This window comes from Onychostoma macrolepis, chromosome 22 (assembly GCF_012432095.1).
Source record: "Onychostoma macrolepis isolate SWU-2019 chromosome 22, ASM1243209v1, whole genome shotgun sequence".
Lineage (NCBI taxonomy): Eukaryota > Metazoa > Chordata > Actinopteri > Cypriniformes > Cyprinidae > Onychostoma > Onychostoma macrolepis.
This window is the reverse complement of record NC_081176.1, coordinates 23,259,495-23,331,583: the sequence shown is the minus strand read 5'-3', so window position 1 is coordinate 23,331,583 and position 72,089 is coordinate 23,259,495. Positions and strand designations below refer to the sequence as shown.

The 72,089-nt window shown below is 35.2% G+C and overlaps 1 protein-coding gene across 4 annotated transcripts; it reads left to right on the top strand.

Annotated features, from left to right (window-relative positions):
- The first annotated feature begins 36,542 nt into the window (after positions 1 to 36,542).
- Positions 36,543 to 69,457, top strand: LOC131530665 (uncharacterized). Of its 4 annotated transcripts, none has more exons than XR_009268448.1 (6): positions 36,543 to 36,746; positions 45,857 to 45,990; positions 47,830 to 47,961; positions 48,862 to 48,965; positions 61,402 to 61,712; positions 68,466 to 69,457. XR_009268448.1 is itself a non-coding variant. In XM_058761064.1 (6 exons), exons 2-6 carry the CDS (start codon positions 45,926 to 45,928, stop codon positions 65,531 to 65,533), a joined length of 771 nt encoding a protein of 256 aa, XP_058617047.1. In that variant the 5' UTR covers positions 36,543 to 36,746; positions 45,857 to 45,925; the 3' UTR covers positions 65,534 to 65,687. The 4 variants fall into 4 exon arrangements, 3 of the variants coding, with proteins under 3 accessions (XP_058617047.1, XP_058617048.1, XP_058617046.1); XM_058761064.1 differs by lacking the exon at positions 68,466 to 69,457 and adding an exon at positions 65,346 to 65,687 and having other exon boundaries at positions 45,857 to 45,985; positions 47,830 to 47,937; XM_058761065.1 differs by lacking the exon at positions 68,466 to 69,457 and adding an exon at positions 65,346 to 65,687 and having other exon boundaries at positions 45,857 to 45,985; positions 61,546 to 61,712.
- The last annotated feature ends 2,632 nt before the right edge of the window (positions 69,458 to 72,089 follow it).

The following is a 72,089-nucleotide window of genomic DNA, read 5'->3' as shown; positions in this document are numbered from 1 at the left end:
CAACAACAACAACAACAAAAAAACGAGTTGCACCACATGACATTTTACAAGCTGAACTAACCTTACCCTCTCATAAAAAGGTCAAATTATCTGATACTATACTATGCTTTCTCTTAGTGTACATTTAATACATTTTTTTAAAGGAAACTGTTAGAAAAAAATGGACATGAAAATTAATAGACATTAAATGTACCCTGTTATATAGCAGAATGACTCATATTGTTGTATGAACTGCTTTACACTTTACACATTTTAATTTTATAGTGTGAAAATAAAATAATTAATAATAGTAATATTAATATTAGTGTATTTTATTTAGTTAATTTTTAAAATAATAAACAAAATAAATGTGTGATAATATTATTATTAGTGCTGTCAAATGATTAATCGCGATTAATCGCATCCAAAATGAAAGTTTTTTGTTTACATAATATATGTATGTGTACTCTATTTATTTATTATGTATATATATATATATATATATATATATAAATAAAAATACACACACATTGAGTATATATATTGAAAATATTTACATGTATATACACTCATATTATATATTATATTCTATATAAATATATAAACATAACATATTTTCTTAAATATATTCATGCATGTGTTTGTATTTATATATACTTAATAAATATACACAGTACACACTCATATATTATGTAAACAAAACTTCTATTTTGATTTATTTTTATTTAATCGCGGTTTGACAGCACTAATTATTATATTTTAAAATAAAAAATGCATATTAAATAAAAATGAATGCTGTCAAATGATTAATCGATTAAACAATTTAATGATTAAACAATTAATTATTGCGTACAATTAATTAATTATGTGAATACACACACACATGCATGCATATATTTAAGAAAAATATGTTATGTTTATATATTAAATATATTTATATATAATAGAAATTATATACAGTTATATACAATGATTATATTTACATTTTAATTGTACTTTTTATATGAATTAAAAAAAATTCAAACCTAAAATCTAAAAAAAACCCCCAAAAAAAGTAAGTAAAGGTATGCACTGCCGGTTTTAGCACTGTCGAGTGAAGTTTTGAGTGTCGCTCTGAAACCAGCAGCTGTTAGTCTAAATTTATGCTTTCATTCTGAATGGAAAACTTATACAGTTTTACAGTTAGTCCATCTAAAACAGTGATTGTGCATTAACAGCTGTCAACCAGGTTGGTACACAAATGAGCGGTCTGAACTTATTTACCCAGCGTATTTTTCATTTCGGTTGCATATGTGCACCACTTATGGGCACCCATGTTTAAAGTACTTATTTGTTATTTATGGAGCTAGTCAGTCCTTATTCACTTTCATTATATTGAATGAGCTATGTGAACTTTCTGCTAAATATCTCCTTATTTTTTGACCCACAAAAGAATAGTCGACATCGGGGTGAATAAACAATCATGGATTTTTCATTTCTGGATGAATTTTTTTACAAAAGTATGTTTTTGGATTTTACCAGAAATGTCATTATGGCATCACTGATGTTTATCCAGCTGCATACCTATCCCAATTACGTTAACCGAAAATAGCAAATGTTCAATGAAAAACTCCTGACTGGTCAGCCGGTTTCAATACAAACTCCATAAATAACATGTTCTCTACAAGCTCTGCAGTTTTTTTCCCTTTTGGGGGCTCCATTTATACTCCTGAGGAATGCGTGTCAGAATTCCTGGAGAATTCAGAGTATTTTGAGTCGTGCTGAGAACTAAATGACGCATCGGCTGTGACCCGATTATGAAATTGCGAAAACACTCTAGAAATGTTTCCATTTATCATCTCGGACCAGACATTTCACGAAGCAGAATTTTGCATTTGAGTATGAAGCGCTGCCATCTCAAATAACGGCAAGCCACAGTCACTGGGACGAATTTCCACAGCCCAGCAAATACCAATTCATGGCAGCAGACCGGAGGCTCTTTGGTGTGTGTCGCGGGTGAAAAGTCAGCACTCTTGATGTTTGAAGTGTGTGTGTGTGTCGCTTCTGCCCTTCCTTCCTGCACCGCTGCCCTCTCATCCAGTTTATCCTGCTCTGCTGCCCTTCTATCCTGCCTGATAATGAACCGGTGTGTTTGCCTATTTTATCAGCCTCTAACAATGTCACTCACTTGGCTCCTCAAACAGAGGCATACCACTGCTGCCATAAATACCATCCCGGCAACCAATGCAAATATTAATTTTCAACAATTCATTTTGAGACAGTAATACACAGCTCTACCACAGATGATTGTGAGGGCTTGTGGTCAATGACATATAAGGGTGTCCACGAAAAAGAAAAGGAAAAATCTTTTAAAAATTAGTTTTTTAAGTTATTTTACTGTGCTGGTTAAATTAAATGTGTTAAAAAAAAAAGTTTTTTTCAAACAAAATCAATCAAGCAATCACAAAAATATAAAGTGGTGTAATCATTGACTAAAAGGCAATAGCATATTTTCCATTAATCATTATTTTCATATAAATATTACTCATATAAATATATTTTTCACTACTTTTGTCTTACAAATATCATTATTTATTCATAAATATAATTTTGATGAGTTGCACCACATGACATTGGCTTATTGTAAAAAGAAATCTAATTATTTGATATTTTAAGAGACTTGTTGAGCTTATATTGTTTTCAATAACTAAAAATAATCAAACATAATTTTCATTAATTGAACAAATATTAGATGAAAAACTTAAAAAGCTATAAAAACATACCTTGAAACTAATATATAAATTTAAAATGAACATTCAAAGTATAAAAATAAAAGCTAATCCAAATATTATTAAAATGTTACCGGCTGAATTATTATTATTTTTTCCCCCATAAAGTGAAAATTATTATTATTAATAATTTTATTTTCAGTAATAGTACACACACATACACATTTATTTTAAAGTTTAGTAATATATATATTACTAAATATATAATATATATATATTGTTTATACATTTGATCTTTCATTTAAAAAATTCACAAAATTTTAACCTATCATTGAAGTAAAGCAATTGAAAGTGGGTGGGGGGGAATCTCATTGGGAAATAAATGCTTTCTCTAGTTCATGTTGGCCACAATTATTGGCACCCAATTATTGCAATGTCCTTTCCCCAGGGTAACAGCTCTGAGTTTTCTCCTGTAATGCCTGGTGAGTTTGGAGAACACCTGACAAGAGATCAGAGACCATTTCTTCATACAGAATCTCAATCTCTCCAGATCCTTCAGATTCACAGCTCCATGTTAGTACTTCTTCTCTTCGGTTCACCCACTCATTATCTGTAGGGTTCAGGTCAGAGGACAGGGACAGCCATGGCAGAAGCTTCATTTTATGATCAGTGACACATTTTTGTGTTGATTTTAATGTTTGTTTTGGATTATTCTCCTGATAGGAGATCCAAACACGGCCCATTATAAGATTTCTAACAGAGGCAGTCAGGTTTTGATTTTTTATCTGTTGGTATTTGATTGTATCCATGATACCATGCATCTGAACAAGATGAGGACCTCCGGCAGAAAAACAGGCCAACAACATTAAAGATCCAGCAGTATATTTAACCGTGGACATGGGGTACTTTTTTAATGCTTGTTTGTACTAAACCTATCTGGTGGGTTTGCTGCCAAAAATCTCTTTTTTTAGTTTCATCTGACCATAGAAGCCAGTGCCATTTGAAGTTCCAGTCGTGTCTGACAACTGAATTTGCTGGAGTTTGTTTTTGGATGAGCGAGGAGAATTTTTCTTGAAACCCTCCCAAACAACATGTGGTGATGTAGGGGCTGTTTGATATATATTTTTTTTAGGGTTTCTGACCCCAAGACTCAACTATTTTCTGAAATTCTCCAGCTGTGATCCTTGGAGAGTCTTTAGCCACTCAAACTCTCCTCCTCAGCGTGCATTAGGACGATATAGACACACGTCATCTACCAGGCAGATTTTTAACATCTTTAGTTGATTGGAACTTCTTAATTATTGCCCTGATGGTGGAAATGGGGATTTTCAATGCTTTAACTCTTTTCTTACAGCCACTTTCTATTTTGTGATGCTCAACAATCTTGTTCTGCACATCTGAACTATATTCTTAGGTTTTACTCCTTGTGATGGATGATTAAGGGAATCTGGACTTTGTGTTCCTTATATTTATAATCCTGTGGAACAGCAAGTCATGGCTGGACAATTTCATGCTCCCAGTCACCCTGGTGTGCTAATTGTTTTAAAATATGAATGTAATATACTTAAGAAATATTTTACTCATAAGAATTTCTAGGGGTGCCAATAATTGCTAACATGCATTGGAGAAAAACATTTATTTCATCATGAGATTTTCTCCCCACTTTCAATTGTTTTACTTCAATGAAAGGTTAAAAGCTTTGTTCATTTTTTGAATGAAAGATCAAAAAGATAAACAAAGCAGGTTTATTTTCACAGCCACCTTTGCTCATATTTACCAAGGGTGCCAACATTAGTGGAGGGCACTGTGCACACACACACACACACACACACACACACACACACATAATACTAAAATACCACTGATTTCCAAATATATATATATATCAAAATTCAAAACTTTAAATGAAACATCAAAATAAGTAATAATGTGTTGTTTCAACATACTTTCAAAAGTAATTGTTCGTGCTTGAGTTAGTTTAGTTACCTTTAGTTTAGTTAAGTTGGATATTTGGCAGAAAAATGTTTTAAAGTGAATTTTATTTTATTCATAAAAAATATTATTTTAAAATGTAAAAACAACGAATTTCATTAAGCCTACTATACTTTTTAATGTATTTTGAAAAAATAAATACATACATTTGGACAAAATGGGCATTATTTCATCGACTGTATTTTCAGGTGGATCTGCAATTACCTGAAAGTCAGTGGTGAGTGGCCATGCAGGTTTGAAGTCCTCTTACACCCTTTAAATAAACACAATGTTAACAGCTGTCATGCAAAGCCAACCATGTCATTCCCCAACACACCAAAGAACAACACGTGAAGCTCATTTATCTTTGGGCTGAAATTATATATGAAACATACAGAAATCGTGTCAGAGCCCAGTATACTAACTGACAGCTGTGAAATAACAAACCACACTTGTTTAAGTGCACTGAGCATGGCTGTTTGCTACAGGAACCCCTTGAGGATCTGAGGATGTACACATCATAAACATGACACACTTGTGCCGTTGGTAAAATGGGGTGAGTGGGTTTTTTACTCAGTGACGCATGGAAGCGGAGTGAGAAAAGGGCTCTTTAAGTTCTCAGATGTGCATTATCAGGGATTTAATTCCATTTCAGCAACCTTAATGGCACAACAGAGGGTTTCCTAATAAGTGCTATGGTAACCTATCCATTAAGACGAGATGAAAACAGCCTCCTTTCAGAAGAAATGCTCCAGAAGTAATGACAGTACAAAATGTAACTGTAAATGGGTGCATTACGATAGAACCGATAGATAAGGCCGTATTTAACAACGTTTGCTCGAGAAATGCATGAAATTAATCAAGAAAGTTCCACAGAAAAGCACATCAGTAAAGGGGAAAAAATACCACAAATTAAAAACTATTTACTGTCAAAAATATCCTACTACCATGCTATTCTGACCGTTTCTGCATTATAACAGTATGGATATTATACATAATATGGAAATGTTGTTTTTTGTGATTATTTGTGAAATTTTCTATAGCAATTTCAGAGTAGAAATTGTTTCAAAGTAAATTCATTCAACATTTACTGATTTTCCATTTGAATGAAAGACATTCATCATTTATATCTCATACGATTAGTAATTTATGATTTATATCTCATGTGATCACAATACCAAACATGAAGACATTTTTGATGCAAAACTAAATAAAAAAAGCACTGGCTGTGTTCGAAACTGCGTACTCACTGAGTAGGTACTTAATTTCAGTAAGTACTAACTTAACGAGTGCTAAAAGAGTACGAACGCATTAAGAATGAATGTGATCCAGCCATGTTGGCATTAGCATTTGACTTATGTCGTTGCAACAAGCGCAACAACTTAAAAGATATGATTGACAGGTTTAATTAATCTATGAGTAAATATTTTGATTTTGATAAATCTTGCTAATTTTGTGGTCTTGTTGAAGAAATAGCGGTCCATTTATTTTGTGATTGTAGTATAACCAATACATTTTGGATTGATTTAAGTTCTTATATTTTTAACCCTACTAATGTGACCCACAGTTTTATCCTCAAAGATAATATTTTTTTATTACGAAAACCCAAAATCATCATCTCTTGAATATGTCCATTTCTTTATTTTATGTGTAAAATTGTTAATTGTTTTGCTTTCCTCTTTTTCTTGTTGAATTTAACTGTCGTTTCATCCCTCAGGCTGAATGATTCATTATGATTATTTGAATATTATGATTATTCAAAGATATTTAACCTTGTCATTGTACTTTTTTTCTATTATGTACGCAAACCCATGATATTTATGTTTTCTGTTTTTTTTTTTTTTTTGTCATTATGATTGTTCATTGTTAAAGGTATATGTATTAAATATATGTGAATTAAATATATATAAATTAAAAATAATTGAAAAACACTACTTGATGCAGCTTAATGAAAATGATCTTGTGACATGTTTTTAAACATGATGCAACATCTTAAGAATGTGGCACTTGTGCACAACAGTCAAAGATATTAATCTAGCACGTTTACATAAAAAAAGAAAGAAAAGAAATGAGCTCAACTTAAACAAAGGTGAAGCCCAAAGAAAGACAAACTTTATTTTCTTAAAATGACAAACTTTGAATATCCTGATATTATATCTAGCATTGCATCTCATCAGCTGACAGTCTCTGTGAGCAAATACAGGCTCATGTACAGCATGGTAATAAAAACAAAGACTTCAAATGTTCATGCTGATATACAGTATGTCTTTGGATTTTATTTTTGGATGGACAGCAAAATGTAGAGAGCAGCTCAGATGCAGAGCAGATGGCTGACAAATGTCCTGGCTGGAAGCAACGTTCTACATAATTTGATAATCCTCTGTGCTGTTACTCTGTTTTATAGCTCAGAGAGACTGTACAAGCTTTTTGTAGGAGGATGGTAGCTGTAACAAAACTGAGTCAGACTGAGAAAACAAGAAAGAAGAGAAGAAAAAGACAAAGAAACAATGAAAAAAAAAAAAGTTTGCCTGTAATGATACTGAAGAATTCAGATCACCTATTACAAAGCTGTTATTTTTCTAGTGTAAAAAACGTAAGTAAAAAAGCTTAACATATTTAAATTATTACTGCAAAATATTTGAACATAAGACAGGGTCCTGCATTGAAGTTAAATAACACAGTATGCACAATCTCACTTTTGAAAGATGAAGCGATAGAATAACTCCTTACCTTTGCCAGTAATGACTCTCTTATCACTGAAAGGCTGTAATCTTAAAAGGCTTCCTGTGAAGTTGTCTTGTGTGCAGCACTCTGGCATTTAATCCATATTTAAAGCACCAAAATTTATACTTTGACTCTAATTGCTTGAGTGTTTGGTGATGGCAGCAGTATTCAGCTTTCACAGGTTTATTTACATAAAAATGTGGTTTTCGGGAGTCAAATAACATCATGTCCCAGAGTTATGGTGTAGTGATTAGTAGATATATGCTCTGACACAGTGAGCTTTGATGCTTTTTGTGTGATATAAGCACATCATATTTCCTGAGCCCATTCTCGCCCTCTTTAAAAGTGGCAAAAAGACCAAAAGGTTGGTGGAGAATGTGGGCACAATATCTAAAGATATACTTAAAATTCATTTAATACAAAAAAAAATCTCAAAAAGGAAGGATAGGAAGGACTATTTTATATAATATTTGTATTTGAGTACTAGCTTAGCAACATGCTAATTCCAAATATCGAAACATGTATTGAATTTAACTGAAAGTTGTCATTCAAGCCTGCCCTAGTAGTATACTTCAAGTTAATTTTTTTATTAAGTATACTTAAGTAAAGTTCAAGTATATTTTTAAGTATACTTTATGTAGTAAATATACAAATATCAGTGTACTAGTAGTATACTTGTAAGTGTACTATTTCAATGTAAATGAATATCTGAACATACAATACATCAAAAGAAAGAACATGGTATCTGCTTGTAAACAAAAACATTTTATTCTAGCTTCATGCATTCTTTTTTAAACACTTGAATGTGGGTAAGTTTCATAAATACAAAAAATTAAGAAATAAACAACAATTTGAACAAAAAGCTGAAAAAAAGACTATGAATTGGATTTAGAATGATATAATCAAAACGTAGATGGAGTTGATCAACACCCCAAAGCTTGACAGTCATTATTACCTCTTCATTGGTCGACATTTTATTCCATAATGTTACACAGTTTTGATGTTGTTTTATATCTGATGATCATGTTAGATTATACGTGGAAGCATCTGTTGTTTCAGTTTCTTCTTCACTTGTGTTTTTTTTTGGAAATTCTGTACAGAAGATGTGTACTAGCGCCCCCTACCATATAACAATGAAAACACGGATTCTAGGAGCTCAAGTATAGCTCAAAAATATATTTAGACTTTTTCTAAGTATAAGTCAAGTATACTTAAATGTAATTTTTAAGTATATTTCTGAGAAGTACAAAAGTAGACTAAAAGTACTTTCCTATTTTTAGTTTAAAAGAAATATACTAATAGCATACTTGAATAAACTTCTTTTTCGTAAGGGTGCCTATGTTGACAGTAGAAATCGTGGATCAGAGCCATACACTGAGCAAAACTTAAAACTCGTGTTCACTGCAAAGATTAAACAAACCATATTCTGTCATAATAAAATCTGCTTTGAAACAAACCCTGGCCTTTCCTGTGTAATTCTCCCACAATTCAGTCACACAATCAAGATATCAGTTCAGAGTATTCTGGTCTTTACCAGAGGACAAGAGTCCAGATTGATTTTCTTTCTATCTTAATTCCTCCCCACAGTGTTAAGGGCAAATGAAGTTCTTCCATTTAGCTGCAGGCGACTGCTGCCATGTCACAGTGTGAGTCTGGCAGTCTGTTGTGAATTTTTTCCAGCTTCATTTTGTTTATTGCACTATAATCTGACAGGGTCTCATGTGACAGCTTCCACTTTTTAGAACCCATTTAAATTACTTTTGTGTATAAGGTGACAACGTTTATAAAACATAAATTTGCAGGTCTAAAATCGGATAGTTTGAGTAATTTTTCACATCACATCAATTTAATCCTATATTGATGGACTAATATGCTTTTGGCAGTTTTAAAGAGTCAACAGTTGGCTGATTATCATTTATCAACTTTAACAATATTTTATTGTGAAACTACACATATTGTCTTGTTGATTATAATATGGCCATAAATCCATATTTGTAAAATATACACACACAAGCATACAGATAAAAAAGTAAACAAAACAACATCCACAAATAAATATTCAACATAACCCAATATATTTCCAATATTTGTACTGATAAATGAAAAAATACATTAATATTCCATATCAACCAATATATATCCAATATCTATAATGACAATTAAAAAAATAAATAAAAAAAAAACTCTAATATTTAGTATCAACCAATATATACAGAGTATCCATACTGACAAAATCAAGCAAACAAACAAACAAAAAAAATAAAATAAATATGTAGTGTCAACCAATATATGTCCAATATCCATACTGGCAAGCAAGCAAATAAACAAACAAACAAACAAACAAATAAATAAATAAACAAAACATGCAGTATATATCCAATATCTATACTGAAATAAAGAAAGAAAGAAAGAAAGAAAGAAACAAATAAATAATATAGTGAATAAATAACTAAATATTCAGTATCAACCTATGCATATTCGATATCTAAAGAAAATCAAATAAATATTAAATATCAACCAATACACAGCCAACATCTGTACTGATAAATAAAAACTCAAATAAATATTCAATATTAACCAATTTATATCCAGTATCCATACTGACAAATAAGAAGAAAAAACAAAAAACAAACAAGAAAAAATAAATAAATACACAGTATCAACTGATATAAGCAACATCTATACTGACAATAAAAAAACACAAATATTCAGTACCACAAATATTCAGTGTCAACCAATATATAGCCAATATCTGTACTGATAAACAGAAAACTCAAATAAATATTCAGTATTAACAGACTTATATCCAATATCTATACTGACAAAAAACAAACAAACAAAAAAACAAAAAACAAATACATGTTCAGTATCAACCAATATATAGCCAATATCTGTTCTGATGAATAAAAACTCGAACAAATATTCAATATCAACCAAATAACATTATCCATTATCTATGATAAAAAAAGACTCAAATACATATTCAGTATATCCAATATCTATAATGATAAATAAAATCAAGAATATCAGCTGACAACCAATATGGTACCAATACATTGTGCATTTCTATAGAAAAACACGCTATTCTTAACACACTGCCCTGAATGTGATTAGCACCAGCATGACCCCAATAAAAAAATTCTGATAAATGGATTGGCAAGTAGTCATGAATAAATAGAAAATGCATCTGCATGAGTGCATGCTGGAAAATGGACGTACCAAAGATAACAAAATGATCCCCTTTGGAATGGGGTGGTAGCTAATGTGCCTTAGCGAGACCCCTCATTGCAGCTAATTCATGCTTCAGTGGCACCTCTGCAATATGGAGCCACATCCACCGTCAAGGATGGAGACACTGCAGTCGGCTTTAAAATCCTTTTCACTTGCAGACGTATGTTAATGACTAGATATTAGCTTCCTGGAAAGTCTTCTTTGCGGTGATTCATCTGAGTAATAAGTACCTTAAGCTGGATACTGTCTCAGTAAAAGTATGGGGCTATTTCTCTAATGTGCAGAGTTACAAGGCAAACAGAAAGTGTGTGCGCAGTCCCCGCTGAGAGATCTCAGTGTGTTTCCTTCATAGTATTGGCACACAACAAGGCTCTCAGCAGGAGGCGTGGACATCCTCCTTCTTTCTCTCTCTAGCTCTTAGTTGGAAAAGAAAAAAAAAATCTTATTTTTGGCCACTTTTATTGATTCATTCAGCAGGGGACAGCATCAGGAAATAACACGAGCCAGACGTGAACTTGTGTCACCCGTATGAGCTCCATGACCCTATGACCCTGTTTACACCATGTAGTAACATTCTTCTCAAAGTTTTCTGTGATTGCATTTGTGACTATCATTGACACTGTCACATAAAACGTATCTAAAACGAAATTAAAGACCCAAACTGACGTTTAACTGCTAAACCATTGCTTCTCGGTGCTCTGGTCCACTAAATGTGAAAATAAGACCTTAGATAATGTGAGAGTAATTTAAGAGGCAAATATCTCCCTTCATTTAACGTCTTCTGACACGTAATCCTCTGCAGATGTGCTTCATTGCACCTAATCAAATAAATATGTAATTGAACAGGGATGAACTGCCTGACTGCTGCCCATCGCATGGGAGCGGTTATAGTTTCGGGAATTTTAATAGAATGCATTAACATATTCATACAACAATCACTGGGAAATGACTAAAATTCATTTAAACGAGCAGAATAAAGGTTTGGCTGGTCAGCATGACTCCAGTTAGCCCTATTGGTAGAGGTCAAAACAAAACAAAAAAGGTGAGCAGCTACTACTGAGATGAAAGATGAAAGGGAATGCTAACAGATTGCTGTCTATACATTCTTGATGTTAACAGATAGCTTTCTTCAGGTAGACCTGCTTGATTCTAACATTATATTTCAATGAATATTTTAGGTCTCCTTTATGCTTCAGGTATTATTGACATCCTTATTGCTAACATTAGCTACAATCATTGTGAAATTATTTAAATTGCTTTAAACAAGCAGAAAGGTTTGGCTGGTTAGCATTACTCCAGTTAGCCCTACTGGTAGAGGTCAAAACAAAACAAAAAAGGTGAGCAGCTGCTACTGAGATGAAAGGGAGTACTAACAGAAAGCTGTCACATTCTTGATGTTAACGGATAGCCTTTTTCAGGTAGACCTGCTTGATGCTAACATTAGCTTTCTCAGATATTTGATGCTAACAAACAGCTTTCATGAGGAATACTACATCTTCTTGATGCCAACCGAAAGTTTTCTTGTGAATTAATACACCTCCGTGATGCTATATGATGAGAATTAGCCATGTTTTTTTTTTTTACTGCAACCCTGTTGGAAAAAAAAAAAAAAAAAATAGGTAGGTTTTGAAGCATGGGTGCTGGTTTTAGCTGGTTTAAGCTGGTCCTTAGCTGGTCATGAGCTGGTTAAAACTGGTCATATGCTGGTCGTAAGCTGGTCCTGAGCAGGAGCTAGTTGCTTAAACCAGCATCCATGCTTCAAAACCTACATAACCAGCATATGCTGGTTTTTTCAACAAGGAAAAAAAAAAAAAAAAAAAAAACATGGTTGCTATAGTTAAACCATAGTAACCACAAATTAACAATGGTTTTACTACACTAACCATAGTTTTACCATGGTAATTGTAATAAAACTGTGGTGTACAAATGGTACAGTCAATATGCCACAAAAAAAACCAACTAACAAACAAACAAACAAACCCCTTTTAATATAATAAAACCATGTTAATTTTCATAAAGGACACTTTCTTGACACCAATAGTGTTAGCTTTCTATAAGTATTATAAACATATTTTATGCTAAGATTAGGTTTCTTACACCTACATAATGTTATGATAGCTTTCTTGTGTTTTCTTCTTGATGCTAACAATGTTAGCTTTATACAAGTAAACATATTTGATGCTAACACTAGCTTTCTCGGGTATAATATTACTTGTTGATAACGTATAACTTTCTCCAGGTATTCTACACATCGTTGATGCAAACGGATAGCTTTCCCATGTTATTATAATAAGTCTTCTGTGATGCTAACATTAGCTTTCTATGAGTATTATAGTCTCTGTGATGCTACCCAGATTTCTCCAGGTATAGACCTTGATGCTAACATTAGCTTTCTTCATGACTTCCTGCTACTGTAACTCAAAATGTTCAGACAGCCATAGGCTATTATTTCTGTAGTTAACAGACTGATCAAGAAGATGATTAAAACCATACCGTGCTGTTAATGCAATGCCGGATGAAGTGCCAAGTGTCCTAGAATTTCCATGTAACATTTTACAGTAACTCTAATATTACAAACTCACAGGGAATTATTCATGGCCACACACAGCTGCTACAAGGGAAAATTAATCTTCCTTATATGTGCTCACAGAAAAAAAAGAGTCGAACTTCAATTTCTCAGTGCAACAATAAAATGTCAGATCTTCTTACCTTAACCTTAGGCCTGTTTCATGCTGCACACATAAACAGCATAAATGCAACATCAGGTTTGCACTGTGCTTTCACACCGACAGCATTTCTGCAGCATGACAAAGCTAAATAGAAAATGATTTAATATTCTTAAAAAATGCTATTTTTAAATGTCTGTTCAGTACTTTCATATTTCCTACAATAATATCATTTTTTTTTTCATTTGTATGCTTTTCTCAGTAAATACTGACACTCGCTCATGATTAATATATTAATTACTTAATACTGAAAATAAAAAGAAAATATTATCATACAAATAAAAAAAAAATCAACCCTAAATAATTAACGCATTTTTCCACTCAATTAATGAATTCTGCAATGCTTCTCATCTTTCTGGGTGCAACAGACTTCTGTTGTTAATTTCCCTCTAAATTTCCTCTGTTCAATTGCTCCCTGAGGAAATTTAGCTGAAGCTTTATTAATCAAAGCCTTTGACTTCGGGGAAGGGGATTTCTGTGACTGCTGACTCATAAAAGTGATGTAATGGTCCTGTTGTGTTGATTGCTGACATCAGCTCAGTATAATTCCATTAAAGCGGCCATTCATCGTCAAGATTTCATCACCCTTGCTTTCAGTGACCAAAATTAACTCCTTTATATTTATCTTACAGTTCGATCGAGAAACTGAGCTTTGGAGCAGCCGGAAAAACATCTAGCCTCTACAGAGAGATTGTGCTCAATAAAAATAAAAATAATAACTAGACTTTTGTATTTGCTGACAAAAATGCAAGTGGTCCTTCAAGATGAATCTTGAGTGCAACGGGGGGAAAAAAAAGTTAAATGAAAAAAAGAAGAAGAAGAAAAAAAAACAAAAAAACAATTACAACTAGTTAGGATAAAACAATTAATGGCCATCAACCATACTTTTTTTTTTTTGCTGTCAAAGGTGGTATATCGAATTGAACACAACAATATTTTAAAGTGTTATGGCAATTTATAAGTATTTTACATTTTGGCAAATTAGTGGCAAATTTTGTCAAAATTTTGCATTTAAATTTTGTATCTCATTTGCGAGTTTTCATACAAATCTGCTTGCACCCCTCTGAAGGGTTGGACCTTCAACTCGTATGTTTTCATATGAATCAAATTGTGCAAATTCATGTAAAAATGGCAACTGGTAAAATAGTTACATTTTGTCATGACATTGGGTTGATTTGTCATTTTGGTAGATTACACTAGTGGTTCTCAATTTGTGGGTCATAGGTCTGTTCTTATATATATATATATATATAAACATGAATAGGTAGTACAAAAATTGCTGACCTGGTCAACCATACATTTTGTGTGGTGTGTCGAACTGAACTCAATAGTGTTTTAATGTAAATGTCAACTATTATATGCTTTGGCAAATTGGTGGCAAATTTTGTAAAAATGTATCTCATTTGTGAGTTTTCATACAATCTGCTTACAACCCGCAGATGGATAATTTTAAGTTTTAGGTGGACCTTCATTCATAGTTGTTTTTTTTTTCTTTCTAAACGTCATACGTCTTCGTACAAATCAAAGTATACAAATTCAAATTAAAATGGGTACTCATAAAACAATCACATTTTCTCATGAGATTGATCTCAGTTAGTTTATACTAGCCAAATGCTAACATAGAGATGTGCATGACATGCCCTCACCCTCGAAAACCATGAACAAAACTATGCGAAATACAAGAAAATACGACTCATTCGACTACATTTGTCGCAATACTTAACCCTAAGTATTAGCGATTCTAGTGAAAAAAATACTAAAATGCATTTGAAATCAATTTATTTTGTGCTAAGTATACTACAAATATATTTACATGTATGTGCTTACATACATTAAAAAAGTAAATAAATAAATTGGTTTAAAGTCTGCTAAACAACTAATGTTGTGCTAAAAGCACTTTAATTGTGGAGAAGTAGTGCTGAGGTCCAACTAAAGATATACTAAAGTACATTTGTGACCCTGGACCACAAAACCAGTCTTAAGTAGCACGGGTAAACTTGTAGCAATAGCCAAAAATACATTGTATAGGTCAGAATTATCGATTTTTCTTTTATGCCAAAAATCATTAGGACATTAAGTAAAGATCATGTTCCATGAAAATATTTTGTACATTTCCTACTGTAAATATATGAACACTTAATTTTTGATTAGTGATATACATTGCTAAGAACTTAATTTGGACAACTTCAAAGGCGATTTTCTCAATATTTAGATTTTTTTGCACCCTCAGATTCCAGATTTTCAAATAGTTGTATCAAATATTGTACTATCCTAACAAACCATACATCAATGGAAAGCTTATTGATTCAGCTTTCAGATGATGTACAAATCGTTTAAAAAGACCCTTATGACTGTTTATTGGTCCAGGGTCACATTTGATTGTGCTAAAGTGGAACTATTGCAAGTATACTTGAGGTACACTTTAAATATCTTGCATTTAAAGACTGATATCATACAGAGATCATACAATCCTTATTAATAGTGATATTAAAACACATTTTAGGCATAATATTAAGAAATATACATTGTGCAATAAAGAAATACTTTAAAGTTTAATTATATATTTTTTTATCAGTAGGTCTTAAAGGGGTCAACGGATGCCCATTTTGCACAAGTGCAATGATTCATTAGGGTCTTAATTAAAAGTCTATAACATACTTTGGTTAAAATTTCTCAATGGTAGTGTAAAAAAACAGCTTTTTTTGCTTGTCAAAATCAGCTCTGTTTTCATTAAGCCATTTTAGTTCATGTTGCTTTAAATGCTAATGAGCTCTGCTGACCCCGCCCCTCTCTTCCATGGGGTGACGAGCAGTACTGTAAATTCAGCCGCAAAACTGGCTACCTAGCACATTATTAGGAAAGGCGATTTGCAAAGATTCATAAAAAAAACCTTATTCTCACTTCTTCTGTAGGTGAGGCTGGATCACGAATGATTTGCGCGAACATAGACGCATTTAGGCAGATCGGTGCATTCATTTCAAAGCGAAAGTAACATTAATTGTAATGTTAATGTTAATAAATTATGGCATGTTTTTTTTTTTTTTTTACTAAGGAATGCATACTGTAGCTAACACCACTAATAATCACATAAATATAGCTCAAGGTCGCATTAAAATGGGCAAACAGGAAATGAGAGAAACGATTTCACACATTTAATTCTCTACGAGTGTGAATCCACTGGTGGATCCCAGGGAATTTTATCCCTGACTGTAAGCTCCACAGAGATTGCACCTCTACAAGGCTGTGATTAAACAGGACTGTGCCAGGGTCATTAATATGGACTGCTCATTATATCGCACTTGTTTCTCTGAGTCTGATGTGGTGTTTCTGATGCTGGCGTGTGAGGTGTTTTCACAACCCAATGACACCTACCTTCTGTGCTCTGTGGCTCTGGAAGTGTCTGAAATGTGGGCCGTAACAGGTGGCGGTTGACAGGGTACTGCGTCTTCCTGTAGTATAGTCCTACCCGGCCTGTCTGGCGAACTGAGAAAAGTCTCAAAATGATGAGTTTTCCATACCCCATTGACTCTGGGAATGTGCGTTGTGGTGGGAGGTCCACGATACAAAGGACACCAGGACAGTTGAGGCGTAAAGATGGGCCGAGTGATCTGAATGATGCATGAATCTCCCCGAAGGCACAGAAACTGCAGCTTTTTACTGAAGATAGAGGAGCATTCTAGAACTTATCATTAATTAATCGGGCCGTTGAGTATTTTTTTTTTAAGTGCACTCAAAAAAGGATGGGTAATCTGCGTGAAATTTAAAACATAAAAATGGAATGTGAATTTAAGAAGTTGATTCAGTGCAATTAATTATAGAACAAGAATAGTGTGATAAAAATAAAAATGATTCTCTATAGCAGATGTGAAATGAAGCTCGAGTAAAAATCATTTGTTGTCATTTACATACTCTTAAAAATGCTAGTGTGTTGGTCAGTCTAGATGAAAAATTAAGCCAAGGAATAACAGCTAGAATTCTAAGGCTTTTTTTTGTGTATTCATAAAGCATGTTTGCCTGGCATACTTCAGTCCATTATTAGATGATGTTGACATTTACACTAGCTTATATTTTATAAAAAGAGGGTGTTATGAAAATGACTTCAACACAACCATGAAAATATATAAATAGTTAAGGCCAAAATATGTCCTATATATCATTTTCTAATATTAAATGAAGCATTTAAAGCAAGCATAAATATGGAATAGTTTAGTAAATAAATAAAGCCAACTTTTATTAATTAACTGATGCTTTTACAAGACTCTTGCATTTACACATGGATTTAAAGGACTAGTTCACCCAAAACTTACATTTTGATGAAAATTTACTTACCCAGGCAGTCCAAAGTGTAGATGAGTTTGTTTCTTCGTCGGAACAGATCTGGAGAAATTCAACATTACATCACTTGCTTATCAGTGAATGGGTGCCGTCAGAATGAGAGTCCAAACAACATCACAATAATCCACAAATAATCCACATGACTCCAGTCCATTAATTGACATCCTGTGAAGTGAAAATACAGCTAACCATACTATTGCTTATTCAGAGGAAAAGTAATCTGAATCAGGAGAGAAATATGTATAGATCGTGCACCAAAAACAGTTTCTAAACAAATATGTCAGATTCCGATGTGAGAGGACAAAAGGGGTGGACTTTCTTTTTTTAACTAAACTAAGCATTATTATGGATTATAGACTCATATTTTGACCAGAAGTGACGGTTTAAACTTGAATTTAGGATTTGTTTCTTACAAACACACAGGTTTTTACGAGATGTTAATTGATGGAGCCATGTGGATTATTGTGATGTTTTTATCACCTATTTGAACTCTCATTCTGTTGGCACCCATTCACTGCAGATAAATGTTTCAGCCAATTTTTTGGGTGAACTGTTCCTTTAAGCCTTGATATCTAGTAATATCAAGTTAAGGTTCACGTACACATACCTTGGCTGGGCACACGCCGTTAAATGGATACCACTGGTGTTGGACAGTTCATGGCCATTTTGGTCTATCTTAGCCATTTGTTCTTCCTGGGGCCAACCCCGCCCCCAAGACACTGATAAAAGCAATCGCACACCGCAAGAGCTCTGACTTTCACTAAGACAATCTCAGAATACCGAAAGGGATTTCAGCATTCCAAGATCGTCACGCAGCTGCTTGGATTGAATTTGCCTATTGTAATCTTTTTTACATTTTGCATATCATTGAGCGCCATGCGCTCTCAGCGTGGATTGAATAAATATTGATTCAGACAGTGGCTAGCTGGCTCAATCTCCAAAAATAAAACAAAAAGAATATGGCTGTTTGCAGAGTTAGGTGGCCTGGATATATCCGCTCCTATCCTTAAAGTGAAAATTCACAAGTATAGCATATTATCTTGAGCTCGCCAAACTGGAAAAGCCAACAAAAGCACTTTATTCTCCTTTCTCCTGACTTAAGCCTCTGTCCCGGCCACGGTGATTTATCGATCCTCACTTGTGCAACCTGAGCTAAGGAAGGCCTGTTTCCTTGTTTCCTTGGTTACTGTGCTCTCGCTGTCATAACCTAACAGTGTCAGAAGCTTTGCCCATAAATAGTCCAGCAACAAAGCACAGTGTGCAATGTGTATGCCATTTATCTCCCGCAATGTGTCATTTTCCATTACTGTAAAGCATTCATTTAGCACATAAGGTTATGAAGCGGTTTCTTTTTTGTTTACTTCAATGTGGGCCTTTACACTGTAGATACAGTTGTAGCATCAATCGTGACACACATATAATTGTGGGCATTACTTTATTGTAGAAAGTCGTAGGACACAGATGTGTAAGTTGTGAAGTTTCTAAAATGCTTGTTAATATTAATTAGATGACACAAAAATTACTTAACATGATGTTGTAACAGTAATTTTCGATACTGATAACCGAAATGTAAGCAATAACCATATGAAATATCCAATTACTGTACCTAAAATACTAAAAATCAATTGTAGATCAATAAATCAACAGCAAATAGCAAGTTCTCATCTCAGTGTGTGTGTGTGTATATATATATATATATATATATATAGTTTCAAAGAGGCAGAACATTTCTGGTAAATTTTTGGAAACATTCTAAGATTTTTGGGAAACTTTCGGAAATTTACCAGAAATTTTCCCCCTTGGCAAACCCATATATTAATATATTGTAACTAATATATATCTCACAGAATAAATATAAACCTATCTATCCATCCATCCATTTATATACAGTGTATAAAACATTACACAATAAAATTATTTGTAATAAATGAATTGCATATTACAATTTGTACAATTTATGATAACAATTTACAATAACATAACATAGTTACATATTTATACACGTGAGCTGCACGTACACTGGAGAACATAGATGGTTTTCAACCACTAACCACAACGATCACTTAGAAAAATATTAAACATGAATAATTACAACACTGGATTGCCACTCACAGAAAACATGTGCGAAAACCCCTGCTTGACAATATGAAGATGCTTCCTCTCTGTTACATACAAGTCTGCCATAAGCATATTAATAAAGTGATTGAGAGGAAAACAAAATCAAATCACCGGCAAAAAGTGGTTGACATGCCACACTCCACCTTATGTGTTAAAAAAGTTATCAATACAAATGACTTTGTCAAAGAAAGAAACAGTTTTTTTTTCTTTCAAAGAAACTTTTTAGTTTCTTTTTTTTGTTTCTTCAAACAAAGAAACAAAGTCTGATTGGCTGCTCTACTGAAACAATGTTTAGTTAATGTGACACGACAACTTGTGTTGCAATTACTAGTCCGTAATTAGTCTGCTGCACCTAAGGCCATGATATGCTAATGATAAAAAAAATTAGGGTGTCAAAAGAAATTAGCGCATGTGAGTTGAATTACCACAAAATCTTGCTAATGTGTGATATCTGAATTGAAATCAGCGCGCGTGATTGATAAGGCGCTTACGGCAGCGTGCTAACACAGGTTTAGCCTACTTGCGTATGAGATGCGAGTGAATGAAATATGACTTGAAATATTACTGGCTTTCTTCCTGCTTTTTTGTGATCGTTCTGCTGATAACTTTCCAATTTCAAGAGGCAGAACATCAGAATAGCTTGTGAATGACTAAGTCTCAGTCATTTGCGAATCGGTTTGGGGCAGTAATAGAGTTTCATATCTTTAGAATGGTTAGGCTGTTTATCACACATTTTACAGTGCGTCATGGCAAACATTTTTATGTGTATTTACTTGATTTTTAGGTTTGCTTGTGTTTACAACACATTACAATAAATCTGTATTAGAACACACTGTCCCTGTTGGAGAAAATGTATATTTATATTCCAAACATAATGACATTGATTCGAGGAATAGTTGACCACAAAATAAAATTATTATTGTTATAGTTTACTCACCCTAATACCATTCCAAATGCTTGTATGTATGTATGTATTTATTTATTTATTTTTATTCATTTTTTAAATTTTTCTATACTATTGTTATTTATTTATTTATTTATTTTGTTTGGAACTTTTTAAGTCCTTTTTCTTAGGAACTGCAAACTGCCATTAAATGGAAAAGATCAGCATGAACATTCTTTAAAAACTCTTCTTTTGTATTTTGCCTACAAAAAAAGTAGAAGACCGGTTTAAAACAACACATCGGTGAGTAACCAATTACTTTTTGTTTTTCTTTCATTTTTTAGTGAACTGATACTTTACATATGTACAAATACACAACCATTCAAAAGTTTAAGGTCAGTACAATTTATATAACAATTTAATATAATATCATGTAAAATATAATAAAATGTAATTAATCTTACATAGAGAATATGAAAAAAGAACTATATTATTATTTATATTAAGAAAAAAAACACCCAATAAAACAAATTAATATAATCATATAACTAAAAAAGGATGCAAAATACCATAAACGTTCTTCAAAAACTCTTCTTTTGTGTATTATATAAATAATGATTTAATTTTCCTCTCATTTTTTAGTGAACTATTATATTATATTAAGAAGAAAAAAAAACATTCAACATTACAATTAATTATAATATCATACAACTGGAAAAGATGAACAAAGAAAATAGCAGCATAAACATTTTTCATTTAACATAAGAACATGCATATTTAAAATGACATTGGTGAGTAAATAATGTTTTTTTGTTTTGTTTTTTCTTTTCAATGATTTGTTCTAAATATTTGTACAAATAAACTAACATTCAAAAGTTTTTTTTTTATATACTTTTTTTTTTTTTTTCAACAAGGATGCATTCGATTGGTCAAAATTGACAGTAGTCATTTTCAATGTCTTTTTATATTTCTTTTTCAAATAAATGTTCTATTCAGCAAACAATAGTGAACAATGTATCTCAGTTTTCAGCTTTGATAATAATAATGTTTCTTTAAAAGAAAATCAGCATATTAGAATGATTTTTGGAGGTCCATATTATACTGACACACACACACACACACACACACACACACACACTGTACACACTAAAATGTACAGATTTTTACCTCGAATGAAGGTTTAGCTACATTCTGTTCTGCATTTTATTTTGCATTATCCTAATACATCCTTCACTGTTGTGACCTTCTCTGAGGACCTTGTTTGTGCTTAATCCAGTCTGAGCTTGGTCTAGGTGACGCAGGCCCGGAGCGTTTTCATCATCTTTTCAGAGCATTTTAAAACCCCCCTCTGAGAGCACATCTAGTAAACATGTTTCAGACAAGTCAATCAGCTTTCTCTCCTGCCCAATCAATTGAGTGGCCAGGGCTTAAAGCGCCCTGGAAATAGATTGAGGTTTTCAAACAGTCCAGAGTGCACTTAAGCATGAGGATAAATCGGCTAACATTTCCATCCGCAGCCCGGCATGGCATATTAATGGCCGTTATATTTGGTTTTGGTCACATCTGATCACCAAAGAATGCTTTTAAAGCTTCCACTCGACGTAGTTTGCCTGGCAAAGAGGACTACAACAACGAGAGGCCTCTGAATTTTCTGGGGTTTATGGATTTGAGCTGTCTGAGGAAGCGGGTTGCTGCCCACACACAAAATAAGATGCAGAAGATAAAGAAGGAGGTGACATTTAGGGCTTGCCAAATGCAAAATCTGAGGGTTTTAAATGAGGTCTTGGCTCAGCTCTTGGTTTCTTGGATTTATGCTCAAAGGCCATGTTTCTGACTCTGCTCTCACAGCGGAGAGTGCAAATTCCATCTGGTTTTAAATGAAAATGTACTGAAAATGTACATTTTGCTCTGGGCAGAAATGCTGTTTTTTTTTGCCCAAAGCATATTCTATGTCATTCATAAAACATAACTTCCAGATTGTGAAGTCTTTCTGAAGGAAACATATTATTATTATTTTTGTGAATATTATTGTGATTATTATTATTTAATATTTCCTATTTAGGGCTGAGATGTTGCTACAGACTACCCCAATAATATAATATAATATAATATAATATAATATAATATAATATAATATAATATAATATAATATAATATAATATAATATAATATAATATAATATAATATAATATAATATAATATAATATAATATAATATAATATAATAAATATTTTTTTAATAACAGACACTAATGAGCCATATATATATATATTGTGTAAAGTCTAATATATATAATATACAGGGACAATTAATTAATTTTAATTGCTTACTGTTCATTTATATCGTATATAGTCTTCAAGTCAGATATTTAGAATTTATTATAATCATTTTATGTTCATTTTGTATTTAAATTATGCATTATTTTATTATTTATATTTTTATAACAATTTAATATGACATTTTAATATTTAATATGTTTAATATTAAATATGTTTTGTATAATAAATATCTGTGGTAATATCACCATTTCATATTTAATATAGCAATTTCATATATAATGTTATTTAATATATATTACCTAGAAAATATGAATACATTAACTGCATTTTTATTTCATTATAATTGATATATTTAAAAGACAAAAAAAAAAAACTTACGAAACACCCAGTATAATTTAAAGTGATAATATAAAATATAATTTAATTTAAATATATTATTTGTTATAATTTATAACATAAAATGTAATACAAATTTTATTAACTAGAAAAAATGAAAACATTAAGAAAAATTAAGTAACACCAGAAATAGATAGATAGATAGATAGATAGATAGATAGATAGATAGATAGATAGATAGATAGATAGATAGACATACAGACAGATCTTCAAGTCAGAAATTTTGAAACAATTTTAACTTTTATTTTATATGATGTTTTACGTATGTATATATTTATTATGATAATAATTCTATGTATTATGAAAGCCAGCAGTGCATCTTCTAAGTCCAGCAGACGTGTGCTGGGATTGTGTCAGTGTGTGTTTGACCGCTGGTGTGTTTTGTGGTTCTCTACAGCGTTCTGTGGCTGTCTGCATCATCAGCGAATTTGGCACTTTTCAACGGATAATCTCCCACGATAAGAGCCCCACAAACCCATTCCACATTATCTGATCTTATCACACACGCCCAAAGTCCAATTTCTCAGTTCAATCACAAAACAGCGAGCAGATAAAAAAAGTCACCCTCAACTTACACACCCTGATGAGCCAATGAAGATGAAGAGCAGCACGAGAGGAGGCCGGAGATAGCAGGCTTTTCTGGGACGGGGTGAAGATCTTCACTCATCAGAGCCTTTCAACTCTGTTACATTAAAACATGAATATGTCAGCGCTGCAATGTAAAAAAGATTTCTGAAAAAAGAAATGTATATCAGAAACGGGCTCCGATCAGGCTCAGACTTTTTATTAATTATAGTTTGAAAATGTCCAAAATGGTAATGCAATAAAAAAGAACAGAAAGATACAGAGCTAAAGTTAGCCAGTCGATCAGAACGATTGGGAATTAGCTTAAATGAGGTTGTAGAATTGAAGTCAGTTTTGATTATTAACTGCATTTTAACATTATTATATTATCATATGGATTTTTGTCAAATAAAATAAAATGAAATACAGCATAAAATGAATATTGAACAGTGTGACAAACCAACTAATGCTACTAAAACATCATAATACTATGCTAAATACAGCAAAATACTAAAAAGGATGTTAAGTGATATTGAGGAAAAATGAAAAATATACAAATTGATTACAATTGACATGAAACTAAAACATTAGCAAGAAAAATCAAGAAATACATTAAATAAATTAACAAATATAATATAATTATAACAAATATAATTATAAATAATATAATTTATTTTATATTACGAAAAATGAAATATCTGAGAGAGAGAGAGAGAGAGAGAGAGAGAGAGAGAGAGAGAGATAGAGAGAGAGAGAGAGAGAGATAGAGAGAGAGAGAGAGAGAGAGAGAGAGAGAGAGAGATAGATAGATAGATAGATAGATAGATAGATAGATAGATAGATAGATGTATTGCATTCTTAAAAATGAACTTAATAAGTGACCAGTATATGATTCATACTTTTTTTATGAAGTTGGTACAATTATAATCACACAGCCAAAATGTCAAAATCCACAAAATGCTAAATATGTGACCCTGGACCACAAAACCAGTGTTAAGTCGCTGGGGTATATTTGTAGCAATAGCCAAAAATACACTGTATGGCTCAAAATTATCCATTTTTATTTTATGCCAAAAATCATTAGGATATTAAGTAAAGATCATGTTCCATTAAGATATTTAGTGAATTTCCTACCGTAAATATATCAAAACTTCATTTTTGGTTAGTAATATGCATTGCTAAGAACTTCATTTGGACAAATTTAAAAGCGATTTTCTCAGTATTTTGCACCCTCAGATTCCAGATTTTCAAATAGTTGTGTCTCTGCCAAATATTGTCCGATCCTAACAAACCATACATCAATGGAAAGCTTATTTATTCAGCTTTCAGACGATGTAGATATCTAAATTTTGAAAAATTTACACTTATGACTGGTTTTGTGGTCCAGGGTCACATATGTCAAATTCAGCCCTATGTTCAATGAAAGCAGGTGCGTGAACAATTTTCGATTTTGGGTAAACTGTTTGAGTGTGATATTGTAATAGTTTTTTCTTTGAATACAATATAACACTTATAGGAATGAATATGACCAACATCTCTAACAACTGTAAATTCCACCCAAAATATGAATCCGCATCTACAGTACAGTATGACGAGGACCTGAAAATGCAGTGCATTACAGGAATGAGGCTGTTAATTAGACGGCCGTCGATGACTCTGATGAGGGGAAGGCAATGAAAGCCATAAGAAATGACACCAGGGCTCGTATTCACATGTAATTGCTCACCCAGGGAGGAAGCAAAGAGACGAGTGGTCTAGAGCTCACCCGAGGTGTCAGGTTCTGTCAGGATGATGAAACTCCACACAGCCCACAGACTTGCTTTGAGACTGCCGGGTGCCAGGGGGGACGTCAATTTTCGACTTTATAAATCTAAAATTGATGAAATATGAGGACACTCTTCACTGGCTATGGCTTAGTTTTATATTTTAGAGGTCCTTTACTGCAGCCGCTCGGGATTCGGCCCCTGATTCATGTTACACCAAAGCCAAGAGCCTTTGAAATCTGAGAGTTTGTTCCAAATACCACAACAACACTGTGTACAGCAGATCTGATTTCAGCCGCTTATCATGTGGAGGAACTCGAAGTAATTTGCGCATTTGCACACGTTTCTTCCACTATGGCCACTTATGGCATGTCTGACTTTTTATAATAATAATATATTATATATACTGTATGTATGTGTATATGTACATATATATATAATGAGTATATCACCCATCAATGTTCAAAAGCAGAAATACAGTAAAAATGACATTATAATATTCTAGTCAAATTATATTTATATTGATTTCCTTTACTTCACACATCACATCTCATATTTCATCTCAAGCATACTGTTCACTGACACTGTTGTCTCCATGGTAACCAAGTTGACTAAAATATAATGATATAAAAATTATTAGGTGCAAAATTGTTGGCCATAATGGAAATAATGCTAGGGAGACTCGTAATTTTAGGGAAATTGATATGAATCATGTTCACACAATGAATACTGAAGAATGATTATTTCACCTATTTTTTCCTCCCCCGATTATCATCATTTTTAAACTGGAATACTTTATATTTTGTGTGTGTGCATATATATATATATATATATATATATATATGAAGACGATGAATATACTGTATATGAAGACAACTGATGTTTCAACTGATGTTGAAAATTTAGCTTTGCATCACAGGAATAAATTACATTTTCAAATATACTGAAATAGACAACAGTTATTTTAAATTAGTATAATATTTCTCAGTGTCATTCTTTTTAACTGTATTTTTGATTAAATAAAGCACAAAATGTTTTATTTACAAAAAAAAAAAAAAAAAGCAGCTAAAAAAGAAGGCAAGGGAAGCATGTTTTAACATGACCTTCATACATCAACAATTATAATAATAAATAAAAAAACATTAGGAATCTCTTAGCTTTAATAAATGTAACCCCTGGGACATTTGAAAGCCTGTAATTGAAGAAAACCCCACAGAGTATGTGTGGTCAGTGCTGAAATGGATTTTAAAAGTGCAGGAATATTTCATATGGTATTTTCCTGCCCTCAAACCAGAGTTTGATAATGCACTGGGGTATATTCCATATGCAAAAGGCCAAGACACACAAATTATCTGAAGTAATCATAGATTTCTCATGGGAGGCTAAAAATTAAAGGACTGACAAGAGTAGAGTCTTGCAAAGACCAGAAATAACCACAAATGACATGGGTGTACTGTCAAAAACACAGTTTGCCTTGGATGAATTTAAAATGTCTCCACAATTAGGCACGTTATGTGTGATGGGAACTGGAGATGAATCTTCAAAAAGAAAATTTATGTTTTTTTCTTTCCCCTGACTGGTCATGTCAGATCTTCGGAAGCTCATTTCCACACATAAGAAAAATACTCAATCAACACGAACTCAGCACACCTGAGAAACTGATAGGTGCGTAGGAAAAATATTCCAACAACAATGTCGAATCCAATTAATGAAAAATAAAATCCCGCACGCTATCAGTCCATGCTAAATATAGAAATTCATTACAGGAAACAACAACGTTTCGGTCTATTGACCTTCATCAAGCCTTGAATTTGAGATGAGACAAATCAAAATTATGACATAAGTCAATTATAAAATACAAAATTAAGAAATAGTCATATGTTGAGAAATATGTTGAGATATGACAAATCCAAATTTTTACATACTAAGTCATTATTATTAAAAATGTCAAAATTATAACATACTAATTCAGAATTATGTGACAAATCAAAATTATGACATACTAAGTCAATTATAAAATACAAGTGAAAATGATGGCAAAATTAAGACATAGTCATAATAAAGAAATATGTTGAGATATGACAAATCCAAATTTTTACATACTCATAATTATAAAATACAAAGTGAAAATGATGACGTAAATCAAAATTATAACAGTCGTAATAATGAGATACGTCGAGATATGACAAATTTAAATTATGACATACTAAGTCATAATTATTAAAAAAGTCAAAATTATAACATTATAATTATAATTCCGAATTATGACATAAATCAAAATTAGGACAAATTTGAAATGATGACATATGTCGTAATTATGAGATAAAAGTCAAAATTGTGATATAAAAACACAATTATGACATGAAATAGATAAAAAGTCATGAAAAATATCTAATTTGTCATAATAATGAAAGCTAATTAATTATGAAATAAATAATAAAAAAATAATAATAAAAAAAGTCAGCTTTTTGTGTTCCGAGGTTTATGTTATGAAAAAAAAAGAAGAAAAAAAAAAGAAAATTGAATATTCTTGTAGAGGGCAATTCACTCAAAACTGTTAAAGACAAACGATAACTGTTAACTGTTTTGTTCATAAAATGAAAGGTTCAATGATCCACCATAGACCCTATTAATTTTCATTGTATGGACAGAAAACCCAACAAAATATCTGTTCGCTTCTTTCGTGATTCAAGTTACTGCCGTGTTGGAGCGCACATAAAACTGTCATCTTTTATATTCAATAAATGATTGTTTGATAACAGTGTAATTCCAGGATCGCAGGTGGAATCAAAGCGTCCATTAGCTGCCTGTCAGACGGATGACAGTGAACGCCGTGTTCAATAAAAAAGATAAACACGCAAGAGAGCCGTGACCCTGGTCCAGGCGAAGAGACATGAAGTCAGGCGTCAAAATGATTTTCATAGCAGATTAAGCTGGCAGCCGGGCCGTTTCAGGGGCGGCGCAGCAAACATTCTGGATTAGGATCAGCGCTTATGTGCCCGTTAAGATGATTGCGTTTCGGGGAAAGACGCTTTCCGCACGTTTATTGAACACGAGGATTTATCTGATCCTCTCGGTCAACTCGGATCATTTAATGCTGCAGGGCTTCTCATCAAATGAGGTCCAATGCAATACAAATCAACTATAAGACTGACATCTAAAGAGAAATACAAGCTGCTGATTCATATTTATCATTTTTTGTTTTAAACAGCTCATTTATGTTAATGTTTAATAATCTTTTTCATTTAAAAATAATGGTTTTATTAAAGTACATAATAAAACCGATTTAATTAGAAAAAAAAAATTGCACATTTCCATACACAATTTGGAAGACCATGATGAATCTGACATTATTTATGAAAGAGCGTGAGTTGGGATGGCAGACACATTAGGTTTGGAGTTGGTTGGCACATGGAGTGTAATATAAGATTTATAGCGCATTTTATCATGCAACTTAACAGCCTAAATAAAGTGCTTCAAAAGGCAACGGAAGCAGCCAAAAAAGTGATTGACATGATTAAAAAAAAGCATGGAAGAAGTGTTTGTTGCTTTCATCTTGTAACCAAACCCTTTTAATATTGTGCCAACCAACCTCAAAACCTGTGCCAACCATTCCTGTGCTGGGGCAGGTTGGTACAATTGCACACAACCTAGATTGATATGAAAATGAGATTTTGTGAAAAAAATACTAAGCATGAAGGTCTACCTCGAAACTTTACCTCAGTGGGAACATACACAAACATGAATAAGATAAAAATTCTTATGAATTTAAATGTTAAATACGTTAGACGAACTGTCATAAGAGTGTGTTGGATATCATAACTTTAATCATTAGTAACAAAATGTAAGATATTTTTATGTTATTAAATATGCCTGCTTTTTTACCCTAGAATTTATGATTTCTTTTGCACCTAGTTGACTCATGAATATTAATTATCTAAATGTGTGATCGCTACCCTATTTAAAATGTAATAAGTAGTGTAACTATTTCAATTATTAAAGTAATGTAACAGATTACGTTTGATTACAACTGATTAATTTTTGATTACTTTTCTTTATGACTATTTTACTTTTGGCTACTTTTACACATATTTTTGCAGTAACTGTAACAGATTACAGTTACATTTATATTGTCATTAAATTATGTAACCCTGTTACATGTAACTAGTTACTCCCCAACACTGGACATCAAAATATAATTCAGAGTAAATGAAATCAAATTTCATATGAATTTGTAGGTTTGATTCATATGACAACATATGTTTTTTTGTTTTGTTTTGTTTTTTACCCTCAATGGGCCTTTAATAAAACACACAAAAACATATTAATGAGATTGTACGAATTCATATGTATTTGCCACAAACTTACCAAGACATCAAATAGTTACGAATGGATGAGAGTGTGTTGGATGCAACCTGATCTCACGACAAAAACCTTTTCGCAAAACATAGAAATACATAGCATCATGTACGTTTCGTTACATATTCAAGTTTGTTTCCCTGGAAAAGATGAACGTACATATGCTACGTTTTATGTGATGTTGGATTTGTTCGTGTGACCTCAGTTCTTGAGATGACTTGAAATGTCTGTTTAGTGGCGCAATAACTCTAATGCTCCATGATGTTTTAAAATGACGTACCATCTGCATTAGACCTAAACCTGCCTGTTAGTATGAACAAAAGCGAATGTGACATAAAAACGCAATTGTAACTTGTTTTTCAATCTCTCATCTTTTCAGTCTCTCATCTTTCAGCCCCCTCCTGTTAAATCATGAAAGAACTGTGATTAACCACATTATTTTAGAAAGATGAGTTAAATTTCGCTAGCCAAACCCAGGCCTGATTACTGCCAGACCTGTTGAATCAAGAAATCACTTAAATAGAACCTGTCTGACAAAGTGAAGCATGCTTAAAGAGCAACACGTCATGCCGCGATCTAAAGAAATTCAAGAACAGATGAGAAATAAAATAGCTGACATGTATCAGTCTATAAAGCCATTTCTAAGTCTTTGGGACTCCAGCGAACCACGGTCAGAGCCATTATCCACAAATGGAGAAAACTTGGAACAGTGGTGAACCTTCGCAGGAGTGGCTGGCCTACCAAAATTACTCCAAGAGCTCCATGATTCAACAATAAGAACAAGACTGGGCAAAAACGCCATCCATGGGAGAGTTCAAAGGCAAAATCCACTGCTGACCAAAAAGTACACAGAGGCTTGTCTCACATTTGCCAAAAAATATCTTGATTATCCCCAAGACTTTTGGGCAAATATTCTGTGGACTGATGAGACAAAAGTTGAACTTTTTGGAAGGTGTGTGTCCCGTTACATCTGGCGTAAAACCAACACAGCATTTCATAAAAAGAACATCATACCAACAGGCAAACATGGTGGTGGTAGTGTGATGGTCTGGGGCTGCTTTGCAGCTTCAGAACCTGGATGACTTGCCATAATTGATGGAACCATGAATTCTGCACTCTATCAGAAAATCCTGAAGGAGAATGTCCGGCCATCAGTTTGTGACCTCAAGCTCAAGTGCACTTGGGTTATGCAGCAGGACAATGATTCCAAACACAGCAGCAAGTCCACCTCTGAGTGTCTCAAGAAAAATAAAATTAAGGTTTTAGAGTGGCCAAATCAAAGTCTGGACTTAAATCTGATTGAGATGCTGTGGCATGACCTTAAACAGTCCATTCATGCTCTCAAACCCTCCAATGTGGCTGAATTAAAACAATTCTGCAAAGAAGAGTGGGCCAAAATTCCTCCACAGCGATGTGAAAGACTCATTGCCAGTTATTGCAAACGCTTGATTGCAGTTGTTGCTGCAAAGGGTGGCACAACCAGACTACAATTTTAGGGGGCAATTACTTTTTCACATAGGGACAAGTAGGTTTGGACAGCTTTTTTCTCATTCATTATTCATTATTTCTCATTCAAGTCATTATTTCAAAACTGCATTTTGTATTTACTCGGGTTATCTTTGTGTAATATTAAAATTAGTTTGATGATATGAATCTTTTAAGTGTGACAAATATGCAAAAATAAAAATAAAAACGGGAAGGGGGCAAAAAACCTTTTCACGGCACTGTATATATGAATCATGAATAACAGAATTTAGAATCATTTTGCTCATGAATATTAATTACCTAGAAGTGTGATCACTGGGCCTTTCTAGAAACTCTAGTGACATATTCATGAGTCATTGACATTCATGCTGTCTTAGTATTGTCAAGCCAGTTTTATATTGGCTCAGAAATTATTTTAATGTTCATTTTATTTTAAATATTTCTTCTTCTTCTTTAAAAAAACAACAACTATTTTGAAGTAATATCATGAGAAAATCTAACAGTCTAGCACATAACAAGCACATAACAGTACATACACTGCAAAAATTAGTTTTCTTAGTATTTTTGTCTTGTTTTCCAGTACTAATATCTAGTCATTCTTGAATGAAGACACTTTACTTGATAAATAAATAACAACAAGGTAAGAAAAAATATCTTAATTCAGTTTTTTCCTCACTTAAACACTTAATTTTGATATTTAATACATTTGATACATTTAACTTAATATATTAAGTCATTTTGCTTATTATGTAAATGTGTCTTGATTTAAGAATATTTATTTATTTGTAATGGAAAACAATACAATACTAAATTAGAAAATCATTTTTATACACATCATATATTAGAACAGTGATTTAGAACAAATACCTCTTTGAATGTGTGTACACAATACACTGACAGAAAGAAAAATAAAAAAAGAATAGAAAAACAAATAAATAATTAATGGAATAAATTAGGCTATTTTTGTTTTGTTTCAAATGGGATGGGGGTAGTCAAAACTGAAATATTAACTGTTTGACATCAAAATATAATTAAAAGTGAATAAAATCATTCAAATAATTGTGATTTGTTTACTACAAAAATAAATTTCATATTTAATAGGTCTCTGGATAGATGCACGGATCAGACCAAGGCTACTTTTACCCATTTGAAATAACACCAGGTTTAAAAAAATAAATAAAATTATGCCATATATTTGAAAAGTGTTTGTAATGCGAGCCAAGAGATGCAAGACATACATCAGACGGTGAGCTGAAAGCGGCCCTGGGTTACGAAAATATAATCATTTACATAAATGAATTTGCTAAACGATTCTTAGAAGACGCCGATATGTACAAGCCATGGCAGCTCTAGCTGGAGCGCTGGGAGAAATATTGTACATTGTGAACAAATAGCTCCTTTTTCAAAACTGGGCTGGCCTTGTCCTTCCTGTGAATTTGAATAAGCTCTGATGCTGCTCCAGATTCCTCAGTGGAAAAGCGTGCTGCTGGATCTTGAATGAGAATAAGGGCTGAATATCTGCATGGTCAGCCAAACTATTTTCACTTCCCCCACCGGTTTGCACAACGGTAAACGTTATCTAGGTTAGTTGGGGGAAAAAAGTAGCATAGAACTTTCTCATCCTAAGGGAACGCAGAGGGAATGAAAAGTTGGAGAGAATCCAGGAGCAACGATTTTCTCAGGTACAAATAAAGTGGGACTTTGTCTTTGTCCACCGCTTCTTTATTTGATTACTGAAGAACCACAACATCTCACTCCCATTTGCACCTGAAAGGCAATTCTGGATAAAGAACGAAGATAAATTATTCAAAGAGTGAGCGATTTAGTGGATGCGAGTGCGGATGGATAGTGCATTAACTTAGCATTGAATGTTTCAAATGATTTTTCTGAAAATGGTTGATGTAGCGTAAGCAGTAAGAAGCTAATCCATCTCAGCAGGGATCTCTCATGTAGGTTGTTTTCAACAAGCCACAGACAACCAGGAAGGATAAGCTCAATCTTGCCTGCAATTTCCCCCAACAAGCTTTCCAAATCCATTTGTCAATGAAAGAGGAAGTCTTTGGATTTCCATCAGACCAATTTGTTTGAGCCTCCATGACCTCAGCGCACAAGAAGCGAACTGTACCTGCCAAGACAAAATCTACCCAGGGATTTCACATCCTAATCAGATACAGATGTTTATAGTCTAATCAAATCTTTCACTTCTCAAACTGACTAAAAGAAAGGAGAAATGAAAGCGGCTGGTTGAGTAGATTAAAATAACATACAAAGCTGGAGTTTTACATTAGGCTATCTGAGGACAAAACGATTGGTGCTTGTGCTGAAGTTGTCGATATGGTCCTTCCTCAACAAAAATGAATGAAAAACAATCAGGCAATGTGATTTTTTTCCTGGCTAATGAAAAGAGCTTTTCACAATCAGTTAACACTCTACTAAGGTGTCATGCCTGCTGAAGTACACTTCAGCACACTTAAAAACAGTACTGAACACTGAATGTAATGCTTTCAGACATTTAATTGCAGGTTAACTGCAATAAAATGAAAATGTATTATTTAAATTTATATTAAATTAAACTTGCTGAACTTCGAGTGTTTTTGATCCCCTTAAGTAGGACTTCAGTATATCTTTACATGTAATTTCATAATTACTTATATTGTCTTTGAAATATGGTTAAAGTGTATTGTCAAATGTACTGACAAACATTTATAGTAAACTAAAACTTACTTGAATGTCATTTCTATTGAAACGTGCAAGTCTTGAATTTAAATAATTTTGTGATTAGACATTTGTAATGATTATGTTGCAATTTAGTACATTTAAAGGGGTCATATGATGCGATTTCAAGTTTTCCTTTCTCTTTGGAGTGCTACAAGCTGATTGTGCACAGATTAGATCCCTGAAGTTGAAAAGACTAAAGTCTCAAAACCAAAGAGATATTCTTTATCAAAGTTAAGACTCGTCCACGCCCCCCTAAAACGGCTCGTTCAAACACGCCCCCACATGTCTACGTCACGATGTGGAAATATTTGTGTAACACCGCCCAAATGTTCACGCAAGGAAAGAAGGCGTGGTTTCAGTAACCGCAGTAGTGTTGATGCAGCCATGTCAGGGAGACGCTGTGTGCTTCTATGTGAAAGCAAAAGCACTTTATTTGGCCTTCCTAAAGTCCATGCATTTAGGAATCATTAAGATTACTTACAACAGAACAGCACAACCCAGATGCTATCACAACACATTTTATGGACCGTTTCGTGAACCTAGGAGAGTAACTTAGGTTCAGTAATTCTGACTTTGCTATGACAATCTGGCGCTTCTGAATCAGCGACTGTATGTTTTGTTATTAGTTTAAGTATTTGCTATTGACTGTTCAAATGGGGAGTTGCGCATCGTGTGTGTGTGTGTGTGTGTGTGTGTGTGTGTGAGAGTGAGGGTCACAGAGGAGTGTACAGCACGTCAGCTATATTAACCGCGACTTGTGTGCAAACAAGTATAGGTATATTGTGCAAACAATAGGAGCATCATGTGTCTGTCACGCGACTCTGTTCCCCTCTCGGGCTTGAACTGATGGTAAAACTAAGGACATTATTAACTGTCTTTACTTTTATTTTGAAAGCTGAAGATCGCGATTATGGAAAGGGGCGTTACATTCGGCCAATGCACTGTGTCAGCTGGCCAATCAGAGCTGACTGCGCTTGTCGGACTTTGTTGAAAACGACGCGTTTGAGAGAGGCGGGGCATAGAGGACCTACAATAATGTACGGTATTTGAAAAATAGTGTGTTTTTTGAACATTAAAGCATGTCAACATATTCTGTTACACCAAATACACCAAATAATGATCTTTTAAAAAGCATCATATGACCCCTTTAAATATATATTAACTTTAAGTGTGATATTTAACAACACTACAAAATGATAAAAAGTGCTTTACATGTGCTTAAGGATGTTAGTCAACACATTACAATAGGTGTATTTCTTTAAAGATTGACACCAATTTTATAAAAATAAAAACGTTAAATTGTACTTTAAAAGTAAAACTTTTAATTTGGCATTATTACTAAGTTCACTTTATAAGTCATGGAAATTTAGTTGAAGCATACTTAAGAGACCTTATATATATGCATATTAGTGCTGTCAAACGATTAATCACATCCAAAATAAAAGTTTTTGTTTACATAATATATGTATGTGTTCTATGTATATTTATTATGTATATATAAATATACACACATGCATGTATATATTTCAGAAAAATATGTTATTTTTATATATTAAATGTATTTATTTATTTATAATATAAATTATATGAATATAAATATAGACATGTAAATATTTTCGAAATATACACATGCATGTGTGTGTATTTATATATACATAATAAATATACACAGAACACACATATATTATGCAAACAAAAACTTTTATTTTAGATGTGATTAATCGTGATTAATCATTTGACAGCACTAGTGTTGGGCACGTTACTTTAAAAAAGTAATTAGTTATAGTTACTAGTTACTTCTCACAAATAGTAACTGAGTTAGTAATTGAGTTACATCATTATAAAAGTAACTAATTACCAGGAAAGTAACTATTACGTTACTTAAAAAAAAAAAAAAAAAAAGTTCAAATGTCAAATAACTTTGGATGCCCCCAATATTAAATATGTTAAATTAATGAAATGGACACTAAAAATAATAAATTATTATTATAAAACATTGTACATTAATCTACACTATTTATCTACTGACACTTAGTATCAGTCAGTCAAGCATTATAATATAATATTATGATAATTTAATATTATATGATGATATAACTTTAGTAATTAGAATAACCAAGTATGAATGCATATTTGTCATCAATATAAAACGCACTAAGGATTAATGAGCTGCTGGGTTCATGAATATTAATCACGTTGTCTGCGTTCGCTCGAATTGATTTGCTGAAATCAAAACAGGAACGATAATAGGTGAGCGCCAGCCAATGAGATTGTCGTTTGCGCATTAGTTCCGCCCACTAGCAGAGAAACCGGCAGTTCTTAAAAGCTGAAGAATTCCAAAAGGAACTCCGTTATTTTGACAGGAAAATACAACAAACAATATTGTTTACATGTAGCGCGTCAATTCCGCATGTTATGAAAGACTCTCTCGCTCTGTATCTTTCTTTGCGTGCGTGTATGTGAGAGAAAGCGACGGCGAGTCGTGCGCCTTCACGCCAGAGTTTATGGTACGTCAAATACAGCTACACTGCGCATCCTTTCAGATGAACTGAAAAATAAAATTCTAAGGATATAATTCATATAGTAACGCCACATTTTATTGTCAGTAACTGTAACGGCCAGAACCGCGGGAACATATTTTATCTGGGGGATGCTGGGGGCGGGGCTTGATGTGGCAGGGCGGGGCCACGGTGGGGGATTTTTGACAAAATCCTATAAACAGCCCAAACTCTTATAGATTAACATACAAATAAAGATGTAGCATATATGCAAACCAATATATGTGTGATTTTAGTTCAATAATTTTTTTCTTTAATATTTCTATTGTTTAAGGGGATTTTATTAAATAGTAACATTGCTGATATGCAAAAGTTTTGGTCAATGCACTTTATCTAATTCTCTCATCAGAAACAACAAAGTGCAGATGTAGCCTACTTACGTGCCATGTATTAATTCATCATACACTGCAGACAACATCACTGATTATAGCTTATAGTTGTTTTTAGAGTGCTTACACTCACGTTTCAGTAATATTTTTTGATAATGTAAATGTTCTTTGTTCACTGTATAATTTGTTCGTTGTTTGAATAATAGTGGACATGCACGTTATAATTAAAATTAAAATGTCTTTTAAACGTGATCAGCTTAAACTCAAATTCAGTCTTATTAAAATATTTTGTCATAATATGGATAGCCTACTTGCCTAAAACGTTATGATGTGCGTAGTTAATAGATTACATTAGGCTACAGTTTGAGCGTGTTTGAGCAGAGACTAGAGCGCAATTAAAGAGCAGTGCTTATTTACGGTGGCCGTCTTGAGAAGCGAGAAAGCTTCGGAAAACAGCTCATAAAAAGGACGAGGACGTGAATGGTTTTTACAAGTCGGAATGTAAAATTACGGTAATATCGCGTGAACATTCACATTAAATTATCTCAGTGTGAGGGGGAGATGTAGGGACGCGTGTCGCGAGGCGCGCAAGAAAAATACAACCGCACTATAGGCTATACATTTCTGGTCAGTTTAATAAATAATCACAAAAATTAAGTATCTTGGGGATGACCGAGGGGCAAAAGGAAAATCTGAGACCCGGCCCTGTGGCGGGGGGTGCTGCAGCACCCTCAGCACCCCTAGTTCCCACGGCCATGGTAACGGCGTTGTAACAGGGGAAACAGTAATTTGTTTGATTACTTGTTACTGAAAAAAATAACGCCGTTAGTAACGCCGTTTATTTATAACGCCATTATTCCCGTCACTGGACAGCACTAATATGTATATTTATAAAACAGTTAGTTCCATTCCTCGATTCTGATTGGTCAGTAGCTGTGTTTTATTCACGATACAGCACAGCTATGATCGCTTCACCCAACGGTTCTGTGTATCACTGAGCAACACCCGTAGCAACATAAACAATCAATAATATTGTGACATGTCTGTGTGTTGATTTTCTGTTGTGACCTAGTTTGTGCCTATGTCTTGATCAGTTCATTGTCCCCACCTGGCCAATACTGTTTGAGTGGCATTTTTCTCTTTTTTGTTTTATTGAAATTTTTCTATGGACCTTCCCCTGTCAAACTTCTCTGCCTGGAGCAGGGAGATCGCCCGCTGGAAGCTCACACCCTGGACTTTATTCAGCTCGTGCGCCTTGCCCACTATCCAGACCAGTAATAAAAAACACAGAGCGAGCGGTCATAGGCACGCGTTCCAGCGGGCGGTCCTAAAGAGGATTTCGCTGCCTTTGTGGAGTAGGTGCTGGTACACAACATCTCAGTGTTTCCCATCGGCTCTGTGGAGGATGACTTCTCCACCAGCCCCACTCCACCACTGCCAGAGACCAGCCAACCACCAGCGAATGATGTGACGGAGGCGTCGCACGAGCCCATCGCAGACCGAGGAGGTTGGCACGCTGCGATGGAGGAACCTGGACCGAGGACAAGGTTGGAAGGTACCATCGCCCTGGAGCTCGCCTCTCTTCAAGAGTCTGACCAGGTGCACGAGCCGGCTACACCACTGAGCGCTGAGGGAGTGTTAGTGGAGTTCGGCGATGTGGAGGATTGCCCCGTCCACACTCCCACCACTATGAGCGAGTATGAACTGGCCTCTGGTGGATATTATGAGGAACTGAAGGACATTTTTGCAATGGACCTGATTGACTTTTTTGGAGTGGTGAGCCCTAAGCCCCCTGTTACACCAGATACTCCTGTTTCTCCAGCAACTCCTGTGTCTCCTGTGTGTCCTGAATTGCTGACCAGCCTCCCTCTCCTTCCTCCTCACTCATCCAGTCCTTCAGCCCCATCATCGCTGCTGTCCTTCAGCCCCTCTGCACCTCCTACTGGCCAGCTGGATATGCCAAGTGTCTTCGGGCCATCAGCTCCATCCTACACAGAGGATCCCCTGTCTCCGCCTCTAGCCTCTGTGCCCCCTGCTACACCTCGGTCCGTCGACACTTCGGCTCCACCTTGGCTCCTCCCTCCCTCGGCTCCACCGGAAACCATCGGCCATACAGCTTCTCCGGGCTCCCTCATCCCTCAGGCTCTGCCTTGGTCAGTTGTTGACCTGCCTGCACCTGCGGCTTCGGCTGGCTCCTCCTTCCCCCTGACTCCACCTTCGTCCTCGGTCCCACCGGCTCACCATCTGACCTCTGGATTTCCGGCTCCTCCTTGGTCTTCAGGACCATCAGCTGAGCGTGGACTCATCAGCTCCATCTGGATCTCCATCAGTGAGGGCTGCATCTCTGTCGGTCGTCCCCAGGGTGTCCATGACTGTTAAGGTGTCATTCCCACCTTGGCCCCTTTCCGCCTTCGACTCCGCTCTGGGCCTCGTCCTAGTTGGTCTCTGGCTCAACACATGGCTCCTCTTGCTCCTGGCTTTCCCTTGGCTCCTCCCACCCTCCACTCCCCCATGGACTTATTTTTTGTATGATTTTTGGTGGGTCCTCTCTCCTGCTCCACACCCTCCTCCTGAGCCCCCACCCTCCCTCCTCAGTTTGAACTCTTTACGGCGTGAGGACACACCTTCCTGGGAGGGGGCGATCTGTCACATGTCTGTGTGTTGATTTTCTATTGTGACCTAGTTTGTGCCTGTGTCTTGATCAGTTCATTGTCCCCACCTGGTGTTTCATTAATTATCCCATTAGCCCCTGGGTTTATAAGTCCTGAGTTTTCCCCATTTCAGTTGCCAGTTATTGTCTATGTTACACGTTTGAGTGGATTTCTATTAAGGACTGCTATTTTGGATTATCATTGCCTCATATCATCTTCTTCCTTGGAGTTTCCATGACAAATATAGCATCAAAACTGTTTCATTTATTATGTATTTCAGCAGAATTAACTGTTTGTTATTTATTTAATGAAGTATGAGTGACCCATGCTGGCGTTATGTTGCATCTTTCATCTTTAATTTTGAGACCCCACCCTTCCTGGTCTAATAAACGCTTCTCATGCAGAGATATGTTGCTGTGTGTGCGGCACGCGTCTGTGTGGAAGCCTACAGTTTCCGAAGTGAGGAGGGAATACTACTGTATTTATTAGTTTTCGGTTTCAGGTATGATTCTGTATGTCTTTATGTCCATCAGTTTACACTAATGACGCTTGCAAACTCGCAAATCGGTCTGTTTTCAACTAAAGGACAGAAAACAGACGTTTCCTCATGCTGAGAGATAAGCAGATGTTGATGAGAAAATATCATATATGGTGTTAAAACAATAAACAACACAGCGGATGATAAGACCTCACTGTTTTTATTTAAGCTCCATTAGATGAGAGGTATGTTCGGAACATTCTCTTGTTGTTTACCGTTGCTGTCGGGAACTATTTTTTAAGCGGAAGGACAGCATTTAACAAACTTCTCAAAAAAGTAATGTCAAAACATAAATTTGTGGTTTTACTATTTTTTTATTGTGTGGTAACCGTTTTATAAAAGCAATAAGGTACTCGAGGCCGTGCTGTATCGTGAATAAATCCGTTTCGTGTCGTGCCTAACAATGCCCTTCAGCCGTGATTTATTCACAATACAATCTCGTACCTTATTGCTTATATATATATATATATAAACAAGACAAGATGAGACAAAAGAAAACAAAAAAACAAAAGAAAACAAAAATAAAAAGACAGAACAAAAATAAAAAACAAGAAAATACTAGAAAAAAACAAGACAAGAGAAAAAAAACAAACAAAAGGAAAAAAAAACAAGACAAAACAAAATAAGACAAGACAAGGCAAAAAACAAAGACTAAACTGTTAGCTTCTTTATTGAAGGCTTACTGAAAACACAAATAAAGGAAAACTTTCAGTTCAGCCATTTGAGCTTGAATATTCAATATTTAACTATTTGTTATGGTTATCTGGTTGAATGTGTACTGGCCCAAGTCAAAGCCATGCTTCTATAATATTGCAGAACCTAAATATGGCTTGTGTATTTATTTATTTATTTTTATGCTGTTTTATCATCTGCCAGGCAAAACATCAATAGAAAAACACCTGGTTTGTACAAACCCCTAACTGAGGAATAACAAGTCCTTTCCCTAACAAACACCAATAAACATATGCAAGCCTTCCTTGTCAAAGTGGATTTGGTCTATTCTCCGAAGACCCTCCTGGCTGATAAAAATCTTTTGCTTTGCATCATAAGAGAATTGTTTTAATTATTCAGCGCGTTGTGAATTCATACTCAAGTACCCTTGAAATTCTGCTTGACAGAGGCTGTGTTCACCTGTGCCGATGGATCAACACAACCTGATTTTCCCAGTCGTTTGCCAGACTCAGGGTGACCCATACAGTCAAAATCAGTGCTCTGAAATATTAGCCGCCCGTTTTTTCTCTGTTTGCTGAAGCTATAGTGATGAATCAAATCGTTTTTCCCCACCATTTCACTTCAGGGTGTATGTAATATGTTGCTATGGCAACCATATATTCCAATATTTCATACAAGCCTAGCAACATTATAATGCTGCTATCTAAAATGGCAAGCACTAATAAAATTGCACATTATTTTCATATACAACAAGTCTTGGACCACATTGGCATCCAAAGTCAAAATAAACCAAGAAACAGACAGGATGGAAAGGGTTCTGAACAATTTAAAATGACAATTAAGAAATATTTATGATTTTACACGATTTTTTGGTCACTAAGCAGTGGTCTCAGACTTTTGGACCCTGTATAGTAATGAATTGAGAATTGTTTGGCATTAATGGCTTACACATCAAAGTGACGGACACATCAAAGCCATGTTGGTCCATTTGCTATTCATTTCAGAAACTCTAAAGACATCACAGGTAAAAAACAGGGTTAAATTTTGACCATATTTCCCCAGTTGATTAATCACAGTATAATTAAGACAATTATTTTGTATTACAAGCTAAGTTTAAATATGCAAATATGGTTTTATCTAATTAAATTTGCCTTAATTTGCATAATTTTCCAGAACACTGGGCAAAAACAGGTTGAACATTCTTGTTCCATTATGTTGACATATTAAAGGCTTTTAGAGGTGATTTTGGATTTCTCTTTTTATCACTCCATAAATCAGAAAATACTGTCAACAGCCTGAAAAAAGTACATTTTCACCATGTTTTTAGGAATAAAATGTTATGTAAATCAAGGTAATTATATATGAAAACCCTTTAGAATATACAGTAAAAAAAAAAAAAAAACCTGGAAAGTTTGGTGTATGTTAAATAAGTGCTGTTGAAGTGGAAAAAGCCTACTGTATCATATTTGATATGCAAATTTCTAAGGTCTCTAAATGATCAACATAATCAAAATGTTGCTGAAAATCCTGTTGTACACAATCTACTACAAGCCTTCTGTCATCTGTTTGATAGTTTACTTTTTTTTTTGCAAGTAAAATGTTTAAAATGTCCACCTTCAGCTCATGGTTGACCATTTCGTTAAAGTAAGCATAAGAAGAGCTTTTATGTTAGTAATATTTCAAGATGAACCCTTACTGGAATGAAGCAGTTTAGGTTCAGTTTGGGCCTCTGAATAGACCAAATTCCTGTTAGTAAACATTGTGACGTTTTTCTGTGGGCGGAGCTTCGGTGGTGGCAGGAAGATCCCCCTGACCGCTTGACTAACGCTAGCTATGAATTGGCTTGTTTTTTTAACAATAACTTGAGAAATTCCGATTTTACCTGCATATGGAAGGGACTGCGTTATTTGAAAAGGTTAACTTTAACGGACGAAATTGGCCGACCTGTTGGCCTACTCACTAGTGATGGGAAGTTTGGATCATTTTACTGACTCGGACCTTTGAGTCTCGTTCAGCAAAATGAACGAATCTTTTTTCGAGTCATTTCGTTCATTTTAGCAAAATATAATTAAAATGTTACATGCTACTTCCCTAACACATCTACTACTTATACAAACGTTGATCACACTACAAACAATACAAACTATAATGCTATAAGAAACAGAAAATATTAATTTATCGTTTACCTGGGTCTTGATTAGCTCACCTCACCTCTTATCTGACAAGTCTTCGGGTTTGAGTCATTCGTTCATCACGTGACAGTCTCATACACTAACCTATGCAGTCAGAGCCGGAAAGAGAATTGATTCGTTCACCTCCCGAGTCTTCGGGTTTGAGTCGTTCGTTCATCACGTGACAGCCTCATACACTAACCTATGCAGTCAGAGCCGGAAAGAGAATTGATTAGTTCACCTCACCTCTTATCTGACAAGTCTTCGGGTTTGAGTCGTTCGTTCATCACGTGACAGTCTCATACACTAACCTATGCAGTCAGAGCCAGAAAGAGAATTGATTCGTTCACCTCCCGAGTCAATAAACTATTTATTTAAAAACAAAACAAAACCAAAAAACAAACAAAAATTGATTAGAACTTCCAAAAGATAATTTAAGTTTTCTCATTTGAAAGCGCCGGATGCATTATGGGCATCCTCAACTAACCGATTAGCTGTTTGCATACTAATACAGAAGATGTATTAAAGGGATAGTTTACTCAAAAATGAAAATTACCCCATGATTTACTCACCCTCAAGCCGTCCTAGGTGTATATGACTTTCTTCTTCAAAACAGTTGGAGTTATATTAAAAAAATGTCCTGGCTCTTCCAAGCTTTATAATGGCAGTGAATGGGGGTCAAGATTTAGAAACCCCAAAAAGTGAATCTATCCATCAATGGATCAATGTGTTTGTGTAAAAAAATATCCATATTTAAAATTTTATCAAATGTAATTTCTAACTTCTACTATAGAGAGTAGTGCTCCAGCGGATAACACAGACGTAGCGTAGTGTTCATCACGTCTCAAGGGAGCTTACATCATCTATTGGAACACATGTACGGCAGTTAACGGAAGCTAGAGATTATGAATTATAAAAATATATATATATATATATATATATATATATTTTTTTTTTTTTTTTTTAAGTTATATTTTCAGGCTTTTATGCCTTTAATGGACAGGACAGTAGAGAGATGACAGGAAAGCATTGGGAAGAGAGAGGGGAGTGGGATCAGCAAAGGACCTCGAGACAGGAATCGAACTGATTTATCTCAACTGCTCTGTGTACCCATAAATACACATGAACTAGACGAAATGACTAGCAACATGGGCACTATCTTCTCTAATACATTAGAAGCTGTTGCCCCCCTCAGTATGAAAAAGGTCAGAGAAAAACGTACTGCGCCATGGTACAACAGTTTTAAGCCTCTTATTAAGAAACCACAACTAGATTCTAGCGAACTGGCAAATTACAGACCCATTTCAAATCTGCCGTTTATGTCTAAAATTTTTGAAAAAGTTGTGTCTGCTCAATTGTGCTGCTTCTTGCAAAAAAATTATCTCTATGAAGAATAGACTTGCTTCTTGCGTCAGACCAAGGCTGCACCTCATTGCTAGTTTTACTTGATCTTAGTGCTGCGTTCGACACTATAGACCATGACATACTCATAGATCGATTACAAAACTATACGGGTATTCAAGGGCAGGCTTTAAGATGGTTTAGATCCTACCTATCTGATCGCTACCACTTTGTTTTTTTTAAACGGGGAGTCATCTCAACTATCACCAGTAAAGTATGGAGTACCACAAGGATCTGTCTTAGGTCCTCTGCTATTTTCAATATACATGTTGCCCCTTGGTGATATTATTAGAAAATACGGGATTAGTTATCATTGTTATGCTGATGATACTCAACTATATATCTCAACAAGACCAGATGAAACTAAGCTAATAGATTGTGTTAAAAATGTAAAAGATTGGATGACCAATAATTTCCTCCTATTAAATTCGGATAAGACCGAGATATAAACAGTACTCAGAATCTCTTGGATTACAATTTGCAACTAGAATGATGTACTGTTATGTCCTCTAAAGTCAAAAATCTGGGTGTTATATTAGACAGCAACTTGTCCTTTGAAAATCATATTTCCCATGTTACAAAAACAGCATTCTTCCATCTTAGAAACATTGCCAAGCTTCGAAACATGCTACCTGTTTCAGATGCAGAAAAGCTAGTTCATGCATTCATGACCTCTAGACTGGACTATTGTAATGCACTGCTAGCTGGTTGTCCTGCATCTTCAATAAACAAGCTACAGATAGTCCAAAATGCAGCGGCTAGAGTCCTTACCAGGTCAAGAAAATATGATCATATTACCCCAATTTTACAGTCTCTGCACTGGCTACCTATTAAGTTCCGGATCAATTACAAAATATTATTACTTGCCTATAAGGCACTAAATGGTTTATCTCCTGCGTACCTAACTAGTCTTCTACCACGCTACAATCCAACCCGCTCCCTAAGGTCGAAAAATTCTGGACTTTTGGTAGTACCTAGGATAGCAAAGTCCACTAAAGGAGGTAGAGCTTTTTCACATTTGGCACCAAAACTCTGGAATAGCCTTCCTGATAACGTTCGGGGTTCAGACACACTCTCTCTGTTTAAATCTAGATTAAAGACACATCTCTTTAGCCAAGCATTCACATAATGCATCTTTTAATCTTTTACTGCATTTATATCTGATCAAATGTACATTATAATTCTTTAGATTGGGTTGAACAAATAATTTTTGCTTGAATAGAACAGCAGCTATGCTATTTATGTCTCTATCTGTTTCTCTGATTCTGCCACATGATTAACATCCCGTGGTAACTAGGAATTACTGAAGCATCAGTCTGGATCCAACCCTTAAAAAGATCCGAGATGACCAAACACCTGAGAAGAGATGGCAACACCTCAGAGGACCACGGAGGATGCCAACCCTCAGACAACACATAATTACCAAGTTAAGTCTGTCATAACTTAAATATATTGGGTTTCTTCTGTGTGTATGTGTATATGTATGTATATATATGTGCATGTGTGCGTATGTGTATGCATATATATAGTAGAAACTTAATTTCCTGTAAAGCTGCTTTGCAACGATTGTATCGTAAAAAGCACTATACAAATAAACTTGAATTGAATTGAACTAACCACGAGGCTATTGGCGACAAAATATAGATATTTTTTATAACATAAACGCATCGCTTCACTTCAGAAGGGCTTTATTAACCGCCCAGAGCTATGTGGAGCACTTTTTATGATGGATGGATGCACTTTTTGGGCTTCAAAGTCTCGGCACCCATTCACAGCCATTATAAATCTTAGTTGAGCCACAACATATTTTAGTATAACGATTGTATTCATATGAAAGAAGAAAGTCATATACACCTAGGATGGCTTGAGGGTGAGTAAACCATGGGGTATTTTTAATTTTTGGGTGAACTATCCCTTTAACATATCTTCTGTATTAGCATGCGAACAGCTAATCGGTTTGTTGAGTATGCCCATAATGCATCCGGTGCTTTCAAATGAGAAAAACTTTAATGAGTAAACGTAATGACTCACTGATGTGAGGAATCTGCCATTAAACACCTACACGCTGCTTGCTGTAGTGCGACGGGTTTCATTTTCTCTTATTTACGCTCTCGATCTGGTAATTGAGAGACACAAAGTGCACCGGGGGTCAAGGATGTGTTTTTTTTCCCACCTCTCCAGTGTGGTGAGGAGAGACAAACATCCGGTGTTGTATTGAAGAGGTAATCACCTTTATCCGTTCTGCCACATAACCCTCTTCAGGTTATTGATAAACAGCCAGTACTCATTACCTCTCAGCGGAGGTTCCTCTCCGTCCGCTCTGCCTGATGAAACAAGGGACACCTTAAACACAGAGACCTACTTTCCTGGATTTGGGCTCGGGTGTCGTTTTAACTTAATCTGGGCTGTCAGAAAGGGAGCTCTTGTTTGGCTAAAGACAGAGAGGGATCTATCTGAGAGCCACGAAGCAGCTTTTGTCAGCGCGGGTCAGAGCAAACGTGGATTGGTGCTGGACGGCTCTGATGAAAACCAGATAAAGCCGGAAGAGCCTCCCCCACTGACAGATGGACAGAACAATCACTCAGCTCAGCTCTCTTGCAGCACCAGGGCTTTTTCATCAGTCTGCCGGAATAACGCGCTTTCATCACCATGTTGTGATATTAATTTCCTCACACAAAGCCTGATTCTGATGTTCTATATGAGTTTGCATTAAATTAAATTATTCCAGGAATGAAAAAAAAACATGATCTCAATGAATTCAGCTTATATAAACATCATATCAATGCATTAATACATGTGTGTATATATATATATATATATATATATATATATATATATATATATATATATATATATATATATATATATATATATATATATATATATATATAGCTATCTATCTATCTAAATCCTACTTAAAATTATTCTAAAAATATAATACTGTATAAGTATTAAAACATGTTTATAAATATGAAAACATGTAAATAAATAACCATCACTGAATTATCCGAAGAATAAAACAATGGTCTTAAGCAGTTGTCTGTACAAGTATTGATAATCTCAAGTATAAAAAAAACAAATAAATGTCAATAAAATATAAATAGTTCTCATTAAATTTGTTACGGAAGGATACTCAGACAGAGGATTAGCAGGTAAACAGGTACATTTATTAACAGCAACGGGTCCAGATAGAAATGGCGGGTGAGTATCTTGGGTACTAGAACGGTTCTTGGGTTGATGGAGTGTATAACCTTGTTTCTTGATTCGCAGGAGATCGTGGGACGGAGACGGGAGAGAGTACACACCTCTGATGATGAGTATAGAGACGGTCCACAAGGAGATGATGACTGGAAGAGACGTTGGAGCGAGGAGCAGAAGGTAACTCTGGAGGAGACACAAAAGGTAGGTTTCTCAATGTATCGTTTGGATAGCATGGAGAGAGTCCACTTCGAATGAACAAGATCGGACAAATGTGCTGACTCCGGTGTGTGCCTTTGTACTGGCTGCTGATGAGGTGATTGGATGAATGACAGGTGCATGTGATCAGAACTCAGTGATAGTTGTGTTTGGGTGGAGGTAGAATCTGGCCGTTCTGTGACAAAATTATTAAAACAATCTCAGTTAATTCTGTCTGCATAAATATCCTATTAATATATAAGTAGGAATATATCTAAATAAATAAAAAAATTAACAATCCTTATTAAAGAATGAATTCTTAATTATCTATACAAGTATTAAAACCCAATTATCCAAATGTTTGTATGTACAAATAAATGAACAAATAAATGCATACATACATACATACATAAATAGAAGCTAACCTTCTTAAAAGACAGACCTCAAATCTCATTTGAAGATTTGCAATACAGAGCAAAAGTTGCACCACTTTTTTGGTCACTGTTTACTTTCATTGAATGGAAAAAGAGCTGCGTGAACATTTCTGCTAAATATCTCCTTTAGCGGTCCATGGAGGAAACTCAGTCATAGGTGTTTGTATTGACATAAGGATGAATATATGATAAAAACTTTCATTTTTAAGTCAAATACCCCCGTGATGAAGAGTCAAATGGTTATATAAGCAGCTGTTAATGTGGTGGTTATGTAGTTTGGCTCAGTATCTCGGCACTCAGTGCTGTAAGTGGGGAAATGACAAAACAACACAAGCCATCTCACCTTTTACCACCTCAGATGTAATGTGACAAATGGTGCCACATCCATCTCATTTTCTCTGCCAGTGATTTCCGGTGTCTTTAAGCCCCGGAGTCTGTTTGATAAGAATTTGATTACTGTTTCTTCTTGCAGAAATTGAACACCGATGGCTACCGGCACCGAAAATTCCTTATCTGGGATTCTGGCTGTGGTTGTGTGCCTATTTCAATCCCCCCAAGGAATGGATCCTGGGAACGGTAGTTACAAAACAATCCAAAATAGATAACATTACTTTGTACAAGCATGTTCAGGAGAGAAAAGGAAGGATACCCTTGAAATGAGATATTTGCCCCCAAAATGTAATGATGTTTGGTGTGCAAATTGCATTTTATCTCATTTTCATTTTGGTCCAGGGAAATGAGAAAAGACTGCGACTAATAAATGCTTTCAACATGTTTATTTATAGTGACCATACAACAAATATAACTCATTACAAGCGAAAAATGTGATTTGTCTGGCACTAGCTTCCAAATGGTTTTGCAAAAACTAGCAGTTATTATAAATAATTATGATTTTTTTGTAAATTGTTTTTTTTGGAAAGAGGTCTTTAATGCTCACCAAGGCTGCATTTATTTGATTAAAAAGATAGCAAAATAGTAATATCATAAAATATTATTATACTTTAAAATAACTGTTTAAATTATTTTAAAATTTATTTTAAAATGCAATTTATTCCTGTGATGAAAAGCTAAATTTTCAGCATCATTACTCCAGTCTTCAGTGTCTGATTGTTGAAACATGCTGATTTCTTCTTCTTATTAATGTTAAAAACAGTTGTGCTGCTTAATATTTTTGTGGACTATCATTGCTCTTATGGATGGATGGATGAATAAACAAATAAATAAATAAATAAAAACTGTGCAGTTAATACTTTTATCCAGAAAGGATGCATTAAATTGACTAAATCTGGAAGTAAAGATATTTATAATGTTACAAAGATTTCTATTTCGAGTCAATTCTGCTCTTCTGAGTTTTCTATTGCTTAATCCAGTAAAAACAAACAAACAAAAACATGTTTTGCTGGTTCCACAAAAATATTAAGTAAAACACTGAGCACCGATAATAAATTTTAAGAACTGAATAACGACCGCTGAAAATTCAGCTTTGCATCACAGGAATAAATTGCATATTAAAATATATTAAAATAAAATACAGTTATTTTAAATAGTAATATGACACAACAATAATGTTTTCAGTATATTTTATTAAATTAAAATGTGTCCCTGGACCACTATAGGTAGCACGGGTATGTTTGTAGCAATAGCCAACAATACATTGTATGTGCCAAAAATAATTAGGATTTTAAGTAAAGGTCGTGATCCATGAAGATATTTTGTAAATTTCCTACTGTAAATATATCAAAACTTCACTTTTGATTAGTAATATGCATTGCTAAGGACTTCATTTGGACAACTTTAAAGGCAATTTTCTCAATATTTAGATTTTTTGCACCCTCAGATTCCAGATTTTCAAATAGTTTTATATCCTATCCTAACATACCATACATCAACGGAAAGCTTATTTATTCAGCTTTTCAGATGTTTTGATGTATAAATCTCAGTTTCAAAAAATGGACCCTTATGTCTGGTTTTGTGGTCCAGTGTCACAAATAATAATAATAAAAAACAGCTTTCAAGAGACTTCTTTCAAATACATAAAAATATTCATTATTATATAGCATTTAACTGCTAATGTGTATATGTATATACACAAACAAACAAACAAAACAAATAATACTTTAATACTGCAAAACATTTCTTGCAATAAAACTTGCAATATTTCTCCTATCTTGTACTTTTTGGAAATGTAAAGGAGTTTGTGAACTTGATTTTGCATTTGAGTGCTCTGTCATCCATAACAGCTGAAAATAGGATAGCTGGAGTATCAGGACAGCTTGTCTCTATTAGTGAGAAGGGGAAACACAGTAAGATGGTGCCTTCTGGGGAGAGGGGATGTGGAGCTCAGTGGTAATAGGTTTGGACACAGTTGTGTGCACAGTACCAAACTCCACAGGCCGTGCTTATCGCGTCTCAGGAGATTTGGTTTTGTAGGACACATACGTTCGGGGTTCAGGAGAAGGTTTTTGTGAAGTTTGCTTGTCAAACAATGTGAAAGATTACAAGAGTCGAAACATTTGACTACACACAACTTTCTTGTCTGATCTTTTATGGGTTCCAATTCAGGCTGAGCTCTCAAACTGAGCAACTTTTAGAACATTATAATGAGAGATGACGTTTTTATTATTATTATTATTACTATTACTATTACTATTAATAATAATAGGCAGAAAACATACTTTTTCAGTAAATCACTAAACCATATTAATTTCATCATTCCACATAATTAATATTTATGAGCCAAACTGATTTGTGCCCCAAACTTTTGGCTATTTTAAAAAACTATTAATTTATAATAATTAAAAAAAAAGAATGCACTTTATACATACAGTAACTTATTTATTTTTTATTTCTAAAATATTTTAAAATTCTTAAATATTTTTAATTTAGTTATTTTATTTATTTTTTATATAAAGTCCACAATATTAGGATCTGATACAATTATGAAGCAAGAAATCTAATTAAAATAAAATAAAATTCTTGAGGAAAAAAAAAAAAAAGCAGTTTGAGCAGTTTGGGATAATCATAATCTTTACTCTTTAATTGAATCTTTAAAATATTGTAAACATTTGAAAAACATTGTTTTGCCTTAATTGAAGTCATGTGGTGCAACCAACATGCAGAAAAATAAACACACACCACAGAATAGGAAATATCACAAATTTTGACATACATTATACATATAAAACAGGAAATATGACCAAGTGAGGTTTGTTCAGGTTATAATAGGTCATAAAATGCAATAGCCCATATGATATTTGGGTAACACTTTACAATAAGGTGTCATTTGTTAACATTAATGTATTAAACTAACATGAACAAACAATTAACAATGCGTTTATTACACTATTTATTAATCTTTGTTAATGTTAGTTAATGAAAATACAGTTGTTCATTGTTTGTTCATGTTAGTTCACAGTGCATTAACTAATGTTAACAAACACAACTTGTGATTTTAGTAATGCATTAGTAAATGCTGAAATTAATATTAACTAAGATTAAAAAATGGTGTAGAAGTATTGTTCATTCTTAGTTCATGTTTACTAATGTTGTTAACTAATATTAACTAATGAACCTTATATTTGTTACTTAAAAATATTTAAAAACCTATTTTTTGAAAAATAATCAAAAACAAGAGATTTTTAGTCATTCATTTTAAATTTGAATAAAAATGGTAAAAAAAAACATAAAAACAAATAGTACAACTAATAACATAACACATTTATTTTTATGCAATTTTTTTTTTTTTTAAATCTAACCCTTCGATCTTATTGTCTTTTGCAAACAGTAAGCATTTTGATTTTTCAGTTTTAATAAGCCTCAAGTTTCTTGTCTAATTCTTTTTTAGTCAAGTAGTTCAGCACAACTTTTTTTTTTTTCTAATCCGCCTTCATAAATTCAGCTGGGTGTCTCCAATCAAAAGCATGCATGCTTGTTTACTTGCTGTAACATGTTGTGGATTTTAGTCTGAATGCATGTGGGCATGTCTCTCAGGACAATGGAGATTTCTCTCTTTTTTTACTCTTAAAAAAAAAAAGGTTGATTTTGCTGGGAGCAATCCCTGCTGATGCTCAGTGGGGCTGAGCTTTTTGAACCAGAAAGAACAAAGAGCCAAAAAAGGCTGCTCTTGACAAGGAGAGGGAAACAAGGAGCGAGGGAGCGCGAGGGGCTGCACGCTATACTTGGACATGAAAAAGAAGCTGTGCAGATGAGAGGATATCGCTATAATTTGACATTTGCAGTCGGAGATGAGGTTCAATTTAGAGAGGGTTCTTGAGAATCGCAAATTGCACGGCCTCCTTTGGATGAGCTCCCGTGCTCTTTTTCCAATCCACTTCCAATCGCTCATTGCTCTCCTCCGGAAAGGCTGGCTTTGGTTTTTCCCTCAGCTGGCGACGTTGTGCGCTATCTCTTGCGGTCCACACAGCCCTAATGGAAAGCTTTAACTGATCTTATCTAATTCCAGTATAGAGACGGCTACTTTATCCTCTACGCTGCCACTCCGCAGACCAGAATTTTCTGATGTGTTTTCACTTTTCGCCAGATGTAATTGTGACATAACTGGGATTAAAAAACTTTCATTTGTTCGCCTCGCCCGTTTCGTAATCCGTTTGTTTGCGTGTTTCGACACAACGCTGGTGAGACGTTTAGTAATTAGTAACTGTGGCCACTGGAGATCCTGGAGCAATATTTGATCTCTCTCCCTGCTTTACCTCATCTGCAAACAACCTGGCCACGATAAGCCCGTCTCGGAGGGAAAATGGAGAGCTGTTATCAGAGCAAACAAACGAGAGCAAAAAATTCAGGACAATATTGTAAACGTCGTCAGTTGCTTTCTCATGCAATGATGACTGTTAGGCAGATAAGAAGTCATATTGAATGAGCATGATGAATGTATTGGAAATGAGATCTTTCTCCAAAAAACAGAAATCAAGGCAGCTTTTTTCTAATAACGCGCATATTTTGAGTAACCTAGATCCAATGAACAGCCAATATTAAATGATTCTATACTGTTTAAATAACACAAGAAAACCAAAAATCAATCTTTTTAAATGCTACAAGTGAATTTGGGTATTGTACTATAATGGATATTGATTTTGAAATGTGATCATCTAACAATGTTATTAAATCATTTGTGTTTTTAAAGATTAACTTCTGAGTGTTAGATGACAGGAAAAGTAATCTAAATGTAAAAATTTTACAATTAAATGTCCAACATCAACTGATACTGATAAATAATAATAATAATAATAATGAGAAAACAGAACAGAACCAACATAAATGTACTGCGGATATCATTTAAGTTCAATAATTTAATGTAAAAATTTTAGAAATTATTCTGATTCAAAGGGGAATCAGAAGGCCGAATCCTGACTGGACGAGAGGAGGAGCTGGGGATGGAGGAGGGTCATTAGCTATTGAGCAACACGAAAGCTGCTGATAATACTGAAGGGCCTTATATATGAGTGCTGTGATAGTGGACGTATTCCTATAGGTAGACGTGGATCAGCTGAGAGTTAGCTGACGCAAGCTTGACTAATGTGGCCTGCCAGAACTAACGCTATAAGCTTGATATTAGTGAGTTGCTAGTGAGTGAATAGTGAGTTGATAAAATGTTAAATAAAAATAAACACTTGAACACTAAAAATATAAATATTTTATTTGTTTACCTGCATGTCAGTGCGACCATTAATCAATATCACAGAACTTTAAATATGTGAATGTGTTGTTAAATTATTGATATTCCAAAATAGTGATATTCCAAATGTAATTTTTATTTATTTTATTTATTTAAAATGTATTTATTATTAAACATTTGTGAATACAGTCAAAGGCAATGGTATGACACACAGCAGGATTTTTAAAAAGAAAATTTTAAGAGAGAGAGAGAGAGAGAGAGAGAGAAAGAGAGAAAAAGAATTATGGAGAGTGAATAAATTATGAATAATTTTCTACCATTGTCTGAATATGTAATCATGTAATCCATAAAATGTAACTGTAATCTGATTATGATCATTTTAAAATGTAATGTACTCTAATTACAAGTACTTAATTTTTGGAATCTGATTACATAATCCAGATTACATCAGTTACTGCCCAGCTCAACCTTTTCTAATTTCCCTTCAAGTTGAAGTAGATACTGTGTGAAACCTAAAACTGAAATAAAATAAATGAAAGCTAAATAGAAATTTTACCTACACTGAACAAAATTATAAACACAACATTTTTGTTTTTGCCCCCATTTTTCATGAGCTGAACTCAAAGATCTAAAACTTTTTCTATGTACACAAAAGGCCCATTTCTCTCAAATATTGTTCACAAATCTGTCTAAATCTGTGTTAGTGAGCACTTCTCCTTTGCCGAGATACTCCATCCACCTCACAGGTGTGGCATATCAAGATGCTGATTAGACAGCATGATTATTGCACAGGTGTGCCTTAGGCTGGCCACAATAAAAGGCCACTCTAAAATGTGCAGTTTTACTGTGTTGTCAGTATCTGGTGTGACCACTATTTGCCATCTCCTTCGCATAGAGTTGATCAGGTTGTTGATTGTGGCCTGTGGAATGTTGGTCCACTCCTCTTCAATGGCTGTGCGAAGTTGCTGGATATCGGCAGGAACTGAAACACGCTGTCATATACGCCGATCCAGAGCATCCCAAACATGCTCAATGGGTGACATGTCCGGTGAGTATGCTGGCCATGCAAGAACTGGGATGTTTTCAGCTTCCAGGAATTGTGTTCAGATCCTTGCAACATGGGGTCATGCATTATCATGCTGCAACTTGAGGTGATGGTCGTGGATGAAAATGCCATCGAATGTGAGCATTTTGCCCAGTCAAGTCGGTTACGACGACGAACTGCAGTCAGGTCGAGACCCCGATGAGGACGACGAGCATGCAGATGAGCTTCCCTGAGACGGTTTCTGACAGTTTGTGCAGAAATTCTTTGGTTATGCAAACCGATTGTTGCAGCAGCTGTCCGGGTGACTGGTCTCAGACGATCTTGGAGGTGAAGATGCTGGATGTGGAGGTCCTGGGCTGGTGTGGTTACACATGGTCTGCAGTTGTGAGGCCGTTTGAATTTACTGCAAAATTCTCTGAAACGCCTTTGGAGATGGCTTATGGTAGAGAAATGAACATTCAATTCACGGGCAACAGCTCTGGTGGACATTCCTGCAGTCAGCATGCCCCGCCCCCCTTAGTTACTGTTGCTCCCTCGGACAAACAAACGGAGTTGCTTACTGTCTTTCAATGACAGCTACAGTGTGAAAACCTTGTCCCACGATGTTTTTGCAGAATTTTGGACACAGAAGGCCACCAAATGGGAATTAAATATTCCATGGAGGGATTTATAAAATATTTAAAAATAAATACGGTGGGTAACTCGAAGTGAGGGCTTACAGATCATAATATAAGCGGGAGAAGTCTCATATTACAGTTGGTCATCACGATCGCGGATGACAACATGCAGGATCAACACTGTTCATGTATCGCAGGGTACGATTAAATGAATGTACATTTAACCAGTTTAATATGGAGAGGCACTGAAATGTAGACCTTCGTTTATGTGTTTTTGACCTACATTGTACAAGACGCTAGAACAGTCCGCTATTTAGGTTTGTACGTTAGCATGGACTCACTAACTTTAACATTAGCTAGTTTTAGCCAGAGATACCTTGCTAAAGCACAAGATAACATTAACGTTCTGCTTGAGAGTGAATGTCTAGCGCTCTCTTCCACCTTCAGTACCATGACTGAGGTGAGACCCTTGAGCAAGTATGGAACACCGTACTTGGCTACACGTCACATCCTTTCCTTTCCTAAACTTAAAGTAAAATTATAATGGAAACTGAAAATTACAGCTAATTAAAAAAAAAATTAATAACACTCTTACTCCATCAGTGTTAAATAAAAATAAACAAAAAATGGTTACACTTTATTTTGATAGTCCACTTTAGACATTCTAAGTAACTTTGTAACTACGTGTCAACTACGTCAACTAATTATCATTAATTTGCAACTACATGTCTACTAACTCTCAGAGTAGACTGTTAGGTTAGGTTCAGGGTTAGTAGAATAAGTTGACATATACTTGCAAATTTTCTCATAGTCAGTATGTTGTATGTTGTGGACCCCTCAAAATAAAGTGTTGGAAGTTATTAAGCAGACAGTCTACTAATACTCTAATGACTGCTAGTTGACAAGTAGTTGCAAAGTTGTTAGTAGAACTTGTTAGTTGTTAGTGGACTATCGAAATAAAGTGTTACCAAAAAAACAATCAATTTTCCACAAGGAGGGTTTGTAGCCCACTGTACCCTACTGTAAATAGACTTGAGGTATTTTGATGTTCTATAAATTACTAAGGATTCAAATTCATGTATTTAAACCAACACATGGTTTTCAGTGAGTGGAACAAAACTGACAGAAAAGTGATGTGCACATCTGTCCAATACTCCAGAGATAAAAAATGATGAACTAATGAACCTATTTACAGTACATATGCAAAAAAGCACATAAAATGCAGCATATCTTCTTTAGGTAAACATCATAGCTTTGCTGACAAAAACCAGTCAGATGTTCGTAACCAAGCTGTCTTATTCAGTTTACAATAAAGATAGTCACTCATGGCCTAATGCTAAACGTGACAAGACAGACCAGTACACAAAACCATGTAGGCTCAGGATAAGCAACAGAATAAGCAGAAATTCAACAAACATGCCGCACCTATACAATCATATCAAGTGTTTGGTTTTAGTAGCTGTTGACAGAGAAAAGTATGTTTACAGTACATTTATGCATGTGGCAGACGTTGTAATCCAAAGAGACTTACAATGCATTCAAGGTATAGATATTATCAGTATGTTTGTTCTCTGGGAATGGATCCCACGACCTTGGTGTTGCTAGTGCAAACCCTTATCAGTTGAGCTGCAGGAGACATTTAGCATTTGTGGCTAAAAGAACATGATTTGATTAATTTCTCCTTCAGTTAATTGTTTTGATGTTTGGTTTGGTGCCTTGCTTCTCTTCAGTTTATTTAGTTTAGTTTATTTGGATCCCCATTAGCCACTACCAAGGTAGTGGCTATTCTTCCTGGGGTCCAACAAGTAAAAAAACAAAATTACATTAATCCATAACAATAAAAAAAACAATACAATAAAACATACAAACCCAAAATTCATTCAGAACATCAAGATCAACAATTTACTAAGTACTGTACCATTAAATATTTCTTTAACGATTTTTTAAACCTCATTTTACTTATTAAAAAACATGCAATGTCCGATGGCAATTCATTCCATATTTTCATTCTTCTATACATTACAGTCCGTTGCTTTGCATTAGTTTTTGAAACAGGAAGCAAAAAATATCCTTTTGATGCATGCCTGGAGTTAAAATTATGACTAGCACTACTATACAAAAGTTGACAGTACAATACACTTGGAACTTTTGATACTGAAATGTTTCTTATAAAACAAAGCAGAGAAACAATTGCCCTATCAGTGAGGTGAGTCCCACACCACATGTGCCTTCTGCTAACTTTAGCAGGCTAGTTTGTTTGTAGCCAATATGTTTGGACATTTTGATAAAAGTTAAGTGAGATGTGAAAACTTAAAAAGATTTTACTGACAAAATAAAGAAATGTCAAGAACCACAAAACAAACCAACAGACTTCATTTTATTGAGTTCCACACCATATGTGCCTTCTGCTAACTTTAGCATAGTAGGCTCATTTTTTGTGTGGTATAAAAACAGCCAATATATTTGGACATTTAAAAGACTTCTGTGAGATGTTAAATCTAATAACCCCAAAAAAGATTTTGCAGACAAAATAATGTAAAGATCCATAAAGCAAACCAAAAAGCTCCACTTCATTGAGTCCACCACATGTGCAGTCTGTTAACTTTAACAGGTTCACTTAGCATATAGGCTAGTTTTCGTTTACTGCTGTGTGAAGTGAAATGACCCAATATGTTTCATATTTCCAGTTCTGTGAAATGTAAATTCTAAGAACGCAAAAAAAAAAACAAAACAAAAAAAAAACGATTTTAATAACAAAGTGTTGAAATGAAATTTATGAATCTGTAACAGGCTTCACTTCACTGAGTTTGACATGTGCAGTCTGTTAGACTAATTTATTTGTTTTAATGTATGAAAAAAGAGCCAATATGTTTAGACATTTTCTGAGAGATATTAAAACTAAGTATGCAAAAGTGATTTGCAGGCAAAATAAAGAAATGTAAGAAACCATAAAGCAAACAGCATGTTTCACCTCACATAATTCCACAGTAGTCTGCAAACGTTAGCATAGTAGGCTAGTTTGTTTTATTTTGATTTATGGAATAAAAAGAGCCAATATGTTTAGACATTTTGATAAATGTTCTGTGAGATATTAAATCTAAAAACGCAAATAATATTAAGATCAATAAAGCAAACAAAAAGGCTTCACTTCATTGAGTTGCACACCACACGTGTCTTCTACTAACTTTAACGAGTTAGCATAACTATATTGTTTCATTGTTTCTATCAATGTGTGAAGTGAAACGACTCAAAACGTTTAGACATTTTGATAAAAGCAACAGGCTTCACTTCATGGAGTCCCACGTCACATGTGCAGTCTGCTAACTTTGCTTAGCATATAGGCTAGTTTTAGTTTTTACTGTTGTGTGAAGTAAAACAACCCAATATGTTTACTAGGGGTGTGCAGCGGAGCCATTATTTGCATCTGTATCTGTATTTGTGACAATCTCAAAATTATTTGTATCTGTATCTGTATTCGGATAGATCCGGAAGTGGGCGTGGCTTAAACCGGAAGTTCGTAAAATTACATGAAAATACCATTTTAAATGCAAATCTGTTCAATTCCTAGTTTTCATTTAACAAATATGCCTTGTATAACTAAATAAAGTGTTATTTTTCATTAAAATTATAACTTTGTAAATAGCTTCTATTTAAAACTTTATCAAAAAATAAAAATAACTTTATTCTTATTTTCCAGTGAAACTTTGTGTACAAATTTGACAAGAGACAAGCATCCATAATCTTAAATAAGAGCACTAGTAGAAAAAAAAGAAGCTGAAAAAAATAAATAAAATAAAAATAGAAATGGAAAGAAAGTGTTCAGTAGCCTATCATAGCAGAATGACAATAAAGCTCGCTTGAACTTTAAGTAACTTAGATCATGTGTTGCGGGAGTCCTTTACGAGTTTTTTTTTTTTTTTCAACAGAGCGCAACAAATCATTTGGACCCTCCAAAAGCCTTGATCAAACATCGCTTTTCTTCGTCTTGTATAATTAAATGTAATGTCATTCACGAAAAGGGCTAATGTAATGCGTTTTTATTGGATTTCGAAAAGGTTTGAAGTTAGGATCGTTTTTAGGATATTTTTGTCGAGTTGATATAACTCCAGAGAAAGCTCTGATTTCTGAGAGACGCGCATAGACCCCAACGCGGCTATTGATCTTCACTCATTTCATTCATATAGGCTAGTTTACACTCATTTACTTTACACATCCAGGCCCATAGCCAGCTATGATGTCCAGACCTCCGTAAATGTTTCATGTTCAAAATTAAAATTTGAAAACATATGAAAAATTATTTAAAATCATGTTGCTGAATAAATTCATGTGGCTGACTCGCAGGTGCAAGCTTGGTGCAAGTGAAGCCTCCACTCCACTCCGCCATGTTGCCAGATCTAGTTATTATAAGCGTCACTGGACTTGTTTTAATACTTAATGTAACAGCGTTAATAAAGTAATTGGGGCATTAATAAAGTGGGAAGATGAAGGTTGAGGTTAGAGATTCCGTATCCTATTTGCAAAATACAAGATTCAAACTTATTTTGGTGCATTTTTCAGGAGATTGGTTGTGTTTGTTTTTTGTAGCAATATCTGGCAAAACTGCAGCAATCAAAAAAGGAGCGCGTGGATAGTTTATTGCTGAGGAGACCACATTCGTTAGACAAACGCTATGATCACCATGATATTATCTGTACGAAACTGTGTCAAACACTATCAAAGCAGTACTAGCCATTATTATTGCACAAATCTTAACAACCGCAGACCTCACTAATGTAGTGCTGTTCCAGCAAACGTGATTGTGTCTGCCGAATATTTTTTCTATTATTCGGATAAATCCGTTATTCGTTTTGAAGCCATTATCCGTGCCTTTCCGAATAAGGTATTCGGCTTCAGGCACATCCCTAATGTTTACACATTTTCATAAAATTCTGTGAGATGTTAAATCTAAGCACCCAGAAAGATTTTACAGACAAAATAAAGAAATGTAAGAATTCGTAAAGCAAACCAACAGGCTTTACTTGACTGCGCTCCACATGTGTAGCCTGCTAACGTTAACATAGTTGGCTAGTTTGTTTGTTTTGATTTATGGAATAAAAAGATCCAATATTTTTAGTAATTTTGATAAATGTTCTGTGAGATATTAAATCTAAGCACCCAGAAAGATTTTACAGACAAAATAAAATGTAAGGATCGGCAAAGCAAACCAACAGGCAATAAAACAAGATTAGCATGAGGTTCCATTTTGGTCTAGACAGGTTTATACTACAGTAGTTACCCTTACAAAAATATTAACCGTGGTTTTACTACAAATAAAACTAAACACATTATTAGTACTATAGTTAAACCAAGGTAACCACAAATTACCCATGGTTTTGCTACACTAACCATTAGCCATGGTATTGGTTCCTACACTTTTACTATAATAAAACCATGGTTAATTATTTTATGGTTAATTACCCTTTGTAAGGGTACTTCTAGTCCATCTAAGTAACCAGGTTACCCTGCTAGCCCCCAGAAGTTAGCTGACTAGCATAGTCTCGCTATTTTATTTATTTATTTCACAAACAATCCCCCATATAAGGATTATTGCTACTCTCTGTAATACGCAAAATTTTAGCATCTTCAGCATCTCAATAACACCTTAAAAGCAGGTAGTATGCATGAACTGAAAACCAGTTTTTAACATCTACATACTATATTGTGCTTATTCCACAGTTTTGGGCCTCCATTTCGAAGTAAACATATTACAGCAGTCCCAGCACTCAATCTCAGTGCATCAAACTTTGGAGATCTGCAAACCTTGCAAACACCCTCACATACTGACACTCTCCAAAGTTTGAAGCAGTACATTATCTGCAGGACTCCAACCAAGGCAAAAGTGAAAGGATGGCAGCAGGATACAGATATAAAAGCGGAGTCAGAAAAGGAACTAAGGACTGGAAACCAAAGCGAAAGAAACCTGTCAGTCTGGAGGCTCTGGGGAGCAGCATGTCGCCTGAATCTGCTGCCAATACCTGGAAAAAAGTGTGAGTATCTTCATCCTTTGACAGCTGTCTCATACCTGACTGACGGACAGCCTAAGACAAGCAATACCACAGATAGCACAAAAGGAGCTGAAATTGTTGAAGATGTCTTTACCCTGAGCGTCAAATTCCTAATCTAACTACGATAGCGATGACATTTGCTTTTTGCCTTTGCTTACGTTTTTTCTTACCCACTGCTACGTTCTTCAAAAGGCCTGTGGAAAACAAATGCTGCGTTTGAAATCTCACTTTATGGCTCAGATTCAAAATAGCATAGTGCAAAAGATTCCCTAGTGCCAAAATAAAAGCATACAGCTGGATAAAGTCAGATAATACAAATTCCTTCTAATGCCCAAAGTATACTTCAGTTTTGATATGAACACTAACGTATACGAACAGTTTGTCGTTGCTGTTCTTTGAAGAAATAGTTCACCCGAAAAAAATAAATAAATAAAAAAATGCTGACAGTCTACTAACCTCAGGCCATGCAAGATGTAGATGAGTTTGTTTCTTCACCGGTACAGATTTGGAGAAATTTAGCTTTACATCACTTGCTCACCAGTGGGTCCTCAGCAGTGAATAGGTGCCGTCAGAATGAGAGTCCAAACAGCTGATAAAAACATTACAATAATCCACAAGTAATCCACACGACTCCAGTTCATTAGTTAACATCTTCTGAAGTGAAACGCTGCATGTTTGTAATAAATGAATCATTAAATCTTTAACAAACTTCAGCTTCCATCTAAAATATAAAAAGGTCATCTCGTCTGAATCAGAAGAGAAATATGCACAGATCAAGCACCATTTACAAGCTAAAACAGTCCAAACCATTTCTAAACACACCTGGCAGTAATTTTGATGTAAGAGGACAACAGAGGATATACTTTTTCACTTCAGAAAGCATTATTATGGATTATGGACTCATATTTTAGCCAGAAGTGACGATTTAAAGTTAAAATGCTTTAATTATGGACTTTACAAAAAAACAACTTTTTGCTTCACAAATTAATTGATGAACTTGTGTGGATTACTTGTGAATTATTGTGATAATTTTTATAAGTTTTATCAGCTGTTTTGTCTCTCACTCTGACCGCATAAATAGCCTTTATTTAGCACACATAATGATATTGGATACTTTCACCTGTCATCTTGCATTTTCCTCCCAGCAAGCTTCTCGCAATGCATTCTGGGATTGTACGCACCTCTTTCATCAGTGAACCCGTGAAGCTCCTACTGTATTTATGAGATAGATAGTCAATATTATGACTTGTTCAAGTCAAAACAAGACGTTTTTTAAAACAGGGGAACAAAACCCAAAAGCTCAGTAATCACAGGATAAAGATCTGGATCTTCAGCACACAAAACTCAAAAATCAGAAAGGAAACAAAAATAACAGTGCAAGATAAATCCAGGACGACTAAAAAGAATTAAATATGACCAACCAAACAGACAGACTTCACAGAAAGAACAAACACAGAGAATACTAGGCAACAAGGGATGTAAAACGAAGACCAGAAGGGAGTGGCAAGATCCTGACAGGAAACTCAATTGTGAAGTAGCCAATATAAACCAATATACTGTAAACCAACGATGTCAAGCTTTTAAACCACTGAATGAACATGCTTAATGATTTATTTGTGCATGGTATCTAACAAATTATTAATTTATCTCAAATGAGCTTTAGCTTCACCTTAGTTGTCCGTCACTAAATCTACCATCCCAGACTTACAATATTTATGGCTCAACTTAAAGTCTGCATTAAAATACGGCCAGAAGTCATCTTAGGATACTCTTGTGGAACAAGGCATCCACTTTCTTCAAAAAGCCTGCAGAAAACAAATGCAGCATTTGAAATATCACATGTCTCTCTCACAAATCTCACTGCTTTATGGCTCAGATTCAGAACACAAGTACAAAAGATTCCCTTGTGACAAAACCTCAGCGCAAGCATACAGCTGTGTGAAGTCTGATAGTACAACATTCTTGCCACAAAAGCTTGAGCAACCCAAGGCATGGAGAATACAGCCATTTAACGGCAAAACTGAATTAAATTGCATGAACTTGACACTCCCAAACAACTCCTAATTTCAGTCCGTGCACTTGATATGACCTACACAGCACTTCGTAATCTTGTTCCCTTTGTGCAGTTAGTGATGATGGCATTGTGCTGGGAAATTTGGAGCCTATCATCGACTGAGGCCTGGTCTTCGGCAATCACTGGGCGGCAGGGTTTAATAGAGCTCAGTGGTGATTGGAGCCCCCTAAGAGATTAAACCACAGTCTTTACATAATGAACAGCTTAATGATGGAATTACAGAGGCACTTAATGGCATCGTAAATACCGTCATTGCCCATGCCGACTCTCACGAAAATGTATTAACCATCTGTAATTGGGGCATTAAATAACGGTCAGTTTACAAAGCTCATTTGCAATGACGTTACCTGGGAAATCCTCAGAAATGGTTAATTATTGATATTAAAACAACCAGTGGTGCATTTAGAGTGATGGTGGCTTTAGGGAGTCACAGAAAATGGCATTTTTAATGGACATGCCAGCCTCCCTTAATGTGGCTAACAATGTTCACACGGCAGCTAAAGTGCTATATAACAGGCATCATTCCAACATATGCTCACTGGGAAAACGTGCCTGTTTCTGGATTTCTGTAAATCTCCAAAAATGTACATATACTTACAATTCACTGCAGTTTTCAGCTGAAATTAACACTAGTGGCAGAACTTTTATTTCTTTTCACACAAATTATAACAGTAAACTAATACATTTTGATATTTGTATCACATAATCAGCTCCATATGTATGGCTTTTCTGATGTAAACTTGCTCAGTAGCACACCTAGTACAAGTCCCGTGAAACAGGAGTCGTGATTAAAAAATATAAAATAAAAAACGTAAAGACTTCGTAAGACCAAGCTTTAATGGCATGGTTGTTTGAGAAAATGCATTTTTATCTTACATTTCCTTTTGTTCGTACTGGTCGGGATTAGCGTAGGTGGAAATTTATTTTAGTGCCACTTACTGGGCATTTCATTTCTGAACAGCCATGTTACATACAACCAACACAATAAAACAGTTAAAACTACATTTGTAGTGCCACCTACTGGATACTTTAAAAGTGCCACGATACATGCAAATAGCAACGTATTATTTCTCAGAAATGTTTTAGTCGTCACATTTTCCCAATGAGCCTCGGTTGCATTATTTACAGATATTGTGATAAAAGAAAAAGGGAATGAATTTGCTTCCACACCATATACAATCCGATTTTGTAAGCGCTTGTATAAGCAGAGCAGGTCGAGAGTCATAATGGTTGTTTAATCAACTTTTTCTAAAAAAAAATATTATACTTGTTTAGCAAAATGGATTCGGTCAATTGAAACAAAAGTGTGAAGATATTTTCTAAAAGTCCAGAAAGCCAAAAGGTCCCATAGTTGAAAAAAAAACACCCAAATATGGTCATCAATCCCAATATACGGAGGTGAAACCACATAAATGTGATGGATAAAGCATTCAATAGGGATTGGTTTAGTTAAAGCACTTGCAATATAAGTACGATCAAATGAGCCACAAGCCATTCATTTACTCAAAGCCACATTCTTCCTCCTGACAACATCTTTTCAGCTCATCCTGCCTCCATTCTTCTCAAGCTGTCTCGCTGCATTCAGTGTGCAGTATGTACCGTGTACGCCTCCAGATATTTTGCTTCCCTGGGGAAATCCGGCTTCGACAACACACACAACCCTTCCCCTCAGTTCCAGCTGAAATCCTTGCAAGTCGAACCTCAAACGGCTCAAACGGAGTGCACGTAGCCGCACACACAGCTTTTCCAAGGTCAGCGGCTCTCTTCCTTCTGCTCGACTTCAGCGACTCACGCCTGGCAGAATTGAAAAGGTTTGTCAGGCTGATTAAACTCAGAAGGTGTTATGTAGAAGGTGTCTGATCCCTCTTTGACAGACAGTTAGGATTTTCTTCTATCCACTCCCCAACTCGTGCGCCACGCTCTTATTTAACAAGATCAGATGTTATGTCACAGCAAGGTGCAATTTTCATTAACCTCCAGCTGCGCTATGATTTGAATGTGCCAGCCCTGCAATTAGTTGATTGTGATTGATTGATGAAGTCAGTGCCCCCCTCCCTCCTCCTCCTCCTCCTCCTTCTTCGAGGGCTCATGTAATTCATTCGGACTAATTCCCTCCTCCCTCTCGCGGCTTGCGCATTATTCTCCGACAGGCTCTGCTCGCCAGAACGTTCCCTGACAGATTTGTGGTCACGGCATGGGGCAAATGCAAACGCTCTCATCACAGCATGGCCGCAACATGCTAAGCGGTAATGAAAGGGGAACAGGTGACATTGGCCAAAACGCTGTTTGACGTTTGTCACCTTTTCTACTTTCATCCAGGAACTAATGTGCGATATAATGTGAAGACTGTGGGGTTGATGACATTATTTTTTTTGTTTGTATTTAAACTGAAACATAAGTAGTGATATAAGAACAACTGCTATACACAAGTGGGATCCAAAAGTCTGTATTGTTTTAAGAAACAAAAACACAATAAAATTAATAATTCAGATTCTGCACTATTTTTAGGTCACTAATCAAATGTTATCTTAACTAGGCCATTTTCATGCTAATACTAATGTAAATGCTTATTTGTGACACTGACCATGTTGACTCTTCTGCACAAAAGGTCACATTTCCTTGTTCCCATTAAAAAATGCAAAACAGATGCCATTTTACTAGTGTTTTCAGACTTTTGGACTGTGACATTGACTCACATTAATTCACCACCATTTGCTGTGTTCAAAACCTTGCTAGGTTTTCTGGGTGTATTAAAGGTGCATATTTGGAGGGGGTTGCATACCACCAATAAATAGACCACTGAAGAAAAAGGTGTTATACTGACAATTTTCACTCAGATATCACTGCTAAATTTCACAATTACAGAGAAATGGCAAATAACTAAACATGACATTTTTAGTAGAAAATTTTAAAAAATCATATTTTACATTTTCTTGTAAAATATATTCCAACAATCAACTGAATATGACTGAATTTGGTGTCCTGAGAATTCACACCTGCCTCTGAACAAAAGGAATCGGCTAAGTATCCTGCACTTTTCTAGCTAATCATAAACACTTTCTATGATAATTTTTCACATTACAGATTTCTGAAAAGTCTTTATAGGTCAGGAGTTTGAAAAAGTTTTTTTTTTTTTTTTTAAGCTATCAAAATGGCGGAAGTCTGCAAAATGGCAAAAAATAGCTTAAAGCGCCTTTAAGGTTTTATGTTGTCTTTGTTCTTATTATGCAAATAACTTTACCACTCAAGACATCCGCAGTTTTTGCTCAGAAAGACACTTGCTGAGCAGCGTGTTTGTAAATGTTGATGGCTGCATCATTATTTGAAAATGGGTTTCAAGGCATTTGGATACATCCGAGTAGACACACTGAAATATATTTTTGTGGTTTGCAGTTACTCCTGACTCTGACTTTAGACGGTCTGTCATAAGTCATTTTTGACAAATCCAAAAGAATACTCTTGCCTGCTAAAATATGTCAGTAAACCCAACCACCCAATACATTTACTGTTTTTACTCTTTTTTTTTTTTTCAAGGGCCAAAATGCCAATTTTATGCACAGTTATGCACCCATAACCTAATTCTGTTGACATTATCTGCATTAACATCATAAAACTTGGACCATTCCATGTTAAATGCCCAAACAAATGGCACAAAATGAAAACATAATGTGTGACTATCACCCAAAAACACCTAGTGACCACTTCATTTTAAAGTGAGATTCTATTTCACACATACACAAAATAATGGCTCTGTTCCAAACCCTATTGAACTTCACTGCTTCATATGGCAGCTTCCCTTTAATGTAGTATCCTTACTGAAATGTTACCTCTTAAGTGACTGATTTGGAAAGATTTAGCAACTGTCATTCAAACATTTGAAAAGTTGTAGGACAGAAAGGATAAAAAAATAAGATGATGTGACATGAAAACAAAAACCGTTCACCCAAAAATTAAAATTCTGTCATTAATTATTCGCCCTCATGCTGTTCAAAACCCGTAAGACCTTCGGGATCATCTTCAGAACACAAATTTAAGATATTTTGCATGAAAGCTTTCTGACCCTACATAGACAGCAATGCAATTACCACGTTCAATGCCCAGAAAGGTAGTAAAGACATTGTTAAAATAGTCCACGTGACACCAGTGGATTAACATTAATTTTATGAAGAGAGATGGACATGCTTCGTCAGAATGCCATCTCCTGCGTCATCAGCATCACACGCATATGTTGTGGCTCTCTCGTAGCTTCATAAAATTATGATTAAACCAGTGATGTCACATGGACTATTTTAACGATGTCCTTACTACCTTTCTGGGCCTTGAATGTTCCAGTTGCATTGTTTTATGGAATGTCAGAAAGCTCCCAGATTTGATCAAAAATATCTTAATTTGTGCTGTGAAGACGAACGAAGGTCTTACGGGTTTGGAATGACTAAAAAAACCTTAGTTTTCCACTCATAATTATAACTTTATGGTGCCGTTCATGTGCGACGAATACATAAATACGATCTTTCCAACATGACTTGAACTCACTAGGAGTTTACACAGCAAACACAAAAACCATCTAAAATAGTCTATTTTATATCTATCCAACTTCTCACTATTGAACAAATGTTTTACTGACTCATCATCTGATTTTCATTTCTTTTTTTCCCCCACAGAGCTTATCACAGTGCGTTCTGGTTTGCTGTGTCCATATAAAGGATATACGTGACGCTGGCTTGGAATTTGGCCAAAACGAGGTATCTTATGAGGCAGCATACAGACAGCTCACTATGTTTCGGAACGCAGCATACGTGTCAAAAAACTGGAGCCAATTTCCATAAAGTATATTGTGTTTAATCCTGCTGTCACAGCTGAGGATGATTTTGCTGACATTTGAATATAGCCTCAATTCTTTACCTTGCAGCCTAAGCCTGGCTGTGGAGAACTCAAATATTGAGCGTAGCTACCTTTATCACAGCATTCGATCGATACATCATTGCACAGCTGTCAGATAAGTCATATCAGCCACGCAGATTCCAGTCGGCCCGTCTGTATGCTTCCCCTTTTCTAAACTGGATTGTTTTCTCTGGCCCCTTTTAAAATGGGAAATAGCTTTGGTAGGAACGTTCGAGCGGCTCTAACAAAAGGTGAACCGTCATCTAGGTAAAGGTTATCAGACGTGGCGCCCTGCAAAGTTTCTGGCACCCATCCTGAGCGCCGGCCAATTCCAGGCTGAATAAGCAACACAAAATGTGTCTCCTTGCTGCAAATGCCAGACAATACTCCAGTGCCAATTAGTTTGACACTGTTGTAAAACACGGGCAATGTATCCTGGAAGAACCCTGCTTGCATCATGCTTCATGCATTGGTAATGACAAAAGAACTTAAATTGCCTTTCTCTGCTGCCCTTGAAATTTTAAATTGCTTGCTCTGTCTCCTTCTATTTGTCTTTCATGGTTCCTGATCCCAGAGTCATACTCTCTCAACAATATAGAGTGTTGTAAAAATGGCCGGATACCTTTAGAAATCTTGGTTTAGATTTGATTTATAGAACGCAGAGATATTTTTTTGGCAGAAAAGGTGTGTTAAACTAACTGCTATATATAAAAAAAGCATCTATGTGTGGTCCCAAGGATTTTTACACACCTAAAAACTGTCATTGTCAACAAATGCCATTACATTAGATTTGAAATATCAAGCCAGAGAACAGAAGCACATATGAAAATGTAAAAAAAAAAAAAAAAAAATTAAATAATTAAATAAATACAACAACAGATGCGCTGTTCAAAATTAGGAGCTTTTAGATTCCAATTTCAAGTTGTTATTAGAAAAAAAAATCATCATGGATTTTTTTTTACCATGGATTTGACCATTTTAGACTATAAAAAGTGCCCTTTACACTTCTTATCCTGTCAGCAAACATCATTAGCTGGTTCACCATGTGGATTCATATTCATTAGTATTGGAACATGTGGTCTATTAGATTAGCTCCATGAGCGTAATGACTATAGCGATAAGGATATTAACATTTGAACTAATACACACATACAGATTATTCACAATACATACTGTATGTACAAATTAGCCTACTCATTTTTTATATGGACCATGTGTTATGTAAGAATATCAGTTTATGAAGCAATAAACACCTCTTTCTAGCAAGCTATTTAGATTTTCGAATGTCCACCCTATATGAGAAATACAAATTTGCAATTTCCAATAAATATCTGCCTGTAATGTCTCCTCATTTGGTCCATTTGGACTCGCTTTGCTTAACCACGGTACCAAGCCTCCAAACCAGCTATCTATGTAACATTTTTCAGTGAAAATAATTAATTAAAAAAATGTCCAAAAGTACCTTGATGCAAGACTGTGAAAGGGTTTCACCTCACAAGAACCCTTCCCTGTGAGTTCTGCAGCTTTTGTACTGGGTCGGGATAACCTTGCAGATGTTTTACTGAAGGAAAGACCATGCAATATGGTGTAAAGCACTAGTGCCAGATGAGAAATGTAATGAGTAAAAGGTTAATGCAATTCTGATCAACTTTGATAGAATGTAAAAAATGTTTGTAAAGCACTATATGGTCTACATGTATGGAAGATTGTTTCCGCTACGGGATAAAAAAAAATATATATATATATATAGTAATAATAAAAGAGTAATTGAAGCATTTATTTCACTGATTTTATATCTTACAACTGAGACTTTTTTTTTTTTTTGCAATTCTGAGAAAAAAAGCTAGAATGGTTAATCGCAACTGTGTGTTTATAACTTACAATTGCGAGAATAAAGTCAGAATTATGGGATAAGAAGTCAAAATTAATTAATTAAATTAAATTAAATTCAGAATCCCGAGAAAAAAAATAAAAATACAAATTGTGTAAAATATACTCATAGTTACGAGGAAAAAAAGTTAGAATTGCTACATGTAATCTCAAAATTAGAGAGAAAAACACCAACATAGTGAGCTTTAAACTGGTAGTTACAATCTTATAACTTGCAATTGTGAGATATACATTCGCAGCCCTGAGAAAAAAAGTTGGGCTGAATTTAATTAAATTTTTTCAAAAAGCTTAGAATTCAAAAAAAAAAAAAAAAATTCTAATTGCGAGATGTAAATGTCCCAGGTTACGTATGTAACCATGGTTCCCTTTCAGTCGGTCACTCCGAGTCACGTCGGATGACCGACGAATTGGGATCTCGCCAGAGAGACCAATCCACTTCGAGTGTAACTAAACGAGCCAATGGACATTGGCATGCGATCATTGCATCCAGCTGCCGCTGATGACAGCGTGAGTATAAGAGGCAGCTGGTGCACCGCATTAATTCATCCTTTCGCTGAGGAGCCGAGCGGCGGTGAATCACTGCTGCTCTCCTTTCCTGCGAGTGAGAAGAGCGAGCGAGTGCGGGCGTTACAGCGCAGCAGCGGTGGTCGCGGTCTCACGGGAGAGGTCGATTCCCGTGAAGACAGTCACACTAGGAGTGTGTGGTGGCCAGCTCCCCTGCGTGCTTCAGCACTTAATAAAGAGCAAATTTCTCTAAAAGAGCAACACGGGTGATCGCGTCTTTTTAAAGATGTCTTATCACCCGTGCGTTTCTGGGTGTGGTCGTTTTCCTGGCGCCTCAGGACGGTCACGATCGCTGCCTCACGTGTCTGGGCATTCAGCACGCTGAGGAAGCTTTCGTGGATGGTTCATGTTCTTCTTGTGGGGACATGACCATCTCGGAGTTGCATAATAGAGTCCCTCTGCCTCTGCCGCGATCCAGTGTTCGTTCCCGGGGCGGCGCTGTATCCGGTGGAGTCAGAGGTGATCTGAGGGTGGAGCTGCCGAAGGAGCTGCCGAAGGAGCGCGCTGGGCCCTCTGCTGGACAGGGTGCACCACGCGAGTCCTCTCTCTCCGGTGCCCCCTCTGACGACCAAATGTTGATCGCTGCATCGGAGGGCGAGTCCTCTCTCTCCGGGAATGACGACCCGGCTGCGTTGCCCCCTTCGGGTGTGGTAGCGTGAATCCTCCACTGCGTCCCGATCCTTCGAGGCTGGACGAGTCTCAGTTCTCAGCGCCCCCTCCGGTGCCATTCTTCCCGGAAGTGCATGAGGAGCTCACAAGATCGGGGAAGGCACCTTTCACTGCCCGAAACAAATCTTGTGGCTCCTCCCCCCTCACCACCCTCGATGGTGGAGCCGCTTTGGGGTACGCGGGCATCCCCTCTGTGGAGCAGTCTGTGGCCATGCAACTATGTCCAACAGCCGCTACCACTCTGCGGGTGACCGTGTCTCTCGCGGGCCTGTAAGTATTTG

What these genes read in the sequence shown, in the direction of transcription:
- LOC131530665 (XM_058761063.1), top strand. Translation starts at nt 45,926, where the DNA reads ATGGCAACACCTCAGAGGACCACGGAGGATGCCAACCCTCAGACAACA. An exon ending in CTCTGGAGGAGACACAAAAG is followed by an intron (nt 47,962 to 48,861) that starts GTAGGTTTCTCA and finishes TTCTTCTTGCAG; the next exon opens with AAATTGAACACCGATGGCTA. An exon ending in GCCAATACCTGGAAAAAAGT is followed by an intron (nt 61,713 to 65,345) that starts GTGAGTATCTTC and finishes ACATCTTTTCAG; the next exon opens with CTCATCCTGCCTCCATTCTT.